The 72,089-nt window shown below is 40.3% G+C and overlaps 4 protein-coding genes and 1 pseudogene across 4 annotated transcripts; 1 reads left to right on the top strand and 4 right to left on the bottom strand.

The window, feature by feature from the left end:
* The first annotated feature begins 7,342 nt into the window (after nt 1–7,342).
* On the top strand, nt 7,343–8,273 carry LOC110259177 (annotated as a pseudogene).
* Nucleotides 8,274–14,340: 6,067 nt separating this feature from the next.
* Nucleotides 14,341–15,269, bottom strand: LOC110259180 (olfactory receptor 18-like). Its single transcript, XM_021082510.1, is given in 2 exon segments — nt 14,341–14,393; nt 14,396–15,269. Coding segments are annotated over 2 exon segments (927 nt in total).
* A 9,644-nt stretch (nt 15,270–24,913) lies between these two features.
* LOC110259179 (olfactory receptor 18-like) lies at nt 24,914–25,843 on the bottom strand. The gene has a single exon (XM_021082509.1). The coding sequence runs from the start codon at nt 25,841–25,843 to the stop codon at nt 24,914–24,916; it is 930 nt and encodes a 309-aa protein (XP_020938168.1).
* Nucleotides 25,844–40,197: 14,354 nt separating this feature from the next.
* LOC100524668 (olfactory receptor 7E24-like) lies at nt 40,198–49,211 on the bottom strand. The gene is made up of 2 exons (XM_021082507.1): nt 49,191–49,211; nt 40,198–41,160 (listed from the first exon to the last, which is right to left on the bottom strand). Exons 1-2 carry the CDS (start codon nt 49,209–49,211, stop codon nt 40,198–40,200), a joined length of 984 nt encoding a protein of 327 aa, XP_020938166.1.
* A 14,843-nt stretch (nt 49,212–64,054) lies between these two features.
* Nucleotides 64,055–64,984, bottom strand: LOC106508085 (olfactory receptor 18-like). Its single transcript, XM_013990400.2, has one exon. It carries the CDS (start codon nt 64,982–64,984, stop codon nt 64,055–64,057), a length of 930 nt encoding a protein of 309 aa, XP_013845854.2.
* Between the last annotated feature and the right edge of the window lie 7,105 nt (nt 64,985–72,089).

The raw sequence follows: 72,089 nt of genomic DNA, 5'->3' as shown, positions 1-72,089 counted from the left end.
GTGCCCAGGAACATATTTGGACAATGAAGATATAAAACATTTTCATTATCAAAAAACAAAAGTTCAATAGGACAGCTTTTTTCTATGGCTTTGTGGGGAAATGAAATTTTCCTGGATTTCTCACTGCTCTTGCACTGAGAGCCCTAGCCTCCCAGACACCAGAAAGTATATGAAGTAAAGATAGAGAATGTTAGATTTCATTTCCCTTGGAAATGTTTTGCTCTTGGTACATGAATGAGCCAACGATGGCCTCTGTCTATTGGCCCCCAAGGATGTTTATAGCTTCCTTGTGGGTTATCACTCTTCAATGCAAAAGCCTGTCAGCACTAAACTCAACTTTCAGGCATCCAGATTTTAAAAATAGCTCAAACAATCACATTTGAAGCCATTGAGAGTTGCCTGCTTTGCACACCCTGAAAAACTCACTGGAGAGCTGTTACCAATGGATGATAGAAGGACCTTACAGATTTAAGACCCCAAGCAGCTCTAGCCCTTTCCTTCCATGGCTCTCTGACCCAGGGACCCAGTGTTCCTGTGTGTGAAAGTGAGCTCAGGGTTTCCCACTTTGCTGTCTTGGACACTTTTCACCTATGATTTACTTTATGTAGTGAGATGAAAAGATCTCCTTTTACCATGTGAATACCAACTTGTTCTAATTCTATGCCTGTGTTCCCCCCGATATCTTATAGATGCATTATTTTATATTATTATTTTATTTTAATTTTATTACATGGCCACATCTGTGGAATATGGAAATTCTTGGATCAGAGAGTAATCCAAGCTTCAGCTGTGGTATTGCCAGATATTTGATCCACCTGCCCCCAGCTGGTGATTAAATCCAGGTTTTGAACCCAGGCCTCTGCAACCCAAGACACTGCAGTCAAATCCTTAACCCACTGTACCACAGCAGGAACTCCTAAGGCACCATTTTATTTTCAAATTCCCATATCACAATTTTATTTTATTTTGTTTTTTATCATTTATATACATATATTTTTATCATTGATATATATATATATTTTTTATCATTTATATATATATATATATATTTTGGGGGGCACAGCATGGTGACCCAGTTCCACATACATGTGTATCTATTCTGAAGTCAGGTATCTGGTACAATCCAAACTCTGATATTTTTGACATATGATTGCAGCAAATTGATCTTCTTCTCTACTCTGTTATTCATCCCTAAAATAGAGATAATAATCTGTAGGTCTTGGTTACAGTTAAATCAATTAATAATAATAAAGAGTGTGGTATTCACTGCTATTAATTTTGTTGATAAGTTTTCTTAACAGTGAGTACCACACTCTTTATTATTATTAGTTCATTCAGTAGTAACCCTGACCTAAGAGTTATTGTCTCTATTTTAGGATGAGTAACAAAGTAGAGAAGCAACAGTGTTATGTATTATTCATATAATTATGAGTAATATATTTATATATGATGAAAAATATATTCAGATATTCATATCTGAAAGAGTAATTCTTTAATTTAGGGTGCTGTCAGGGTCTTAGGCAGACCTATATAATTGTTATTGAAGGATGTCAACTGGTAAAGAACAAATCGTTCAGATTCCAATGGAATATTTTTCATAGAGACTCCTGAGTCATGCATGACATCAAGCTTAAGGAGAGGGGATCTCATAATGTGAAAGAAAGCATGACTGTCCCAAATTTCCCATCTGGGAATAGAATTGTCAAACACTATTTCCATTTTTATTATGATTCTTTCTTTCTCAAGGGCAAAGCTGTTTAGAAGTAGAGTCACACTAGGAACATTTACTTAATTAGGTGCTTTGAAAATTCAACTCTGGATGTCATTGAAAGAATGAATGTTCCTTGTCTGTCCCTGTGTTCCCATAACATTGACCCCAGACCAAGAAGAATATTGTCATCTTGATGATCCCACGTGTATTTGGATCTCATATCAACTTTCTTACTGGAGCTCTCTTCCCCATTCATCCTTCCATCCATCAGTGCAACCAGGTTTTTGTCCCTGTTATCACATGGGTGATCCATTTGGGCTAAGTGCTGTCAGAAAGAGGAGTGTGTATATGTGCACATTGTGGAGGCTTTTATGTGTACTAAAGTAACTCCAAGGACAGGGACATGAGTGTTGGTTAAGAACATCTAGTAAATAATTCATAAATATTTTAGGTTTGTGGCTCCAAATTGGACTCCAGACTCTAGCATTAAATAATGTTGATGATGAGACTAAACACTCTTTTCTTACTGGTAACTTCCATGGTAATCTGATTGCCCTTTCAGGGCTCGGTATGATACTGCCTGTTCATTAGAGCTAGATTTGCCTTGTCATTTAGGGAAATAGCTTCTCATTCTTTAGATGTGATTAATGGCCCTTCAACCACACATATTGTATTACAACCCCCTTGACTGTTGGAAGCACTTTTATTTCATTTACTAATTTATTTTTGACACTTTAAAATTTACAAATCACTTTAAAATCTGGTAAATGGGTGTGTAACATTTTCAGAATGTATCTATTTGTGTGAGTTATCAGTATATGAATCTACAATATATTTCCTAATTTTAAGCAGTCTTTTTCTAAAATTTATTTTTTATTGTTATTTCCCCCAACATATTTTTCTTCCACTCTAAAGCATGGGAACCCAGCTACACATACATGGGCACATAAATTTTTTCTCCCATTGTCGTGCTGCATTGTAAGTATCTAGACAAGTTCTCAGTGCTATACAGCAGGATCTTATTGTTAATCCATTCCAAAAGCAATAGTTTGCATTCATTAACCCCCATCCCAATCCACCCCACTCCCTCCCCCTCCCCTTGGGCAACCACAAATCTATTCTCCAAGTCCATGATTTTCCTTTCTGTGGGAAGCTTCATGTGTGCGGCATATTAGATTCCAGATAGGAGTGATGTCATATGGTATCTGTCTTTCTCTTTCTGACTTACTTCACTCAGGGTGAGAGTTTCTAGTTCCATCCATGTTGCTGCAAATGGCATGATGTCATTCTTTTTTATGGTTGAGTAGTATTCCATTGTGTATATAAACCACATCTTCTGAATCCAATTGTCTGTTAATGGACATTTGGGTTATTTCCATGTCGTGGCTATTGCGAATAGTGCTGCAATGAACATGTGGGTGCATGTGTCTTTTTAAAGTAGAGTTTTGTCCAGATATATGTCCAAGAGTGGGATTTCTGGGTCATATGGTAGTTCTATGTATAGTTTTCTAAGATAGCTCCATACTGTTCTCCATAGTGGTTGTACCAGCTTACATACCCACCAACAGTGCAGGAAGGTTCCCTTTTCTCCACAGCCCCTCCAGCATTTGTTATTTGGGGATTTATGAATGATGGCCATTCTGACTGGTGTGAGGTGGTAGCTCATGGAAGTTTTGATTTGCATTTTTCTAATAATCAGGGATGTTGAGCATTTTTTCATGTGCTTGTTGGCCATCTGTACATCTTCCTAAGAAAAGTGTCTCTTCAGGTCTTTGGCCCATTTTCCATTGGGTTGTTGGCTTTTTAGCTGTTGAGTTGCAGAAGATGCTTATATATTCTAGAGATTAAGTCCTTGTCAGTTGCCTCACTTGAAACTATTTTCTCCCATTCTGTAAGTTGTCTTTTTGTTTTCTTTTGGTTTCCTTTGCTGTGCAAAAGCTTGTCAGTTTGTTTAGGTCCCATTGCTTTATTTTTACTCTTATTTCTGTTGCTTTGGGAGACTCTCCTGAGAAAATATTCATAAGATTGATGTCAGAGATTGTTTTGCCTATGTTCTCTTCTAGGAATTTGATGATGTCTTGTCTTATATTTGAGTTTTCAGCCTTTTTGTGTTTATATAGGTGCATGGCGTGAGGGTGTGTTCTAGTTTAATTGCTTTGCATGCAGCTGTCCAGGTTTCCCAGCAAGACTTGCTGAAAAGACTGTCTTTTCCCCATTTTATGTTCTTGCCTCCTTTGTCAAAGATTAATTGACCTAGGTGTCAGGGTTTATTTCTGCATTCTCTATTCTGTTCCATTGGTCTGTCTGTCTGTTTTGGTACCAGTACTACACTGTCTTGATGCCTGTGGCTTTGTAATATTGCTTGAGGTCTGGGAGAGTTATGCTTCATGCTTGGTTTATCTTTCTCAGGATTGCTTTGGCGATTCTGGGTCTTTTGCGGTTCCATATAAATTTTTGGATAGTTTGTTCTAGTCTGTGAGAAATGTCATGGGTAATTTGATAGGTATTGCTTTGAATCTTTATATTGCTTTGGGTAGTAAGGCCATTTTTACAATATTAATTTTTCCAACCCAGGAGCATGGAATATCTTTCCATTTCTTTACATCCACTTCTTCTTTTTTTTTTTTTTTTGGACAATGGAAATCTGACACTGTGTCTTTACATCCTCTTCAATTTCTTTGAGTAATGTTTTATAGTTCTTTGCATATAAGTCTTTTATCCCCATCGTGGTTTCTTTTTTATTTTTAATTAATTAATTATTTTTTTTTTTTTTTTTGCTTTTCTCCTCATACTTGAGGAGAGGAGAACTCCCAAGTGCAAATAATCATGACTGTCCCCAATTTTCCCATCTGGGAATAGAATTGTCAAACACAGTTTCCATGTTTATTATGGTTATTTCCTTCTCAAGGGCAAAGCTCTTTAGAAGTAGGGTAACACTAGGTACACTTATTTAATTAGCTCCTTTGAGACTTCAGCCCTGGAAGTCCCTGAAAGGATAAATGTTCCTCGTCGCTCCCTGTAATTCCAGCTCACTAACCCTAGACCAGGAAGAATATTGTCACCTTGGTGATGCCAGGTTTATTTGGATTTCATACCAACTTTCTTTCTGGAAATCTCTCACCATCCATCCTTCCATCCACCAGTGCAACCAGGTTTTCTTTCCTGCTACCACAAGGGTGATCCATTTGGGCATAGTAAGCACTTTCAGAAAGAGAGGTTTGTATTCAGGCACATGGAGGAGGCTTTTGTGAGCAGTAAGTTAACTCCAGAGACAGGGCTATGAGTAGTGGCTAAGAGCATCTCATCAACATTTCCTAGAGGAATTCCCATCCTGGCTCAGTGATAATGAACCTAACTAAAGTCCATGAGGATGCAGCTTCAATCCCTGGCCTCACTCAGTGGGTTAAGGATCTGGTGTTGCTATGAGATGTGGTGTAGACTGGCAGCTGTAGCTCTGATTGGACACCAATCCCAAGAACTTCCATATGCTGCAGGTGTGGTCATAAAAAGAAGAAAAAAATTCCTAAAGATTTTAGATTTGTGGCTCCTAAGACTCCAGACTAGAGTGAATTAAATGCTGGTGATGATGAGACCAGGCATGCTTACCTTATTGATAACTTCTGTCAATCTGACTGCTTTTTCAGGGCTTGGTGTGATCCTGCCTGTTACTTTGAGTTGGATTTTCCTTATCATTTAGGGAAATAACCTCTTTTTCTTTATAGGTTGTACGTTCACCTATAGCAACACATCTTATATTATAACTCCCTGCCCTTTGGAAACACTTTTATTGTATTAATTAATTTATTTTGGCTATACTTGCAGTGTGAGGAAATTCCTGGGCCAGTTATCAAACCCAAGCCACAGCAGTAACAGTATCAGACCTTAACTCTCTGAGCCACAAAGGACTTGGGAAGCAATTTTAAATTATGAATGACTTTCAGTTGTGGCAGATGGTTATATCATCATCATCAGAATGTGTCAATATGTGTTAGGTGTCTATGTGTTATTCTATAATGTAGTTCTTAATTTTAAGCAGTCTTCAACTATGAGGATAAGTGCTTCTTTGTCAGGTTGAATTAATTTAAATTTACTTTTGTGTACTGTCCTTGGCAGCAGTTTGTATTACTGTCATTTAACATCATAAAAGGAATGACAAGAAAAAATTTGCTATGTTCAGAAGAATTTTTGAAGTCCATAGGGACCCAAAGAAATCATTCTATCACTCCTCTCATTCTTCCTCTTCATTTGTATATTTTATTTTTGAAATTACTCAATGAATTTTATTACATTTATAGGTGTACAACAATCATCACAACCCAATTTTATAGAATTTCCATCCCAAACTCCCAGCCCACTTCCCCACCCGCCAAGCTGTCTCCTTTGGAAACCATGATTTTTTCAAATCGTGGTTTCCAAACTGTGAGTCAGCATCTGTTCTGCAAAGAAGTTCACTGTGGCCTTTTTTTAGATTTCACATGTAAGTGATAGCATTTGATGTTGGTGTCTCACTGTCTGACTGACTTCACCTAGCGTGATAATTTCTAGGTCCATCCATGTTGCTGCAAATGCCATTATTTCTTTCTTTTCAATGGCTGAGTAACATTCTGTTGTGTATATGTACAACATCTTTATCCACTCCTCTGTCGATGGACAATTAGGTTGTTTCCATGTCTCAGCTATTGTATATAGTGTTTCCATGAACACTGGAGGACATGTGTATTTCAGAGTCTTGGCTATTGCATATAGAGAGCTGCAATGAACATACGGGTGCATGTATTTTCTTCAATGAACGTTTTGTCTGGATATGTGCCCAGGAGGGGGTTGTTGGGACTTACCGTGGTTCTATATTTAGTTTTTTGAGGTATTTCCACAATTTTTTCCTTAGCAGTGCTTGTACCAATTTACACTCCCATGAAGAGCATTGGAAGACTTGATTCTAAGCCAGAGACAAAGAGGATGGATGAGTATCCCAGAGGACAAGGTTCAGTGGTTGAAACATCATTATAAAATCCTGTATATCACAAATAACAGAATGTAGGGTTCCTAAATTTTGTCATGTTAAGGCTTTTATACCCAAACCGTCTCTTCAAGAAATTAAAGAAGTAGAGAGGGTTGGAATTGACATATACCATAAGATCCACAAATAGATCGATATCAAGGACCTAGAGTATAACATAGGGAAATCTACTCAATCCCATGTAATAACCTATATGGGAAAAGAATCTGAATAAGAAGGGATATAGGTATATGTATAACTGATTTAGTTTATATTAGTTTCAGGATATAACTAATACAACCTTCTAAGTGAAAACTATACTCTGAAAAAATTTATTTTATTTTATATTAAAGTATAGTTGATTTACGAAGTTGTGCCAATTTTTCCTGGACAGCAAAGTGCTGCAGTCAATAAATATACATTCTTTTTCTCCTGTTATCTTCCATCAGGTTTTATCCCAAGAGATTGGACATAGTTCCCTCTGCCATACAGTGAGTCCTCATTGCATATCCATTCTAAATTTAATAGTTTGCATCCACTAACCCCAAACTCCCATTCCATCCCACTCTAATTCTGTTCAGTGGTGATTTCATGTTCTTTCCCTTCCTCAGCCATCCAGCTGAGGCATCAGCAGCATGGAACCAGGAAATCAAACAAGTGTTTTAGAATTTTTACTCCTGGGACTGTCTCAAGACTCAGAGCAGCAACCCATCTTATTTGGGCTCTTTCTGTCCATGTTTGTGGTCACCATGTTTGGGCACCTGCTCATTATCCTGGCCATCAGCTCGGACCCCCATCTCCACACCCCCATGTACTTCTTCCTCTCCAACCTGTCCTTGGCTGACATCTGTTTCACTTCCACCACCATCCCAAAGATGCTGGTGAACATCCAGACACAGAGAAAAGCCATCAGCTATGCGGGCTGCATCACACAGGTGTATTTTTTCATGGTTTTTGGAGGTATGGATACTTTTCTTCTCACTGTGATGGCCTATGACAGGTTTGTGGCCATCTGTCACCCCCTGCACTACACCGTCATCATGAACCCCCGTCTCTGTGGTCTAATGGTTCTTTTGTCATGGGTCATCAGTTTGTCATACTCCCTGATCCAGAGTCTGCTGATGTTGTGGCTGTCCTTCTGTTCCAACTGGGCAATTCCACACTTTCACTGTGAACTCTCTCAGGCCCTCATGCTTGCCTGCTCAGACACACTTGTCAATTACATCCTGCTATAGCTGGTGACTGGCTTTCTTGGCATTGTTCCCTTCTCAGGGATCCTTTGCTCCTACCCGAATTGTCTCCTCAATCCTGAGAATCTCATCAGCTCATGGGAAATACAAGGCATTTTCTACCTGTGCATCTCACCTGTCTGTGGTTTCTTTGTTCTATGGGACAGGTCTTGGTGTGTATCTCAGCTCTGAGCCATCTTCCTGGAGAGGTATGGTTGCTTCGGTGATGTACACTGTGGTCACCCCAATGCTGAACCCCTTCATCTACAGCCTGCGGAACAGGGACATCAAGAGGGCTCTACAAAATCTACTTGGGAGAATACCCTGCGTTCAGTGATGGGAACACTGGTCCAGGGGTTTTGAGTTGACAATCGTAGCAGAAGTTGGCTCAAGAAATTGTGCCTCTTAATCACATTGAATTTTGTTTCTCACTGATACTCCATTAGTGGCACTGGTCAGAATTTGGCCTTGGGAGGACGTTGTCTTAACCTCTTATGATGATTGCTTGATTATCCTCAATTCTACTCTCCACACCCCCTCCTTTTATTTATCCATTATGGCCCCTCGATTTGCATTTCCAGTCCTGCATGTTGATACCAGCCACTTCAAGTACAGACTCATTATTGTTGAATGAGAAATTCTGAAATAATGCATTGGAGTACCTGTTGTGGCTCAGTGAGTTAAGAATCTGACTATTCGCCATTAGCCTTTCCCACTGGTTTAAGGATCTGTCTTTGCCACAAGCTGAGGATATGGATCCTGAGTTGGCATAGGCCTCAGCTGCAGTTCTGATTTGACCCCTAGGCCAAGATCTTCTATATGGTGCAGGTACAGCTATAAAAAAAAGATACACCACCTTTTATCAACACCAACACTTGTTAGTTCTTATCAAATGTGTTTATGTGACAGTCCTTACTGAGCACCATTGGTGTGCCAGGCTGTTGTAAGTATCTGCAACATAGCAGTGAAGGGGGGAAAAAGGACAGGATTCTTTACCCTCATAGAGCTTAAATTCTAGATCTCAGAGTTTAACAGATCCTGTCATATGTCCAAATAGAAAATACACTGAGGGGTGAGTTATTTATTTGGTTATTAGTGAGGTTGAACTTTCTTCCATATGTTTTGTACATTTGCAGATAAGCTATGAAAATGTATCACTGGAGATAGGAAAATGGAAAGCCCCAGAGTATTAGAACTGATCAGGTGCTAATAAGTCTTTGGGTCTAGTTGCCTAATTTTACAGGTGAATTTATTGAGTTGGAAACACAAGAGTCCAGATGGTGATGAAACCTGACTGAAAGGGAACAAAATTTCAAGTCTGGTGCCAGGACATAGTGTTGGATTACAAATAGGGAGAGTGGGAATGGAATCATAGAATTGCCAGTCTCTAGGTATGGGACGCTGATCAACTTCAGGTAATGAAGGATATGTTAGGACTAGTGGACATATTTATTTGTTTGATTTTTTTGGCCATGCCCATGACGTGCAGAATTACCCAGGCCAGTGATGGAATCTGTACCACAGCAGTGTCCTGAGCCACAAAAGTGACAACTCTAGATCCTTAACCAGCTGAGCCACCTGGGAATTCCTGGATGTCTTCATATTTTCTTCACCATAAAGAAATTGGACATTGTGCCTAGTTTTGGATGGTGGTGTTTGCCCAGGCACTGCAGGCAGGAAAGGCAAATATAAATACATAGATATTTATCATGGTAAAGAAGAGTCCAAGCCTACTCCAGGGCTGGCATCTATTGGAATCAACTTATCACCAAGGATTGTTCCCAAGAGAGGTTACCATTTTGAGGAACAACAATGGGCTTCCTAAAGGGGAACCTGCCTCCACTTTAATTCCTTTAATTTTGAGGCTTTGAGTATGAAACCAGGCTTGGGCCTGCAAACTGGGGAAAAAAATCATTGTGGGAGCCAATTCTAACTTCTGCTGATCTGTTCTTGATATTTTTGGTTGTCTAAAGCAATCAAATAAACTAATGTCCTTTTTTTTCAGATCCGTGGAAAGATTCCACTAACTGAGAGCTGCTTTCACATTTTTGTGTTATTTTCACTTTGTGAAAAAATTATTATAGTTGATTTACAATGTTATGTCAATATGTGCTGTATGGTAAAGTGACCCAGTCTCTTATATCAATACATTATTTTCCTCATGTTATCTTCCATCATCTTCCATCACAACAGATTGGTTAGAGTTCCCTGTGCTATACAGTAGGACTTCACTGCTTACCCACTCTAAATTTAAAAGTTTGCATCTAGCAACCCCAAACTCCCAGTCCCTCCCACTCCATCCCCCTCCCCCTTTGCAACCACAAGTCTGTTCTCAACCTCTGTGAGTCTATTTCTGTTCTATAGAGAGGTTCATTGGTGCCATATTTTAGATTCCACATATAAGGCATATACGGTATTTGTCTTTCTCTTTCTGACTTACCACACTTAATATGAGAATCCCTAGTTGCATCTATGTTGCTGCACATGGCCTTATTAGTAATTTTTTATGGCTGAGTAGTATTACCAGTGCTCTGGAGGTCAGCTCATCTATGACCTGCTGTCACCACCACAGATCCCTGTGGATCCTGGAACCCAGTTGCCATTCTGGACTTGTTGCCTTGCTACCAGTGTTAATGCTGCCCTTTGAGTCTAGAACTCAAGTTACTTGTAAACATAAATTAAAACTTATGCTTCAGTGTGGAGGTTGGCTGAGCAGCCCATACTCAAAAACACAAGACTTCCAAAGTTGGAACAAGAGTGGAAGTTTGGGATATATATTGACAAAGACTGCCTTTACATTCCCCTAAATGTGATTAAACTTTAAACACATTTCTACTTGATTTCTGCTCCTGACCTCTATTTTCTTAGAGCACTGATGTGAGGATTTTTTTCCTTTTCAGCCACGCCTGTAGCGTACGGAAATTCCCCGGCCATGGTTCGAACCTGCACCACAACAGTGACCTGAGCCACAACAGTGACAATGCTGGATCATTAACCCACTGCAGCCTAAGGAAACTCCATGTTAGAAAACTTTCAAACTCTTTCTTTGCTCATTTTAAATGTGAATAAATCTTCTCAGAGCCTTTTGTCCTTTTTACAAACCAGAAATGATTTTCTTAAAGTTATCCCTTTGAAATATAATCATCAAGTGATACATCTATCTCCTAGCTTCTGTGGATGGTATGAGCCTAAATTCAATAGGCAGCAAGTAGCAATCACAGACAGACTAATCATATCAACAACCTCCCTCCCCTAATATCTCCCGGTGCTTTTCCATTAGCTAGCCTCAGCTTTAAAAATCCTCTCATTTTTGGAGCTTCCATTGTGGTTCATCAGGTTAAGGACTTGATGTTATCCTCAGTGAGGATACAGGTTCCATCCTTGCCCTCCCTCAGTGGGTTAAGGACCTGGTGTTGCCACAAGTTCTGGCAGAGGCTGCAGCTGCAGCTTCTAATTCACCCCTAGCCTGGGGCACTTCCCTATGCCCCAGAACGTTTATGCAGATGTAAAAAAATAAAAAATCATCTCACCTTTTGATTCAGTGGAGATGAGTTCAATATCTCTCCATTGTTGCAATAACCTTGACTCCAACTGCTAGAGTTTTGGATAAAGTATTCATACCTCTTGGACTATGATGCAGTTTTTCTTTTGTACAATCAATAACTTTCTAGATTTCATAACAGATTTCTACCAACCTTTGTCTTGGCAATGACATTGCCTATTTTCTTGCCTTTTTAAGTCAACACTATCACATCTCACACAAGACCAGACTGGAAGATGAGCAAAACCTATTTTTGGTATGCATCCGTTTAACCTGGAAAAGAATAGCTGAGGCAGCTTGTGCAAAGATTGTCTCCATAATACTAAACATGTGTGAGATCACTCAGAAAGCAGTAATATTAAAAGAGGAAGAGAGGACTGACCTGATGGAGAGAACACCAGGAGAATTTAGATGAGAGGCCAAGGAAAGCATATTTAAGGGCTGACGTTGAAGTAAAAAGTTGAGTTGGAAAGGGGAAGAAAATTCTAGACAGAGAGAAATAAGTGTGCTTGTCTGGGGGCAGGAAAGAACATGGTCTGTTTGAAGAACTCCAAGAAAACCCGTATATCTAGGCAAGTGGGTTCTCAAGTTTATGGTGTGGTGGAATCACCTGATAACACTTCCTAAAACACAAGTATTTGGGTTCTACCTATAGCAGTTCTAATTCAGAAGGTGAGACCAGAACATGCACACTTATGAATTCCTTGGGGGGGTGCTGATGATGATAATACTGGTCCCTGGACTTGTGAAGGAGTTGGAAAGGGATAGCAGGGACTAGATAATGAACAGTCTTACTGACCTTGGCAAGGAATTCAAAGTTTACTCTAGGAGTATCAGAAAACAGTTGGAAAAATTTTTGTGTGTTTGTTTGGCTGTATCCATAGCATATGTTAGTAACTGGGCCAGGAAAAGAATCCAAGCCACAGCTGTGACCTACGCTACCTGATCCACTGGGCCAGGCCAGGGATTGAACCACCACCTCTACAAAAACCCGAGTTGCTGCAGTTGGATCCTTTACCCACTGGACCACAGTGGGAACTCCTGATTGGAAGATTTCAAGCAAAGAGATACAAGATTTGGTTCCACTTAAAAAGTTAATGTGGTGTAAATGGAAAGAAACTGAATATTGAGAAGCCATTTAGGACCCTCTTGTAAGAGCAAAATGTGTATATGAAAGGTTTTCTTTTTTTCTTTCTTTCTTTCTTTCTTTTTTTTTGGCTGCACCTGCAGCATGCTAAGGTTTTCAGGCCAGGGATCAAATACATGCCACAGCAGGCTCTGGGCCATGGCAGTGACAACATCAGATCCCTAGCCCTCTGAGCAACCAGGGAACTTCTGAACTGGTTTTGAAGAGTGGGGAAAGCAAATCATCTGAGCCATCACTGTTCAGATAATTTAATAGTTTGGAGACAGGGAAAATAGGAAGAAAAGACCTGAAATGACAAAACGTGGGGTCCCTGAATGACCTGGGAAAGAATAGGTCTTTCAGCTGAAAATTTGAACAGCTATATGCTAGTGAATGTTTTGTTCTGTTTTGTTTCCTTCCTCACATATTTTATTTTTTGAAGTATAGTTGACTTAGAGTATTGTATCAATTTCTGCTGCACAGCACAGTGACCCAGTCATACATATACATACATTCCCTTTCTTATGTTATCTTCTATCATGGTCTATCCCCAAAGTATGCCAGGAAGTTTTGACAGTGGAAGCAAGAGAGTTATGTAGTTATGTCAGCAAGCATGAAGGTAAAGCACATTCCACAAGCTGGTGTCATCAGTACATCTCTTTGTTCCAATGAACCAGCCTCAGAATGTTCCTCAGAGTGTTCCTCAGTTCATAAGAAACCTCCTCTTCCCAGAAGGGCAGACATATCCTCAATGTTAAACACTGCAATCACCCCCACTTTCAATGTCTTTAAAAATCGAATGAACAGAGGGATTAGAGGACTCTGGTCAGATTTGTGACAAAATCAGGGAGGAGGAGGTGTGAAGGGCTTAGGATTTGACTATTGGCTCTAGAAGTTAGAGGAGGAGAAAATTCAGGAGGATGACAGAAGTCAAATACATTGTTATTCTTTTTTTTTTTTTTGCTTTTTTTAATCATTATTTCCCCAACACAGTTTTTATTTTCTATTGTATGGCATGTTGACCAAGTTACACATACATTTATACATTCTTTTTTCTCGCATTATCATGCTCCGTCATAAGTAACTAGACATAGTTCTCAGTGCTACACAGCAGAATCTCATTGCTAATCCATTCCAAAAGCAGTAGTTAGCATCCACTAACCCCAAGCTCCCAATCCATTCCACTGCTATTCTTAAATCATATTTTAGTTCTACTCTGAAGTTTAACTTAAAAATTTAGTAGGGCTCCTCTAAGCCTTCTTTTATTTATTTATTTTTTTGGCTAGAGTGCATTGGTTTGATATGGGTTTTCAGTTCTCAGATGAGGGATTGAAATTGGAGCTCAGGAAAACATTGTGTAAACAGAAAGCAGAGGGACAAATAGGTACATATACAGTGGGTGACTGCAGATTCAGAATTTCTTGTTGCATATGTTTGATTTTACTGCCTTTTCCAGTCTTTTTTTCCTTTTTAGGGATTCATGTGAAGCATATGGTAGTTCCCAGGATAGGAGTCAAATTGTGGCCTGTGCCACAGCCACAGTAACACTAGATCCTAGGTGAGTCTGTGACCTACACCTGAGCTCCTGGTAAGGCTGGATCTTTAACCCACTGAATGGGGCCAGGGATTGAAACTGCATCCTCGTGGGTACTAGTCAGGTATGTTTACACTGAGCCATAATGGGAATTCCTGCCTTTTCCAATCTTATGAACCCCCCAAATCACTCATGTGTTCAGATTAGCCTACTCTGGTGATAATCCTCCATAGGGCGTGCTTGATGTCCCTGTTCTTAGGCTGTAGATGAAGGGATTCAGCATAGGTATGACCACAGTGTACATCAAGGAGACCACTGCCCCTTTCCTGGAGGAAGATGAGACAGCTGAGCTGAGGTACACCCCAAGGCCTGTTCCAAAAAACAAGCAAACAATGGACAGGTGGGAGCCACAGGTGGAGAAGACTTTATACCTGCCTCCTGATGATGAGATTCTGAGAATGGAGAAAAGAATTTGAGTATAAGAGTAAAGGATCCCTGAGAATGGAATTCCAGCCAAGATTGTACCAATGAAATACATTAATATAATATTGATGGAGATGTCAGAACAGGCAAGACTGAGGAGCTGAGAAAGTTCACAAAAGAAATGAGGGATTTCCACATCAGCACAGAAGGTGAGCTGTGACATCATCAGGTAGTGCAACTGGGAGTCCAAAAGGCTGACGGAAAATGACAGCAGGACTAAGAAGCCACAGAGGCGGGGGTTCATTATGACCAGGTAGTGTAGGGGGTGACAAATGGCCACCAATCGGTCATAGGCCATGACTGTCAGAAGTAGACTCTCCAAACAGGCAAAAAGAGCAAAAAGCATCACTTGTGTTAGGCAGCCTGCATAGGTGATGGATTTGCTGTGTGTCTGGAGGTTCACTAGCATCTTGAGGACAGTGGTGGTGCTGATACTGATGTCAGCCAAGGACAGATTGGAAAGGAAGAAGTACATGGGTGTGTGGAGGTGGGAATCAGAGGTGACAGCCAGGATGATGAGCAGGTTCCCAAGCAGGGTCACCAGGTACATGGACAGGAAGAGCCCAAAGAGAAGGGGCTCTAGGTCTGGATCATCTGAGAGGCTCAGGAGGAAGAATTCTGAGGAATGTGTATGATTCTGTGGTTCCATGTTGAGGGGGCACCTTTTGAAAAAGAAGAAAGGGTTGAATAAACCAAACAATGTTGGGGCACCCAGATAAGTATCCATACTTTGGAATTTAGCAATTCATGAATACGTTTTTCATGCTTGAAGACCATACACCACAGTGCCTTCAGCAGTATCTCTCAATAGTTAGCTCTTCTTCATTGATGAGAAGAACATAGACTTTTTTCTTTATACAGATAATTTTAGAGGCATGAGGAGAAAGAATATTAGGGAAATAAGGACATTTGTAGATAGCAAATCCATGCACACAGTAAAATATCTGTCCCCATCTTTCGAATGAGTAATATGGAAAAAAAGTATGGAGTTCCCATTGCGGTGCAGTAGTTAATGAATCCGACTAGGAACCATGAGGTTGCAGGTTCGATCCCTGGCCTTGTTCAGTAGGTTAGATTAAGGATCTGGTGTTGCCGTTAGCTGTGGTGTAGGATGCAGACGTGGCTCGGATTCCACATTGCTGTGGCTCTGGTGTAGGCTGGCGGCTACAGCTCTGATTAGACCCCTAGCCTGGAAACTCCATATGCTGCAGGAGCACCCTAAGAAATGGCAAAAAGACAAAAAAAAAATTCTTCTGTCTTTAAAAATATTTTTCTTTCTTATTTTTGTTTATGAAGAAAATTTCATTGTCATTTATTCAAGTCACTTTCTTAGTTTCATGAACATAAAAGCCTGATTTCTATTGATGATTACCTTTTTTTTTTTTTGATTCTCATTGTTAATCCATTCCAAAAGCAATAGTTTGCATCTGTTAACCCTAAACTCCCAATCCCTCCCACTCCCTCCCCTCCCCCTGGGCAACCATAAGTCTATTCTCCAAGTCTATGATTTTATTTTCTTTGGAAAGGTTCCTTTGTGCTGTATATTAGATTCCAGATATGAGTGATATCATAAGGGATTGGTCTTTCTCTTTCAGACTGATTTCACTCAGGATGAGAGTCTCTAGTTCCATCCATGTTGCTGCAAATGGCATTATTTTGTTCTTTTTTATGGCTGAACAGTATTCCATTGTGTATATATACCACATTTTCCTTATCCAATCATCTGTTGATGGACATGTGTGTTGTTCCCATGTCTTGGCTCCTGTGAATAGAGCTGCAATGAACATATGGGTGCATGCATCTTTTTTTTTTTTTTTTTTCCTTTTTGCTATTTCTTGGGCCGCTCCTGCGGCATATGGAGGTTCCCAGGCTAGGGGTCGAATTGGAGCTGTAGCCACCAGCCTACGCCAGAGCCACAGCAACTTGGGATCCAAGCTGTGTCTGCAACCTACACCACAGCTCACGGCAACGCCGGATTGTTAACCCACTGAGCAAGGGCAGGGACCGAACCCGCAACCTCATGGTATCCAGTCGGATTCATTAACCACTGCGCCACGAGGGGAACTCCTGCATGCATCTTTTTTAAGGAACGTTTTGTCCAGATATATGCCCAAGAGTGGGATTGCTGGATCATATGGTAGTTCTACGTATAGATTTCTAAGGTACCTCCATACTATTTTCCAAAAAATATGCAACCTAGGATACTCTATCCAGCAAGAATATCATTTAAAATAGATGGGGAAATAAAAAATTTCTCCAACAAACAAAAGCTAAAAGAATATAGCAATACAAAACCCATTCTAAAAGAAATACTGAAAGGACTACGTTAAATTCAAAAAAAAAAAAAAAAAAAGAGGAAGAACTAGGATGCAGGAAACCACCATCAAAGAGCAGTGACTTAAAATATTTTTCTAATTAAAGGACACAAAAAAAGCACTGAAATACACTGCATCTTCTGCATATACAGTACAAGAAATTACCTTGATTTGCAGTGTAGTTCCAAAGAGCTAAAACCACACTCACAGGAGTATAAATTAAACTCAAATGGTTATAATCAGATAGCATTTTTTATGCAATTATCTCTGTAAATGAAATTATAGTATATTTACAATGTTGTGACAATTTCGGCTGTACAGCCAAGTGACCCAGTCATAAGTATATATGCATTATGTTCTGTATTACTTTCCATCATGGTATAGCCCAGGAGATTAGATAGAGTTCCCTGTGCTGTACAGTAGGACCTCATCGCTTATCCATTCTGAATAGAATAGTTGGCATCTACTCACCCCAAACTCCCAGTCCCTCCCACTCCTTCCCCCTCCACCTTGACAACCATGAGTCTGTTCCCTATGTCTGTGAGTCTGTTTCTGTTTTGTAGATAGGCTCACTTGTGCCATATTTTAGATTGCACATTTACGTGATATTGTAGGGTATTTGTCTTTTTCTGACTTACCTCACTTAGTATGAGAATGTCTAGTTGCATCCATGTTGCTGCAAATGACATTATTTTGTTCTTTTTTTTGGTGGCTGAGGAGTTTTCCATCATATATATGTACCATATCTTCATAATCCATTCCTCTGTTGATGGACATCCTGGTTGTTTTCATGTCTTGGCTATTGTGAATGTTGCTGCAAGGAACACAGGGGTGCATGTATCTTAGTGAATTATAGTTTTATCCAGATATATGTCCAGGAGTAGGATTGCTGTTTCATATGGCAATTCTATTTTTAGTTTTCTGAGGTACCTCTATACTCTTCTTCATAGTAATTGTACCAATTCACATTCCCACCAGCAGTGTCAGAGGGTTCCCTTTTCTCTACCTCCTTTCCAGCCTTTGTTATTGGCAGACTTGTTAATGATGGCCACACAGACCAGTGTGGGGTGGTCCCTCATTGCAGTTTTGATGTGCATTTCTCTAATAAGTGATGTTGAGCATCTTTTCATGTGTCTACTGTATATGCCAATTATCTTTAAGGGTTTTTCATCTTTACTTGTCTATGACATCCATCCTCAATGGACATAAGTGCTCACTCAAATGTGTGGGGTTTTTGGTCAATTTTTTTTCAAAAGTAACTCAAATACAAACATTTGGCCTTGGCGGATTTCATATATATATGTATTTCTTTTTATGGACACACCTGTAGCATGTGTAGTTTCCGGGGCTAGGTGTTGAAATGGAACTTCAGCTTCGGTAGCCAGCGAAGCAAAGTCCAATAGAAGAAACAGGAGAGAGAACTGCTCTGAATTGTCATGAGCTGATGCTTTTTAGGATCCCTGCCTTCAGCTCAGCCATCCTTCCTGTAGTTGATGGGACAGGTGCTGCCCATGCCCTCCACTCTGGTCCTCCATGAACCCCTTAAAGGGAAGAGCACAGTGAGCAGGGGTCTCTGCCTGGGATGAAAGGGAAGAGAGTTTGCTTTTTGCTGTGTTTTTGTAGGTTATGGCTTGAGACATCTTCTTCAATATGTCCCAAATCTTCAACATTTTTCTAATATTGATTTCTTATCAAACCCAACCCTCTTATGAACATTTGAGAAATTTAGGATGAAATCCAGGTCTCAATCACCAAGTTGGCCCTTTGTATGCCAACTTGAGAGGTTTTCAAGTCAATTCTTCCTTCTAGAGGGATAACATTTCTCCTAAATTCAGTTCCCTGAATGCAGACTATGTCAGCAGGAGAGAGGACTGTGTAGGTGCCTATGAATGGAGTTTCTCTGTCTGCATTCAAATCTGACTTTACCCATTTGCTACTGCAGGGTCCTGATAAAACCACTTGAAATCACAGTGGTCCCAAGCTCAGCTGTAAAGTGGTGATAAGAGATAAAAGGAGACAAGCTACATAAAAACCTTATCTCAGCACCTGGCACTTGAAATCCTTAAGTAAAGGCTTGTGATATTTTGGTTACTGCCTTCATTTTCATCATCATCATCATCATTTTCATGATTAAGTGGAGCACTTAGGGGAGAGTTTAGAACCACCTATTTCCTGAACAGGTAGAAAAGATGCCAATGGAAGAGAGGAGCACTGTGTGGGGAAAACAGAAATTTAAATAAAATTTCTGGGATCCCCACCAATCCCCAAAACCTCAACTTCATAGGTGTCTGAGGTGAATCTTGGTGTTTTGCTATCCTTGCCTGGCTATCCCAATGGTCTGCTGGCTTCATAATGAGAAAACAAGGCTCTCCCAACCCCTCCTGCATGCAGTGTCTCCCACGGCACCTGGCTCACCCTGGGCTGGGCTGTGTCTCTGCTGGAGAAGGACTGTGGAAGGCCCATGTCCTGCCCCTCCCCTACCTGATGTTGGTTGCAGGCTGAGGCTTTGTTCTCAGGACTGGCAGGAAGGCAGACCCAGGTATGGACCTCCTGGTTCAGACAACCATGGGAAATGAGACAAACACACATGGATCTCATTGGACTGGAGCTGGCTAAATGAAGGGCTAAGAAGCACATTCTGATTATTTGCAGTGTAATGACCTCAAGACCTCAAGGCACCAAGCACATAATTAGCCAAATTGGTCCATAGTCTCTCAGTCTCTGAGGATTTGCTAACATAATGGAGGAGGAAAAGTTGGAAGGTGAGTGCACTTGGAAGGACTGAAGCCCTTCCCCTTCTCAAGGGGAAGTTGACCCTCCTCCTCACCTTTGTTTTCTACATTATGTATCTTATCATTCAATGTAGACACATTTTTATTAGAGAAAGTCATATGTATTTTTATTTCTGCAAATCCATTGAATGTGCCATGTAATTTAGAGAGATGTAGATATTCCACTTCAAGATTCTGATCATTTTTCTATTTTTCTTCCTTCCTTTCTTTCTTTCTTTCTTTCTTTCTTTCTTTCTTTCTTTCTTTCTTTCTTTCTTTCTTTCTTTCTTTCTTTCTTTCTTTTTCTCTCTCTCTCTTTTTTCCTTCTTCCCTTCCTCCCTCCCTTCCTTCCTTCCTTTCTTCCTTTCTTCCTTTCTCTCTTTCATTTTTTTTTAAAAATGGGCCTCTGACATATGGAAATTCCCAGGCCAGGGGATGAATGGGAGCTACAGTTGCCAGCCTATGCTACAGATGCAGCAACACCAATTCCAAGCCTGAACCACATCTGTGTCATACCCTGCAGCTGAAAGCAACACTGGACCCTTAACACACTGAGCAAGGCCAGGGATTGAACCCTCATCCTCATGGGTACTAGTTGGGTTCATATCCCACTGAGCCACCATGGGAACTCCTGTAAGGCACCACTTGCATGAGCTTCAGAGGGTGGGTGCTTGCCACTGATGACATGTCAGGCTCCAGAACTCCAGAGGCAAGGTGTAGATCATTGTTTCCACTGAGAGACTCCCTGTCCCTACCTTCCTGGGAACATGTGCATGGACCATGGCTGCCACTCCCCCAGAGGGCCCCACAGCCAGGCACCAACCCCTCCCCTTGCATTCCTGGGAGTGGATGTGGTCCACCACCCCTAAACCTCCCACAACCGTGCAATGATATCTGCCCACAACTCCCTGGGAGTGTGCATGGCCCACTGCCTTCTCTGCCAAGGGGCCCAAAGAAAGCACTGACCATTGCCTCCACCTTCCCTGGAGCTTGTGCAGCTCACTGCCAGGACCAGGAGTCCCACACCTGCCAACATCTGTTCCTCATTTCCCTGAGAGGATGTGTGACCCACTGTCTTAGGAGACACAGCACCCATGACAAGTTGAGAGCTTGTGGCTGCCACTAGGCTCTAGGAGGGGCTGCACAAGCCACTGCCATCTCCCTCACAGAATCCATCACCAGCCAGCACCCAGCTCCAGGAGCAATTGTGAGCCCCCACTGCTCCCATCATGTGCTCTGGAGGCATGTGCAAGACGCCAACATGACTGAGAACTCAGGAAGAGGTAAGAGCCACTGCATTAGCACATCTAACATCAAGCACAAGCTGAGGGAAGAGGAGACAGGCATCCATATAAAATATTCTGAGACTAAAGGGGAAGAGCTGAAATCTCTCCTCCCAATTGTGTGAACCACTGGTTTTATACCTCCACTGACAGCCTTATAAATTCTGTGCTGGTGGATCTCCCCTTGTGGCTCAATGGTGATGAACCTGAGTAGTATCCATGAGGTTTTTGGTTTGATCCATGGCCTCATTTAGTGGGTTAAGGCTCTGGAGTGGCCATGAGCTGCAGTGTAGTTTGCAGATGTGGTTCAGAGCTGGCTTCACTGTGGCTGTGGTATAGGTTGGCAGCTTCAGCTCTGATTCAACCACCAGGATTGGAACTTCAGAATGCTGAAAGGGTGACCCTATCTAAATAGATAAATAGATAAATAGACAAATTCAGTGCTGGTGGAATATCCACATGGATGAGTGCTGCCAAAGCTGAGATGGGTCTGGCTTTAGCAGCTGTGGGCTCTGTGGGTACATACATATGGGGCTTGGACCAGGCCAGAGTCTGAGCTGCCTCCATATTTTCCACAGCATATCCAGGTACATGGATACTGCTGTCCTGAGTCCTCAACTCGGTGCATCTGCACTGGCGACCTAGTGAAATTACCCGAGAGACACCAGGGCCACTTACCAACATATGCATGGATAAGGTGGGGTTGAGAGCAACACCAACAACAGTGTATTTTGTGAGACCACACAATGGGGAAAAGGTGACATGACAGAGCACATTCACATGTGATTAACTCCAGCATAAGGATACTCAATGGCTCCTCTCCCAGTGGGACTGCTTCAACCCCACCTGCCTTGCACTGCAGGTCAGAAACACAACTCAGAAACAGATCTGCAGGTTTCTGGAGTGGCAACTAGAGAGAAAACCCTGCCCTCTTACTGAACAGTGACAACCAAAGAGCAAACAGGAGTCCCCAGTCCATATCCAGTGCAGGTTCTGGTCACCGCATTTTCAATCACACCTTCAATTGATGTGAGAGTAAACCACACATTTTCAATACCCAAGTTCAGGATTATCTGATTACTGCTCAATTAGAGAGAGTGCATGTCTTTGACTATATTTCCTTTAGAACCTTTATGCTGGAATCTTGATGTCATTAGTATAATTTGGCTTATGAAATTTGATATATGGGAGAGTGGTCTGTTGCAACCTTCCACATCTTACCTGTGCAGTCCTCCTGGCTCAGAGTTCTATGCATGAGGAATTCAGATATTTGTTTCTCATTACCTGATTTGTAAAAATAGAGTATATATACCCAATTAAGTTGAACATGGAAGGAAAAAGTCTAATTATGTGTCTGTGCATAAATGTCAGAGGGAGGCCAAATGCCCAAATGGCAGGAGTGTAGAGAAGAATTGGAAGGAAAAGTGAATAATTAGAAATTGAAGAATGCTGGAGAAATAAGAAAATTGTAATTATAATAACCGTGATGATTTCATAGTGGGAAGTGGAGATCAAATACTAGGATCATTGCTCAACTGCGACTTCATAGTATATGAAAATCAAAGATAGGCTTGTGAGTGAGTTGTTTTGTGATTTTTCCAATCCACTGTCTTTGCTATGATGAATTTTCTTGAAGGAGGCAGAAAGATCCTCACCTTGTATTTTCTTATTACATGTCCACTTGAGAGATTTATATCACGATTATTTGTCCCTTCTTATTCTTGAAATTATAAAACCAGCATTTAATTTGTGATGCAATCGCATGCAGACTATTATTTGGGTAACATTTGATCCTATTGAATATTGATAGTAATAGAAGAAAACCAAACATTAATTATCTCAGGGGCTTATATATCACTGTATGTAATATCTAGTAGTTCAGGAAGGAAGGGAAATTATGGATTAATGTGTTACAAATATTTTGAATTTTTTAACACTTATGAAAGGGCAGGGGTATAAGAATGAATTTTTTCCCAAGCTAAAGAGAGATATGGCTTTGACCCAGTCCCCAGAAGGTAACAATTATTTTTATTTATGAGTGTATATATATATGCATATTTTATTCTTATTGTTATGTCCACATCTGTGGCATATGGAAGTTCCCATGCCAAAGGTGAAATTAGAGCTGCAGCTGCTGGCCCACACCATATCCACAGAAATGCCAGATCTGAGCTGCATCTGTGATCTACACCACAGCTTGTGGCAAGACCGGATACATAACCCACTGAGGGAAGCCAGGGATTGACCCTGCATTGCCAAAGAGACAATGCTGTGTTCTTAACCTAATGAGCCATAATGGGAACTCCTCTGGGAGGTAACTTTTTAAACCTTTGAAATTTCCTTAATGATAGGTGTATTAGTATTCACGGTGGATACTCTAGGCCCTACCAGAGAATTCGTGCTAATAGAAAGCCAAGCCAGAAAGACAAACCATTAGAATTAGAGTTTTGGGCAAAGTGACATCAACCCAACTCTGAGGAGTGAAGCTCAAAAGTGAATTCAACAATATGGACAAAAATGAAACCAATCAGGTTTATGGAATGAAGCCTCTATAAAATGTCTAGAAACTGAAGCTCAGGTGAGCTACCTACTTAGTAAAACTTTTTTGAATATTGTCAGCAATTTTCAACAGGAAGAAGAAATGAGTCTGGACTCCATGGAGAGAGGACAGAAGAAGCTTTACCCTGGGATGTTTGAGATCCTGTCCTGGGTTGGTTTTCTTTAGTCTGGTTCTAATTTGTATCCTTTTGCTATAATGAAACTCTAATCCTATATTCATAACTTTTCTGAGTTCCGTGAGTCATTCAAGTGCATTATGAACCTGAGGGAGTCCCCTCAGTTTGAGTCCTTCTAGAGAATTATTGAATAAGAGAAAGCCCTCAACTTTGTTGCCAGCATACCTGTAGTGAGGGTGACCCTAGAAACCCCAAAATTGTGGCTGGTGTCTGAAATGAGGGGCGTCTTATGAAGACTGTTCCTTGGGATTTTGTGGTATTTGCAAACTCTTTGTAGGGAGGAAGGGCAGTGTAAAAAGTCAAGCCAAGTTGAAGTCCATCAAAGGCCTCTGAAATCCACCAGGAAGCTCTGGAGCCAGTATGATTCCTGAGAGATGGTTGGAGGTGGGGCAAAGGGGTCAAAGGCTTATATCCCCACATGATAGAGTCATTGGATGTGGGCTGCCTGGTGGTGATCTGTAGCTGAAGCAGGTTCTTCTAGGAGGTGATTGCTGATGACTGAGTAACACCCAACATTTGGAGCAGTATATCCCTAATTCCCTACAGGAGATATATTTTTATCATAGTAAAATACCACAAAATTTACCCTCTTAACTATTTCTTAGTATGCAGTTCAGTTGTGTTAAGTACCTTCATATTGTTTTGCATCCATCACTACCATGCGCCTCTAGAACCTTTTTCACCTTCCCAGGTGAAAACTCTGTCCCCATGAAACACTAAGTGCCCATTCCCCCTCCCAAAACTCTGACAACTACCATTTCACTCTCTGTCTCTTAGAGTTTGCCAAAATACATTGGATGTTTTAGTTATTAAGATAGAGTTTGGATCCATCTTAAGAAATGGGAGGAATATTACATGAAAAGTATAGAAACAATAAGAAGGGAGAGCAGTGCTTATTTTGCAAAGATAGAAACAAAACTACACATGATCGAGAGTCCTGGGTAGTGCATGTAGAAAGTGATGTGCTATGCTAAACCTTGGATGGGCTATGACTTTCACGGGGAGTGCAAATAATAGCACAATTCCATCAGCACTGTTTGAAGAGGAAACGTCATGTTAAGAAAAAGCAGAGAGCCAGAAAATTGCACATAGACTATGTGACTCCAGATTCTGAGTTTATTGTTGTACATATTTGATTTTCATGCTGTTACCAGTTGAGAACCAAATAAAGATAGCACAGTTATTGAGATTAGACTATTCTGCTGATAATCCCCCACAGGACACACTTGATGTCCCTGTTCCTCAGGCTGTAGATGAAGGGATTCAACATAGGTGTGAACACAGTGTACATCACCGAGGCCACTGCACCCTTCCTGGGGGAGGAGGAGATGGCTGAACTGAGGTACACCCCAAGGCCTGTTCCATACAGCAAGCAAACAACGGACAGGTGAGAGCCACAGGTGGAGAAGGCTTTATACCTCCCTCCCGATGATGAGACTCTCAGAATGGAGGAAAGAATTTGAGCATAAGAATAAAGGATCCCTAAGAGTGGAATCCCACCAAAGATGGTACCAATGAAGTAGATTAATATGTTATAGGTGGAGGTGTCAGAACTGGCAAGACTAATGAGCTGAGAAAGTTCACAAAAGAAATGAGGGATTTTCACATCAGCACAGAAGGTGAGCTGTGACATCATCCAGTAGTGCAGCTGGGAGTTTAAGAGGCCAATGGAAAATGACCCCAGGACCAGCAAGCCACAGAGGCGGGAGTTCATGATCATCAGGTAGTGTAGGGGGTGACAGATGGCCACCAACCGGTCATAGGCCATGACTGTCAGAAGTAGACTCTCCAAACAGGCAAAAAAAGGATAAAAGGTCACCTGAGCTAGGCAGCCTGCATATCTGATAGTTTTGTTGTGTGTCTGGAGGTTCACTAGCATCTTGGAGACAGTGGTGGTGCTGATACTGATGTCAGCCAAGGACAGATTGGAAAGGAAGAAGTACATGGGTGTGTGGAGGTGGGAATCAGAAGTGACAGTCAGGATGATGAGCAGGATCCCAATTAGAGTCACCAAATACATGGAGAGAAAGATTTCAAAGAGAAGAGGCTGTAGGTCTGGATCATCTGAGATGCCCAGGAGGAGGAATTCTGAGAAATAGGTATGATTCTGTGGTTCCATGTCTAGGCGGAATATTTAAAACAGGAAGAGATTGGTGAATAAATGAAGCAATTTTTGAGGCACCAAGAGAAGTGTCCTTATTTATTTATTATTTTCTTATTTATTTATTTATTTTATGGCCACCGCTGTAGCATATGGAAGTTCCCAGGCTACTGACCAAATCAGAGCTGCAGCTGTGGGCCTATTCCCCAGCCATAGCAACACTGGATCTAAGCTGTATCTGTGACCTGTGCTGCAGCTTGCTACCATGCTGGATCCTTAACCCACTGAGCAAGGCCAGGGAAAAACACCACATCCTCATAGGTGCTCTGTCTGGTGGTTAACCCATTGAGCCATGGTGGGAACCCCTGGTGTTCATACTTTAGATTTAAGCAATTCACACAGAAATTATTCATGGTTCAAGAACATACACCCCAGCACCTTCAGCACTATTTCTTCATTGTGAGTGTCTTCTTCATTTTTTGTGTGTGTCTTTTTAGGGCCACACCCATGGCATATGGAGGTTCCCACACTAGGGGTCACATGAGAGTGTAGCCACAGGCCTATGCCACAGCCACATCCACCTGGGATCTGAGCCATGTCTGCAACCTACACCTACACCACAGCTCACAGCAATACCAGATCCTTAAGCCACTGAGCAAGGCCAGGGATCAAACCTGCATCCTCACGGATGCTAGTCAGATTCATTTCCACCGAGCCAGGATGAAAACTTCTGTGAGCTCCTCTTTATTGATGCCTGAGGCACTCAGTTGTTTCTTTATTACATCTGTTTTAGAGGCATGTGGCCAAAGACATCTGGACAATATATTGTGTGAAAACACATCCACAACATAGGAATATATCTGCCCCCTACTTTTGAAGGAACCAGAGAGAATAAAAACTATTTTTCTCTTTTTCAAATATCTTCTAATTAAGGATGCTAAAAGCAACTAAATTTGCCTCTCAAGAAATTTCGGTTCAAACTAATCAATAGACCATTAGGGCATAATGGATGGTGGCTCATCCTGATGGCAGGAGTGGCTCCTAAGAGACATCTTAGCACTGAATAAATGCTCAATCATGGTTTGTCAATCAGAATTTGAATCATTATTGGATGAGTTAGTCATTGATGAGATACAATCCTAATAAAGATTTAATGTTATTATATTCTCCTATAAGGAGAGAGAGAGAGAAGCCTATCAGGTCCCAGACAACTCATTCAGAGTGAGTGGAAATCATAAAATGTGTCTCAGGCACAAAATCAGATTAACTACCCCTTTCTTTCTCTCTCTCTGTTTTATTTTAATGATTCAATACTTAAAAAAAACCCTGGATGTTATAGATCCTAATAAAAGGAAAATGAGGAGTTCCCATCATGGCTCAGCATAAATGAATCTGACTAGTATCCATGTAGATGCAGGTTTTATCCCTGGCCTTGTTCAGTGGGTTAAGGATTTAGCATTGCGATGAGTTGTGGTGTAAGTCACAGACGTGGCTCACATCTGCCTTTGGCATAGGCTAGTGGCTACAGCTCTGATTTGATCCCTAGTCTGGGAACTTCCATATGCTGGTGCAGCCCTAAAAAAGGCAAAAAAAAGAAGAAGAAGAAGAAGAAAGAAAGTGATAAGACCCTCAGGAAGTGACACAGAGGCATACTAGCACTGTTTCATCTTTTGTGTAATGTTATAAGACATCACTGGAAGAAATGAAACTATAGGCAAGAATGTGCACAGTGTGTGGAAGATGTATTGCCCAAATTTTTCTGAGAACCAAGGAAGAGTCTGTACAATATCTAACACAGATTTTTTGTTCTGGTAGCCTGTTCTGTGCTAGGCTAGAAGAGGATCTGAGAAGATCAAAATAAATGAGACTCAGATATTTCCCTCCAGGTATTTGGAAGCTACTTGCATGAGGACAAAATAAAATGTTTTGAAGCATCTATGGAAAACCAAGCCTCAGATCACAAGATAGATTCACTGAGTGTACTTCACCTTGAGGATGATAAAGATGATGTGATGCTGATGACAATGTATAAAATTTACTTTACTATTACTATAATGTATCAATTTCAAATAAATTCACATTCTTAGCACCCCTTTTGTTTCATTCTTAGTCAATGCAATGGTATCAATTGGATATCAATTTAGAGAACAACCCTGAAGCTCAAAGATACTTCAAACTTGCCCTGTGTCATTCAGATAACAAGTAGGGTGGGAAGGATTCAAAACGAAATTGTGCGTCACTGAGTTCAATGCGCTGAACTTGTCTGCTGTGTTTCCCTACTGGTCAGAGTTTCAGTGGAGGTTCAAAAGCCTCTTGCAAACTTCCTAAGTTAAACTTTTCAGCTTTTTCTAAATTCTTGCATAAGGATAGAATCCAACACCTTGACGCTTTACTCCTAGAGAGATAAAAATAAATAAGTAATCAGTTAATTATTCCAAATACATAACAAGTTAATACCAAAGTTACTTAAAATGTTTCAGAGAAAATAAAATAAGAAACATCTGCCAAAAAAAAAGAGAGAGAATAAAGGGGGAAGTGGGCCGTGAAGCAAAGTGTAAGAGAAGGGAAAAAAAGAACTGCTTGAATTGTCATGAGCTGATTCTTCCTGGGATCCCTGTGTTCAGCTGAGCCTTACTTCCTGTAGTTGATAGAGCATATGCCACCGATGCCCTCCACTGTGGTCATTCATGAACCCCCAAAGGGAAGAGCACAGTGAGCAGAGGTCTTTGCCTGGGATTAAAGGGGCAGAGTTTTCCTTTTGCTGTTTTTGTTTGTAGTGGGTTGATCAAATTTCTGAAATATGTCTCAATCCTTAAACATTTGTGACGTCTTTTTTCTTAAATCAAATCCAGCCCCTCTGATGATCAGTTGACAGTTGAGCAATTAGGATGAAAGCCAGATCTCAAACCCTAAATTGGCCTTCATATGCCACCTTAGGAGATTTTCAAGTCAATTCATTGTTAGAGAGGGACTCTCTGAACACAGGTTGTGTCACCAGGAGAGAGTACTGGGTAGGTGCCCTATGAATGGAGTTTCACAGTCTGCAATCAAATCCAACTTAACCCTATTTTTATTGCAAGCCTTGATAACATTCCTTTAAAATACTCTATCCCTATCCTCAACTGTAAAATGATGCTCATGCATGTTTGGAGGGTAATAGTGCAGAGAAAAGGCACAAAGCGCTTCATTAAAAATCTTAACTCAGCACCTGGAACATGAAATCCCTAGGTAAAGTTCTGTGACATTTGGGTTATTGTCAACATTTCCATCATCATCACCTTCATGATCATCTGGAGCACTTTAGGGATAGTTTTGAGGGACCTCTTTCCTTCTCAGTTTATAGAAAATATGCCTGCAGAAGCTGGAGCAGTGTGGGAGGAAGACAGAAATTTAAATAAGTGTTCTAGGATCCCCACCAGAACCAACAACATCAAATTCTTGGCTTGTGAGCAGAATCTTTGCCTTTTGCTATCCTGCCCCTGGCTTTCTCAAATGTCCCCCTGGCTTGACAATGAGAAAACAACCGTCTCCCCCTGCACCTGGCTCTCCCTCAGCTGGGCTGTGTCTCTGCTGGAGCAGGATGGAGAAAGGCAGATGGCGGCAGCTTTGTTCTTGGCACTGGCAGGAGGCAGACATAGATGTGGACCTCCTGGTGCAGACAAAAACTCTGGGAAGATCACACACACAGAATGGAACCCATTGGACTGGAGAAGCTACCTGAAGAGCTGGGAAGCGCAGGCTGATTATTTACAATGTGGCAGCCTTGAAACCTCAATGCACACAGCAGGTAATTAGACAAATTGGTCCTTGGTCTCTCCTTGGTCTCTGAGGATTTGCTGATTTAACCGAGGGAGAAAAGGAGGAAATTGAGTGTATTAGGAAGGATATAGGCCTTTCAAGTTCTCAGGAGGAGGCTGACTTCTACTCTTCCCCTCTGACTTCAAAGCTGCTTATCTCCTCCTGAAATTCAGACAGCTTGTCTTTGTTTTTCATTTAGAGAGAGAATTTTGTGACTTTTGTATCTGTAAATCCATTGAATTAGTTACGTGATTTACAGAGATTGAGGTCTTCCATACCGAGATTCGGAGAGCATTTCTATTTTCTTAGTTAAGATTTAGGTCTCTGGGAATTTCCTGTTTTTGTTTATGTGGCCATGGTTTGGGGTTTTACCTTTTGTTTGCTGGAGATTTATTGGTTTTGCTACTTTAAATGATAGTTCAAATTCTAGTTCTATTTTTACATTTCAAAGCCTAGTTAATATAAAATTCTAACTAATTTTCCTGTCTAGTTGATATATGTCGCTACATTACACAACCGGGAATTTTGACATATTGATCTGGTAACCTGCTAGTTTGCTTTAATACTTCAAGGGGGCTCAGAGAGGTCTACATTCCAAATGTCAACCAGGGCTGAAGTCCTATCGTTCCTTGACCAGAAGAGTATCTAATTCCAAGTTCACTTACGTGGCTGTTGAGAGGATTGCATTCTTTGAAGGCCAGAGGTGTCCTGTAGTTTCTGACCAAGTGGACCTCTGAAAACATGGCAGCTGGCTTCCCTCATGGGTGAGGTGGTGAGACGGTAGGAGCGGGCTGCAAGATGAAAGCTGAGTCTTCCTACACATTCACGTTGGAAAGGATAGCCCATATTTATTTCCAAGTTCTATTCTTTGGAAGCAAGTCCCTGTGTCCAGTACACACATAAGGAGATGGGTATATAAATGGTATGAATACTGGTGGTGGGGTTTATTGGGAGCATTTTGAAGCTGTGCATTGCACAGTGTTCAGTCTCTGGCAGGAATGTTGATGCTAAGAAGAATGTGGTTACGGAGATATTTTTTTAAAAAAAATATATAGTTGATTTACAATGTTTCTTCAATTACTGTTGTACAGCAAAGTGACCCAAACCTACACAGTACCCTTTGTAGAGTAGGTCCCCATCTCCCATCTACTCCAAATGTAATAGTTTACATCCAAAACACCCCCAAACTCCCCATCCAACTCATTCCCTACCTCCTGACTTGGAAGCCACGTGTCCATTTGCTATGTTTGGGAGTCTTTTGCTCTTTTGTAGACAGGATTGCTAGTGCCATATTTTAGATCCCCAAATTAGTGATATCATATGGTATTTGACTTTCTCTTAATTTTTTTATTTTTAAATTTTTTTATGATTTTTTTCCATTATAGCCGGTTTACACAGTTCTGTCAGTTTTGTACTGAATAGCATGATGACCCAGTTACACATACATGTATGCATTCTTTTTTTCTCACATTATCATGCTCCATCATAAGTGACCTGACATAGTTCCCAGAGCTACACCACAGGATATCATTGCTAATCCATTCCAATGCAATAGTTTGCATCTATTAACCCCAAGCTCCCAATCCATCCAATTCCTCCCCCTCCCCTTTGGCAACCACAAGTCTATCCTCCAAGTCCATGATCTTCTGTGGAAAAGTTCGTCTATGCCTTAAAATAGATGCCAGGTATAAGTGATATCATATGGTATTTGTCTTTCACTTTCTGGCTTAGTTCACTCAGTGTTAGAGGCTCTAGTTCCACCCATGTTGCTGCAAAGGGCATTATTTCACTCTTTTCATGGCTGAGTAGTATTCCACTGTGTATATATAAAACATCTTCCTAATCTGGTAATCTGTTGGTGGACATTTGGGTTATTTCCATGTCTTCGCTATTGTGTATAGTGCTGCAATGAACATGCACATGCATGTGTATTGTTCAAGGAAGGTTTTGTCCGGTTATGTGCCCAAAAGTGGGATTGCTGGATCACATGGTAGTTCTATGTACAGATTTATAAGGTTCCTGCATGCTGTTCTCCATAGTGGCTGTACCAGTTTACATTCCTACCAACAGTGAAGGAGGGTTCCCTTTTCTCCACACTCCCTCCAACATTTGTTATCTGTGGATTTATTACTGATGGCCATTCTGACTGGTGTGAGGTGGTATCTCATTGTAGTTTTGATTAGCATTTCTCTAATAATCAGGGATGTTGAGCATTGTTTCATGTGCTGGTTGGCCATCTGTATATCTCTTCCTTGGAGAAATGTCTATTCAGGTCTTTTGCCCACCTTTCAATCCGGTTGTTGGCTCTTTTGCTGTTGTGTTGAATAAGTTGTTTGTGTATTTTTGAAGTTAAGCCCTTGTCAGTTGCATCATTTGAAGCTATTTTCTCCCATTCTGTAAATTGTCTTTTTGCTTTCTTTTTGGTTTCTTTTGCTGTGCAAAACCTTGTCAGTTTGATTAGGTCCCATTAGCTTATTTTTGCTCTTATTTCTGTTGCTTTGGAAGACTGACCTGAGAAAATATTTTTAAGGTTGATGTCAGAGAATGTTTTGCCTATGTTCTCTTCAAGGAGTTTGATGGTGTCTTTTCTTATATTGAAGTCTTTCAGCCATTTGGAGATTATTTTTGTGCATGGTGTGAGGGTGTGTTCTAGTTTCATTGCTTTGCATGCAACTGTCCAGGATTCCCAGCAATTCTTGCTGAAAGGACTTTCTTTTTCCCATTTCATGTTCTTGCCTCCTTTGTCAGTGTTTAATTGACCATAGGTGTCTTGGTTTATTTCTGGGTTCTCTATTCTCCTCCATTGGTCTGCTTGTTTGTTTTTGTATAGGTACCACTGTCTTGATGCCTGTGGCTTTGTAAGATTGCCTGAAGTCTGTAAGAGAGATGACTCCTGCTTGCTTTTTGTTCTTCAGAGTTGCTTTGGGAATTCTGGGTCTTTTCTGGTTCCATACAAATTTTTGGATAGTTTGTTCTAGTTCTGTGAAAAATGTTGTGGGTAATTTGATAGGGATTGCATTGAATCTGTAGGTTGCTTTGGGTAGTATGGCCATTTTTATGATATTAACTTTTCCAACCCAGGACCATGGAATATCTTTCCATTTCTTTCCATCTTCTTTAATTTCCTTGATTAATGTTTTATAGTTCTTGGCACCTAAGTCCTTTACCTCCTTGGTCAGGTGTATTCCGAGGTATTTGATTTTTTGGTTTGCAATTGTAAAAGGTATTGTATTTTTGTATTCCTTTTCTAATATTTCATTGTTAGTATACAGAAATGTGACTGATTTCTGAATGTTAATCTTATATCCTGCTACTTTGCTGAATTTATTGATCAGTTCAAGTAGTCTTAGGGTTTTCTATGTTTAGCATCCTGTCATCTGCATACAGTGACAGTCTTACCTCTTCTCTTCCTATTTGGATGCCTTTTATTTCTTTGGTTTGTCTAATTGCTGTGGCTAGGACTTCCAATACTATGTTGAATATCAGTGGTGAGAGTGGGCATCCTTGTCTTGTTTCAGGTTTTAGTGGGAAGACTTTCAGCTTTTCTCCATTGAGTATTGTATTTGCTGTGGGTTTGTCATAAATGGCTCTGATTATGTTAAGGAATGTTCCCTCTATACCCACTTTGGTGAGAGTTTTGATCATGAATGGATGTTGGACTTGTCAGATGCTTTTTCTGCATCTATTGAGGTGATCATGTGGTTTTTGACTTTTCTTTTGTTAATGTGGTGTATGATGTTGACTGATTTGCATATGTTGAACCATCCTTGTGAAACTGGGATGAATCCCACCTGGTCATGGTGTACTATCTTTTTTATATGTCATTGGATTCAGTTGGCTAAATTTTTGTTGAATATTTTTGCGTCTATATTCATCAAAGATATTGGCCTATAGTTTTGTTTTTTGGTGGTATCATTGCCTGATTTTGGAATTAGGGTGATGGTGGCATCATTGAATGTCTTTGGGAGTGTTCCTTCTTCTTCAAACTTTTGAAAAAATTTAAGGAGAATGGGCACCTGTTGATCTTTTTATGTTTGGTAGAATTCACCTGTGAAGCCATCTGCTGCTGGACTTTTATATGTAAGAAGTGTTTTTATGACCTCTTCAATTTCATTTCTAGTGATTGGTCTGTTAAGTTGGTCTGTTTCTTCTTGATTCAGTTTTGGCAGGCTGTCAGACTCTATAAAATTGTCCATTTCTTCCAGATTGTCAGATTTTATGGCATAGAGTTGTTCATAGTATTCAATCATGTTTTTTTTTTTTATTTCAGCAGTATCCATTGTGATTTCTCCTTTTTCATTTCTTATTTTGTTTCTTTCGGTCTTTCTCTCTGCTTCTTAGTGAGTCTACCCAGAGGTTTGTCAATTTTGTTTACCTTTTCAAAGAACTAGCTCTTGATTTTATTTATTTGGTTTCTATTGTTCTTTGAATCTCTATTTTTATTGATTTCCTCTTTGATCTTTATGATTTCCTTCCTTCTGCTGACTGGGTTTTTTTTGTTCTTCCTTTTCTAATTCATTTAGGTGGTGGGTTAAGTTGTCAATTTGAGATCTTTCTCCTTTTTTGAGGAAGGCCTGCATTGCTATGAATTTCCCTCTGTGCTGGGGTCAGCTCAGCAGGATGGGGCTGAAGAATGGGTGCTGTGGAACTTAAGGAAAAAGAGTTAACATAAAACAAGACACAGAGACATTTATCTTAAGTAAAGGTGGGAACCAGGGGACTCAAGGTCTCAGGGACCAAGAGCCCTGCCTCAAGAAACCACACTGCTTTTATTGTGAGATCAAGTGAGGAGTGGCTATGGGTGGATGATACAGGGTTTGTTCACTCTTATACTATTTAAAAAGCCACTTAGGTGGTAAAGGGTTAAGCTCTTACTCTGACCTCTAGGCACATAACAGTTCTTAAGCTTAAGTCACTTATGCCTTTAGGTCTTTGTTCTTAAGCTTAAGTCATTTACCAGTACTGTGACTGTTTTTCAAAGCAGGAAGATGGGATAAAGTAAAGAAGGACAAGATGGAGTTTTCAAGGAAACATGACTTGGGACACCTCTGAGCACTGCTTTTGTGGCATCCAACAGATTTTGAGAGGTTGTGTCTTCATTACCATTTGTCTCAAGGTATTTTTTTAATTTCTTTCTTTACTTCCTCATTGACCCATTGGTTTTGTTAAGTCTCCATGTAATAGGTTTTTTTCTCATTTCTTTTCCTGTAGTTGATTTCTAGTTTCATTCCATTGTGGTCAGAGAAGATACTTGAAATAATTTCTATACTCTTACATTTGTTTACGTTGGCTTTGTGTCCCAATATGTGGTCAATTCTTGAGAATGTTCCATCCCCTTTTCTTCTTCTTTTCCTTCTGGCATTCCTATTATGTGTAGATTGGCCTGCTTTATATTATCCCATAGGTCTCTTATATTGCTTTCATGTTTTTTCACTTGGTTTTCTGTCTGTTGTCCTGTTTGGGTGACATCCATTATTCTATCTTCCACGTCATTAATTCATTCCTCTGCATTATTCATTCTGATTTTTACGGCCTTTATATCCATTTTTATTGCTACAAATGAATTTTCTAGTTCTTGGCTTCTACTTACATTTTTTAGTTCCTTTCTGAGGGAGTCTGCATTACTGTTCATATCTTCTCTTAATTTCTTCAGTATTTTCACTGTCTCCCTTTTGAACTCCAAGTCAGCCAGACTGCAGGTTTCTGTTTCATTGCTGACTGCTTTGGATGAGTTCTGCTGCTGCTTTAACTGGGAATGGTTTCTGAGCTTCTTCATATCGCTTATATTTTTCTTTTTCGTGGTGGAGGTGCACGCCCCATGGCTGGGCAGGATTTACCCTGGTGCTGCTGCGAAGTGCTTCCTGAGGGTGGGCAGTGTTGGTGGGCCTGCTTTGAGGCAGCAGGGCATATCCCAAGGATGTGCAGGGCTAGCCATGGCACTCTGTGGCAGAGGGTGTTTCCCACGTGTGGGACTAGCAGGGTCACTCTGAGGCAAAGGAGCACTTCCCAAGAGTGAGGTTGGGCTGGACTGGCAGGTATGCACTGTGGTGGAGGTGAACTTCTCATGGCAGGGTAGGGCTTGCCCTGGTACTCCTGAGCCATGGAGCTCTTCCTGAGGGTGGGCGGTGCTGGGCAGCTTGCTCTGCAGGTGTTGAGTGCTTCCTGAGGGCAGGCAGGGCGGGCAGGCTTGCTCCACAGTAGTGGGGCACGTCCTGTGTGTGGGCAGGCTGGGCCAGGGAAAGCCATGGTGGTGGTTGGTTTCCCTCAATTGATGGCAAGTGGCTTTTGGCCAGGCACATGTGGGGTGGGGGAGGGAGGATGTGCTGGGAAGCTCTGCTCTCTGCTAGCTGGCAGGTAAGCATGCATGCTGGGGTGCAAGGAGTATTCTCCTCCTCTCCTCACCCCAACACTGGTGCCTTGTCTCTCCTGCAGCCCCAGACCTTCTCCCGGGTTCCCTCTGTTGTGGCTTTCCACTCCCCAGCTGTTAGAGCATTGCTCCCTCCACCCATGACACACTGCTTCCTAATCCCTCAGGCTATCTCCACACTGCCAACCCCAGCCCGCACCCAGGGACTAACCTCTGGGGCCTAGGTCCCAGTGCCCAGTCCCCACCCGAACATCTCAGTCTTTAGGGCCTGTGCCATGGTTCCGATGATCTGTGCAGCTCTCACTCTGCTTTTCAGATCTCAGACCTGCTGCTGCATTTTTCTCAGCATCTGGAGATCCCTCCAACTGGGTTGATCTTTCTGTCAGTTAGGTGACTTTCCAGGTTTGAGGGTTCCATTTCTCCTTCACAGTTCCCTCTTAGGAGTACCAGTCCAGTCCTGATTCCCCTTCTCTCTCTCTCCTCTTTTCTCTTGTTTTACCCAGTTATGTCAAGAGACTCTTGCCATTTTTGGAGGTTTAATTTCTTCTTCCAGCATTCAGTTGCTGTTCTGTGTGAGTCGTTTTACGTGTAGACTTGTGTAGATTTGTTGTTGTTGTTGTTGTGTTTGTGGGAGAGGGCAAGTGCATCCCCTACTCTTCTGCCATCTTGCCTCCAATTATATGTGTGTTTAAATGGCAGGAGGAATTTTGGGGGGACAAGATGGCAGGAGGGTAGAGAAGGGTTATAGAAAAGGAAGTGATTTTGGGGAAATTTTAGAGTGCTTGGGAAGTAGGCAAAATCTAATCCTAAACTGAAATCCTTTATTGATGGGATGAGGGGATCTGATATGAAAGTCACTTCCAAAGCTGAGTTTCAGAGGACATGTATAAAAACCAAAGACATTTACCTTTGTGCCAAAAATGAGGATAAGCTTTGTGCTCTTTTACTAATTTTCCCTCACATGATGAGTATCCTTGAGGGACATAGAAAACTACCTTCTCCTATTATCTTTTTAGATCTCCAACTGAGAAATTTCTTTCCTCACCATTTTTTCTTTGTACTCGTAGAACTTATAATAGTCACCTTTCCTTTAAAATCTTAGACATACTATTACATGGGGAAAAAGGATGCCATTGAATTTCATTATAGTAAACACAAACTATATGTTTCTTCTCTAAAGTATTTGTACAGCACTCTATTTAAGGTCTAATGGTCCGTGGAAGAAAGGATATACTGAATGTATTGATATTTGTCAGGGGAGGGGGAGGAGAGGGCAGGACTGGGAGTTTGGGGTTAGTAGATGCAAACTATTATGTTTAGAATGGATAAAAATCTAGGTCCTACTGTAGAGATCAGGGAATTGGATCCAATCTCCTAGGATAGACCATGACGGAAAAGAATATTAAAAGAATGTGTATAATATGTATGTGTAACTGAGTCACTTTGTACAGCAGAAATTGATACAATATTGGAACCTATAACTCAGTATTATCAAATATATCACAATATAAAAAATTAAGTGACTTCACTTTCCTTGCAAAGTAAAGGAATAAAAATTTTACATGAATATTTATTCAAGAATAAATTTTCTTGAATAAAAATAATATTTTCTTCAAAACTATACAATGTAAAGTTATACTTATTCTCCACTCTGGCTATACTGTTTTTGAATATATAGACAAAAGATATTAACTATCAGCTCTCAAATTACTCAAGTTCTCATTTGCAAAAATAAAATTGTAAGATCTCCTCTCATAGTCCAGTTTGAGCATCAGAGTTCACTGTCAGTGAAGTTGGTAGGTGATTTAGCTTAGTGGGAAAAATCAGAGTAACTAAACCAGTTATTGGATAGCTTTTCAGAAAACCAGAATAGTACCTCAGAAACTATAGGTAGGAGCTCTAATGGAAAGATTGATATGCACAGATACCTGGGTATGTACCAGAAAGGAGCCCAAAGAACACTGATCATAGCAGGATACTGCTCAGCCATAAAAAAGAACAAAATAATGCCATTTGCAGCAACATGGATGCAATGAGATGATTATACTAAGTGAAGTAAATCAGAAAGAGAAGGACAAAACTCATGTTATATCACTTATATGTAGAATCTAAAATATGGCACAAATGATCCTATCTGTAAAATAGAAATAGTCTCACAGACATAGAGAACAGACTTGTGGTTGCCAAGGGGAAGGGGAGAGGGATTGGGATGGACTGGGAGTTTGGGTTTAGTTGTTGAAAACTATTACATTTAGAACTGATAAGCAATGAGGTCCTACTCTATAACCCAGGGAACTTTATTCAGTCTCTTGGGATAGACTATGATGGAAGATAATATGAGAAAAGGAATCTATATATATGACTTGGTCAAAATTCTATACAGAAGAAACTGACATAACACTGTAAATCTACTAAATTCTAATGAAAATAAAATTAAACAAAGAGCATGGATACAAATTGATATCCTAATGAGGTTCTTTTCCTAATTGTTAAGAACATGATTTTTGTTAGCCTTGAATATCAAAAATTAAGATAAAGTTAAGTTTATTCATAATGACTTGCATGTCTTAACAATCCACAGGCACCTTTAGAGCCACGTGGTAACTGGAAATATGAAAGCATCCCACTAAACTTAATTGTACACCCTAGGTAAAGACATGCCATTACAATCCCTTTTTGTTTCCTGAGCACAATTTGCAGTCTTCTAAATTCAGAATCTCACAACATACCTTTATTCCCCATGCTATGCTTTATCATTCAGAGTTAAAGAAAAAAGAAACCATTCTTGTTATTTTAATGAAGATAATATAATGAAAGTCATTGATTCAATATTTATTGAAAGGTTAAAGGCATAGAAGAAAAAAATGTGGTAACATAAAGACATAGTTTCACGCATCACAAAGAGAACAAAGAAATTTCAGCTATGTGTGGGGATGGATGTTAACTAGATTTAATGTGTTGATTCACAACATATAGAAATATTAAATATTTATGTTGTATGCCTGAAACTAATAGAATGTTATATGTTATGACATCTCAACAAGTTAAATTGTTCTACTTTTTACTTATGTTATAATGAGAGGCGACTTCCAAGCTTCTTATACTCTGGACTCAACAGTCTACTAATATTTTAATCTGTTCTTATATTCCAATGAAATATAAGAGAATATTGGAGAATAGACTTGTGGCTGCCTGATGGGAGGGGGAGGGAGTGGGAGGGATCTGGAGCTTGGGTTTATCAGACACAACCTAGAATAGATTTACAAGGAGATCCCGCTGAATAGCATTGAGAACTATGTCTAGATACTCATGTTGCAACAGAAGAAATGGTGGGGGAAAAACTGTAATTGTAATGTATACATGTAAGGATAACCTGACCCCCTTGCTGTACAGTGGGAAAATAAAATTAAAAAAAAAAATAAAAATAAAAATAAAAAAAAATAAAATAAAAGACCAATGGAATAGAAAAAAAAAAAAAAAAAAAATATTGGAGGATAGTTGACTTAGAATGTACAACCTTAAATTATCTATGTAATGTGATTGAGGAAACTTTGAGTAGAATAGAAAGGATATTTATCAGGAAAATTGGAAAAACCTCTCTGCTCTGATAGATCCTCTCCCATCAACTCCTTGGGCATTAAGCATCTGCATTTTACACAGGAAGGTCCCAATTGATAACTGATTATCCAAACTAAATAGTAATAGTGCCTACTTTCCAAAAGTTTAGATAAGAAATTAAATATCCACTGTACCTACTCAAGAATCTTCTCAAATTTATTAAGGGGTAAATATTCATAGATGTATTTGTTCTAAAGGTAAGGTTTAGATTCACTGAACAAATGGGGAAACATATAGGAAAATATAGAAGATATCCATAACAAGAAAGAGAGAGCTATGATTCTTTTGCAGTGAGAGAAATGAGAGTGCTCATGACTAAGAGTTCTGGATAATGCACAAGGAAAGTGAGACAAGTGTACTGATGTACTATACATAATCCTGGAGTAACCGACTTAAGTAGTAAATCAAAAATAACCCCCCAATTTCATTAGAGTTATACTGAGAGTAACAGCTGTATAAACAAATGACAAAGGGCGATATGGGTCCATACATAACATGTGAGTTCATATTCAAAATTTCTTGTTGTGCATATTGGATTTTGCTGCATTTTCCTGTCCTGTGAACCAAAAGGATAAGACAGATACTGAAATTAGGCTATTCTGTTGATAATCCTCCACAAGGCATTCTTGATATCTTTGTTCCTCAGGCTGTAGATGAAGGGGTTTAACATGGGGGTGACCATGGTGTACATCACTGAGGCCACTAAACTCTTCTGGGGGGAAGGGGAGACAGCTGAACTGAGGTACACCCCAAGAGCTGTTCCATAAAATAAACAAACAACTGACAGGTGAGAGCCACAGGTAGAAAAGACTTTGTACTTCCCACCTGTTGATGGAATTCTCAGAATGGAGGAAACAATTTGAGTATAAGAATAAAGGATCCCTGAGATGGGAATCCCACCAAAAATGGCACCAGTAAAATAGATTAATATGTCATCAATGGAGGTGTCAGAACAGGCAAGATGGAGAAGTTGAGGAGCATCACAAAAGAAATTAGGGATTTTCACATTTGTGCAGAAGGTAAGCTGTGAAATCATCAAGAAGTGAATCTGGGAGTCCAAAAGGCTGATGAAAAATGACACCAGGACCAACAAACCACATACGTGGGGCTTTATGATAACCAGGTAGTGCAGGGGGTAACAAATGGCCACTAACCGGTCATAGGCCATCACGGCCAGGAGTAGACTGTCCAAACAGCCAAAGAGGAAAAAAAAGGACACCTGAGTGAGGCAGCCTGCATAAGTGATGGATTTGCTGTGTGCCTGGATATTCACCAGCATCTTTGGGACTGTGGTGGTGATAAAACCAATGTCAGCCAAAGACAGATTGGAAAGGAAGAAGTACATGGGGGTGTGGAGGTGGGAATCAGAACTGACAGCCAGGATAATGAGCAGGTTTCCAAGTATGGTGACCAGGTACATGCAGAGGAAGAGCCCAAGTATGAAGGGCTGAAGTACTGGATCTTCTGAGAGTCCCATGAGGAGGAATTCTGAGACATGTGTAAGATTCTGTAGTTCCATGTAGAAGAGACACCTTTTGAAGAAGAAGAGATAGTTGGAGTTCTCTTGCAGTGCAGTGGGTTAAGGATCTTGCATTGTCTCTCTGGTATATTGGGTGACTATTATGCCACAGATTCTATGCCTAGCTCAGTTAATTCCACATGCTACAGGTGCAGCTGAAAAAAAAAATCTAGAGAGACATTTGGAGTAAACAAAACAAGACACCCAGATAAGTGTATACATTTTTGATTCAAGAACGCTACCAGTAAAATATTCATACTTGAGGACCATACACCTCAGGACCTTCATGAATATTTCTATTTGAGTTCTTAAAATAATTTTCTTCTTCATGTCTGGGTTATTCACTTTTTTCTGTACACAGTCATGTTAGAGATGTTAGGCTGAAGAATGTTATAGAAGAAAGGAATTCTTGAGATAATAAATTCTTGAACACAGTAAAATATCAGTCCTCAATTTGAAAAATAGAATGAATATTCTCTTCAAGAGAAAATTGTTCCAATTAAATGAAACTATGAAGCACTATAAGGTATTTAGAATGAATAAGCAATGAGGTCCTTCCATGTAGCACAGGGAACTACTGTATCCTGTCATTGGGATAGATCATGATTGCAGACAATATGAGAAAAAGAATATATGTATATTATGACTGGGTCACTATACTGCACAGCAGAAATTGACTCAACAGTGTAAGTAAATATACCCTAATAAATTTAATAAAGTGGGAAATAAATTAATAAATTAAAAAAATTAAAGTACCTATTCTTATACAAATTCTCTTGATTTGGAGTGTAACACTTGGAGAGATAAAACTACATTAAGGATCCTAAATTAAAATCAATCAGTCATACTCTGTATTTTTATATGGCAATTATTTTCATGTTTTGTTTTCATAATTTGGTTATGACAGCCATCTTTTATGGAGACCAGTACTCACTTAAATATGTAGGCCATCTGGTCCAACCACTAAAATATAATTCAAACATATAAATATTTGTTCTTGCTGCACTTCATATTTTGATAAATTTGCTTTTGCTATAGGCACAAAATCATGCATCACTAATTAAAGATGGTATTGATTTACAGTGCACCAGCGATTAAACATTATTTAACTTTTAATGAATATTCTGTACCTACTTTTCATTTTTTGGTGATTTTCATCAGTCTGTACTATCTCAGGGAAATGTCTGAGGTTGAGTTTGCTTTTTGCTATTTTTGTTTTCAGAGGCTTGATAACAATTCCTTTTTTTTTTTTTTTTGTCTTTTTGCCATTTCTTGGGCCGCTCCCGTGGCTTATGGGATGTTCCCAGGCTAGGGGTCTAATCAGAGCTGTAGCCGCCAGCCTACGCCAGAGCCACAGCAATGTGGGATCTGAGCTGCATCTGTAACCTACACCACAGCTCATGGCAACACCGGATCCTTAACCCACTGAGCAAGGGCAGGGATCAAACCTGCAACCTCATGGTTCCTAGTTGGATTCATTAACCACTGCACCATGATGGGAACTCCAACCATTCTTAAATATGTCTGTAATCCCAAATGTTTGTGAATGGTTGATTTCTCATCAAAGCCAACCTTCTTATGTACGGTTAAGAAATTTATAAGCAAATTTGGTTTGATTTATTCTTGTTTTTTATTGCCATTACTCTAGGAGGTGGATCAAAAAAGATGTTGTGATTTATGTCAAAGAGCATTCTGCCTATATCTCAAAGTGTTTTATAGTATCTGGCCTTACATTTAGGTAATTAATTCACTTTGAGGGTATTTTTTTTTTTTTGGTATGGTGTGAAAATGTTCTAATGTCGTTCTTTTACATGCAGCTGTCCATTTTTCCCAGCACTACTTACTGAAGAGACTGTCTTTCCTCCACTCTATGCTCTTGCCTCCTTTGTCATAAATTAGTTGACATAGGTGCTTGTGTTCATTTCTGCTTTTATTTTAAATCACAACAGTAAATATTAACTTTATTGATTACTATCAAATGGATCATTTCATTTCTGGGCTTTCTATCCTGTTTCATTGTTCTTTATTTCTGGGGTTTTTTTTTGTGCCAATACCATATTGTTTTGATGATTGTAGCTTTGTAGTATAGGCTAGAGTCAAAGCGCCTGATTCCTCCATTTCTGTTTTTCTTTTTCAATATTGCTTTGGCTACTTGGTGTCATTTGTATTTCTTTTTTTTAAGTGTTTTATTTTTTAATTTCTTTTATTTCATGCAAATTTTAAGATATTTTGTTCTTATTCTCTGAAGAATGTCATTAGTAATTTGATAGGGATTGCACTGAATCTATAGATTGCCTTGGTCATTTTGACAGTATTGATTCTTCCAATCCAAGATCATGGTATATCTTTCCATCTGTTTGTGTTTTATTCCTAGGATTTTATTCTTTTTGATGCAATGGTAAGTGCAATAGATTTCTGTGTATGAATTTTGCATCCTGCACTATGACATGACTCTGTCAATCAACTATAATCTAATAAATTGACACAACTCTGTAAATCAACCCTTCTCTAATAAAAACTAAAAAACTTAAATCAGAGTTTGAATCATAGTTGGAAGAATGGGTTTATCAATGAAATGCAATCCTAAGAAATTATTTAAGGACCTTTTATTTTATTGTACTGTAGAGAGATAGAAGCCCATTATGTTCCAGGGAATTCATTCATGAAACATGTAGAAATCTTAAAGTGTGTCTTAATTCACACAATAAAATTCTCTCTCTCACTCTCCCTTTCTTTATAAAGAAAATATCATATTTTAAATGAATATTTTATATTCCATTAGGTAGAAAATGATAGATTTCCTCAGAAAATCTCTGACAGAGATACACCAAAGCACTGTTTTATTGTTTGTCCAGTGCTGTGGGACATCTCTAGAAGGAAGAAACTACCCTCCATGTGGAAGTCACACTGCCTAAGCTCTCTTTCAGATGAAACAAGGAGGTCTATTCAATATTTAGTAAAAATAGTTTTGCTTGCAGCTTACTCTGTGCCAAGCCAGATATAGGCTCTCTGGAAGCAGAAATGAATGTAATTTTTTCTTACCTTTATTTGGCCCTATACATATTTATGAATTATGTTCTTCAGTTGTGATACCTGTTAAAGCAAATATTGAAACAAACTGATCTCAGATTTAGATTTTGAGTTATCCAAAAGCATTAAAATAAGATTGTAAAAAAATAATAATAAATATCCATCCAAAATGATGTTCTAAAATGTATTAACATAGTAGTAAGCAATTATAAACTATCAATTTTTAAATTTTTAAAATTTGGTATGTTTGAGGTACAGTTGATTTTACAAAGAACCATGCAGGTCATAATCTTCTGAGACAAGAGGTATGATTAAGTCATTATGGTTTTGTGATCGTAATGCCTTTGAGATCCCTCAGTTTTATCAAGTGTATTAACAGTTTGTTCCTTTATATTATGGTTACCATAGTCTGTCTATTTTTATAGAGAGGCATTTGGATAGTTGCTTATTTGAGTCAATTATGGATAAAGAAATTATAGCTAAAAAATACATGAAAGTGATTCAGTTGTTTCCCTCCAGCCACTCAGAAACCACCTTGTAAGGACAAAAATAAAGTGTTTTCTCAGGGCTCTGAAGAAAACTAAAACTTTGTATTACTGAAATACATGGCATTTAATAATAACGATAATGATAATGCCAAAAATATACTTACTGCAAGCATCCATCTCATAGTTACTCACATATTCAGTACTTATTATGTTTAATGCTTAATCATTACAGTTATATGGACTGGAGATCAATTCAGATGATAAAGCTGAGGCTCAGAGATCCTAAGAACTTGTCTTGGGTCACACAGATAATGAATAGAACAGAGGGATTTAAAATTAAATGGAGTGTCTCTGAAGCCCATGCACTGACCATGTCCATTGTTTCCTTCCACTTCAGAGAGTCTAAGCCGAGGTTCAGAGCTCTGTTTCCTAAGGTATATCTTTTAACTACTTCCTGTTTCCTGACTAAGAATGTAACCCAACACTCTGATTTTATGTCTCCTTTAGAGACTGAAGGGAAATAAATTATAAGCATGAAGGAGGAAGTAGATAGTAAAACAAAATCAAGGAACAGGGCAAAGAAAGAGAGAGAACTGTCCTGGATCACTGTGTGTCAACAAGTTCTGTGACTTCCACCTATGGTCTCAGATAACTTCCTATGACTTTTTTTTTTCTTTGAGGGACACACCTGCAACATATGGAAACATTCCCAGTCTAGGGGTCAAATCAGACCTGCAGCTGATGACCTATAGCACAGCCACAGCAACTCCAGATCCAAGCAGTGTCTGCGACCTACAGCAGAGTTCGCAGCAACGCCGGACCCTTAACCCAATGGGGAAGACCAGGGGTTGTACCCCCGTCCTCATGGATACTAGTCTGGTTCATTATCGCTAAGGCACAATGGGAACTCCACTTCCTATAACTTATGCAGCAGGTGACACCTTCTACTCGCCAATGTGGTCTTATAGGAATCCCAAAAGGAAGAGCATAGTAAACAGTGGGTCTCTGGCAGCAGTGACAGAAAAGAGAAATATCAAGTTGGACTGACAGATGAAAATATGTCTAGATGCCCTGTGAATGGAGTCTGAATTTTGCATTCAAATCTGACTCCACCCCTTTCTATCCAAGACTATATTTACATACTAGTACATATAAATGTTTTCCTGTCCTTACCTGTAAAATAATGATAGTGAAGGTTGTTCTTTTTTCGGGGAGGTTATATAGAAAAAAGTTAACAAGTAACCTTAAAAAATCCTATCTCAGTGTTCCCATTGTGGTTCAGAGGGTTAAGAACATGGCACAGTGTCCACGAGGATGCAGGATCGATTCCTGGCCTCACTTGGTGGGTTAAGGATCTAGCAGGTCGCATGTGCAGCTCTGATCTGGTGTTGCTGTGGCTATGGCCCAGCTTGCAGCTGTGGCTCTGACTTGATTCCTAGACAGGGAACTTCCATATGCTGCAGGTGCAGCCATAAAAAGAAAAAAAAAATACTTATCTCAGAGTCTGGCACTAGGAAACCCTACATAAAATGTTCATGATATTGTGATCAATGTCATCATTTCCATCATTGTCATCATCACCTTCATGATCATTTTGGTGATTAGCAGACAGTATAGAAGGAAATATTTCCTGCTGTGGTGAGAGAGATGTCTACAGGTGCTAGAATCAGTGCAGGATGAAAATAACATTGTTTGTGATATCATATGGTATTTGTCTTTGTCTTTCTGGCTCATTTCACTCAGTATGATATTCTCTAGTTCCATCCATGATGCTGCAAATGGCATTATGTCATTCTTTTTTATGGCTGAGTAGTATTCCATTGTGTATATATACCACATCTTCCGAATCCAATCATCTGTCGATGGCCAGCACAAATGAACATCTCCTCAGAAAAGAAAATCATGGACTTGGAGAAGAGACTTGTAGCTTACTGGTGGGAGGGGGAGGGAGTGGGAGGGATTGGGAGCTTGGGCTTTTCAGACACAACTTAGAATAGATTTACAAGGAGATCCTGCTGAATAGCATTGAGAACTATATCTAGATACTCATGTTGCAACAGAACAAAGGGTGGGGGAAAAATGTAATTGTAATGTATACATGTAATGATAACCTGACCCCCTTGCTGTACAGTGGGAAAATAAAAAAAAAATAACATTGTTTGTGAGAGTTCCTGCACCCCCAACAGAACCAGGATTTAAACCTCATAGATCTCTAGCTGAAACATTGGATACCGATTCCCTCCCCTATAGCTGTCCTGCTTATCTCAGTGATAAAGGGAAAAAAATGCTCCTCCAGCCTGTCTTCCATCCAGTTTCTCCCTGGGCACTCACCGGCTGCTCTGCATCTCTGCTGGGGCATGAGCAAAGACTGATGATCCCAAAACCCCTCTCTTGCCTCGTAAGCAATGAAAACTCAAGCACTGTTCTCAGGACTAGCATGGGTCCTCTGATGCAGGCAATGGATGACTCTGGGAAGAGAACATATAGGTATGAATCCCACTGGACTGGAACCAGAAACTGAGGAGCTGGAAGGCAAAAGTGATTATTTACCTTTGTGGGACCTTGGGGGCTCAATGCTCAGAAGCTCATAATTAGCCAAATAGGTCCAGGTCCTCCCAGCCTCTGAGGACTTGCTGATATTAGCGAAAGCAGGAAAGGAGAAAAGGGGCTATCCTTGGAAGAGTTTGGAACCTTCCTCATCTTAGGAGAAAGCTCAAATGTATGACTCACTTCTGACTTCCAAATTATAGGGATTCTTATAAAAATAACTCATATTCTATCAATTAAAAACATATAATGAATTTGGGTTTAGTAGATGCAAACTAGTGCCTTTGGAATGGATAAGCAATGAGGTCCTGCTGTATAGCACTGGGAACTACATTTAATCACTTATGATGGAGCATGATGGAGGATAATGTGAGAAAAAGAATGTATATATGCATGTGTGACTGGGTCACTTTTCTGTAGAGTAGCAAATTGACAGAACACTGTAAACCAGCTATGATGGAAAAGATAAAAATCATTTTAAAAGATAAATAAATAAATAAATAAGTTAAATATGCCTTAAATCTGAAAATCCATTAACTAATAATGAAATTTAGAGAGAATTAGGTCTTTTATATTCAGAATTAGATATATTTTCTTTTTTTTTTCAGTTAAGATTTACATCTCCAAGGAGAACTTCCTATTTTTCTTTTGATTGTCCTGGTTGACAACGTGTATTTTAGCAGTGGAAATAGATGTGGGCATTGGAGGTGGATATTTCTTGCTATTTTGAATGACAGCCCATTTTTTCATTTTTCTGCTGAGTTGATATATATTGGTACATTAGACAACTTCCTATTTTCATATACTTATCAGGGAGTTAACTGTTTGATTAAATACTTCAGGAAGTCTCACAGAGGTATACATTCAAAATGTAGGCCAGTAATATGGAGAACAGTATGGAGCTTCTTTAAAAAACTAAAAAGAGTGTTAGCGTGTGATCATGAAGTCCCATTCCTGGGCATTTATCCAGAGAAAACCATAATTTGAAAATATACATGCACCCATATGTTCATAGCAGCTCTATTTACAGTAGCCATGGAAGCAACCTAAATGTAATCAGTAGATAAATTGTGGTGTATATATATATATAGTGTGTGTGTGTGTGTATACACACACACGCACACATGCAATGGAATATTACTCAGCCATAAAAAATAATGAAATAATGCTATTTGCAGCAACATGGCTCAACCTAGAGATTTTTATTTTATTTTTTTTATTTTTTTTTACATTAATCTAATTTATTTATTTATTTTTTTATTATTATTTTCCCACTGTACAGCAAGGGGGTCAGGTCATCCTTAGATGTATACATTGCAGTTACAGTTTTTCCCCCACCCTTTGTTCTGTTGCAACATGAGTATCTAGACATAGTTCTCAATGCTATTCAGCAGGATCTCCTTGTAAATCTATTCTAGGTTGTGTCTGATAAGCCCAAGCTCCCGATCCCTCCCACTCCCTCCCCCTCCCATCAGGCAACCACAAGTCTCTTCTCCAAGTCCATGATTTTCTCTTCTGAGGAGATGTTCATTTGTGCTGGATATTAGATTCCAGTTATAAGTGATATCGTATGGTATTTGTCTTTGTCTTTCTGGCTCATTTCACTCAGGATGAGATTCGCTAGTTCCATCCATGTTGCTGCAAATGGCATGATGTCATCCTTTTTTATGGCTGAGTAGTATTCCATTGTGTATATATACCACTTCTTCCGAATCCAATCCTCTGTCGATGGACATTTGGGTTGTTTCCATGTCCTGGCTATTGTGAATAGGGCTGCAATGAACATGCGGGTGCATGTGTCTCTTTTAAGTAGAGCTTTGTCCAGATAGATGCCCAAGAGTGGGATTGCGGGGTCATATGGAAGTTCTATGCATAGATTTCTAAGGTATTTCCAAACTGTTCTCCATAGTGGCTGTACCAGTTTACATTCCCACCAGCAGTGCAGGAGGGTTCCCTTTTCTCCACAGCCCCTCCAGCACTTGTTATTTGTGGATTTATTAATGAGGGCCACTCTGACATGGTAGTTTTGATTTGCATTTCTCTTATAATCAGCGATGTTGAGCATTTTTTCATGTGTTCGTTGGCCATCTGTATATCTTCCTTGGAGAAATGTCTATTCAGGTCTTTTGCCCATTTTTCCATTGATTGATTGGCTTTTTTGCTGTTGAGTTGTATAAGTTGCTTGTATATTCTAGAGATTAAGCCCTTGTCAGTTGCATCATTTGAAACGATTTTCTCCCATTCTGTAAGTTGTCTTTTTGTTTTCTTTTGGGTTTCCTTTGCTGTGCAAAAGCTTTTCAGTTTGATGAGGTCCCATGGGTTTATTTTTGCTCTAATTTCTATTGCTTTGGGAGACTGACCTGAGAAAATATTCATGATGTTGATGTCAGAGAGTGTTTTGCCTGTGTTTTCTTCTAGGAGTTTGATGGTGTCCTGTCGTATATTTAAGTCTTTCAGCCATTTGGAGTTTATTTTTGTGCATGGTGTGAGGGTGTGTTCTAGTTTCATTGCTTTGCATGTAGCTGTCCAGGTTTCCCAGCAATGCTTGCTGCATAGACTTTCCTTTTCCCATTTGATGTTCTTGCCTCCCTTGTCAAAGATTAATTGACCATAGGTGTCAGGGTTTATTTCCGGATTCTCTATTCTGTTCCATTGGTCTGTGTGTCTGTTTTGATACCAGTACCACACTGTTTTGATGACTGTGGCTTTGTAGTATTTCTTGAAGTCTGGGAGAGTGATGCCTCCTGCTTGGTTTTTGTTTCTCAGGATTGCTTTGGCGATTCTGGGTCTTTTGTGGTTCCATATAAATGTTTGGATTGTTTGTTCTAGTTCTGTGAAAACTGTCCTGGGTAATTTGATAGGGATTGCATTGAATCTGTAGATTGCTTTGGGTAGGATTCAACCTAGAGATTTTTATACTGAGTGAAACATGACAGACAAAGACATGTACCATATGATATCATTTCTATGTTGAAACTAATAAAAAATGGATAAAAATGATCATATTTACAAAACAGAAATAGACTCACAGAGAAAACAACCTTATCTTTACTAAAGGGGATGGGAGATAAATTAGGAGTTTGTTAAAATATGCATACTACCATATATAAAATAAATAACCAGTGAGGACCTACTATATAACATGTGGAACTATACTCAATATTTTGTAATAACCTATAAAAGGAAAGAATCTGAAAAGGAATGGATATATGTATATGTATAACTGAATCACTTTGCTGTGCACTTGAAGCTACCACAACACTGTACATCAACTATTCTTCCATAAAATAAACAATAAATAAATAAAATGTAGGTGGGAACTGCCACCATATCAATGCTTGACTAGAAGAGGATATGATTTCAAGTTTGCTCATATGGCAAAGGCAGGATCCAGTTCCTCTTGGGCAGTTGGCCATAGGCATCCCTCAGTTTCTTGCCACATGGACTTAATCTACTGGACCTCTGAAATATGTGAGAGCTGAAAGCAGAAGAGGGCTAGCAGGCTGAAAGTCTGATTATTTACTCACTAATGTTGGAATAACACATGAATAATTTTCCAAATACATTTCGTTGCATGGAAGTCACTAGCTCTAGTCAACACCCACAAAACTTTGTCTATAAAAGGTCATTAATACAGATGTGGGTGTTCCTGTTGTGGCTCAGCGGGTTGTGAACCTAGGCTGTATCCATGAGGAGGTGGGTTCAATCCCTGGGCTCTCTCAGTGGGTTAAAGGATCTGGCATTGCCATGAGCTGTGGCATAGTTCACAGGCGTGGCTTGGATCTGGCACTACAGTGGCTGTGGCATAGGCTGGCAGCTGCAGCTCTTATTTGACCCCCAGCCTGGGAACTTCCATATGCCCCATGTGCAGCCCTGAAAAGAAAAACAGGTGAAAGAGCTAATTGGGAGCATCTTAGAAGCTGCTCATCACAAAGATTTCATCCTTTATCAGGAATTTGGGCTCTAAGCATCAGACTATAGAGATGTCTCTCTGCTTTTCAACATAGTACCCAGCTTTTGGAGTTCCCTAGTGGCTCAGCAGGTTAAGAAACCAGCACAGTCTGGGAGTTCCCATCATGGTGCAGTGGAACCCAATCTAACTAGGAACTATGGAGTTGTGGGTTCGGTCCCTTGCCTCACTCAGTGGGTTAAAGATCTGGCATTGCCATGAGCCGTGGTGTAGTCACAGACGTAGCTTGTATCTGGCTTTGTTGTGGCTCTGGCTTAGGCAGACAGCAATAGCTCTGATTTGACCCCTAGCCTGAGAACCTCCATATGCCATGGGTGCAGCCCTAAAACAACAAAAAGACAACAAAAAAAAGAAAAGAAGAAAAGAAAATAAACCAGCACTGTCACGGCTGTGGCACAAGTGTGATCCTTGGCCTGTGAACTTTTGCATGCCATGTGTGTGGCCAAAAAGAAAAAAAAGAGGCAAATATAGTATAGTTCCCAATGCTTCATAACACCAACTTTTAAAAAAAAAATCTTTACTGGAGAATAACTTATACATGAAAGAATTTGTTCTATTGTAGGTATTCTGTAGATCCCACCATGCTGCCCCTGGCCATGTCATAAGAAGTCTCCCTGGTTTCTCTTAAATAGAGAAGTCTCCCAAGCCTTTCCATGTTGGAAATAAGTGTCACATACCCTTGGAAAGACTTCTTGCTTATCTCAAGGTGAACCACCTATAGAATAACATAGAGATGCTGAGATGTTCACTGCTGTCTCAGTAAAACTGATCAGCAGTGATCCTGGAGTGAATAATTTGCATGGTGATGATAATTGTGGGGCCATCCTCATGTCTTGAAGTTCAAAGTCTTCACAGTAGTTGGACTCATTTAGAATTTAAACTTTTTGTGCCATCACAATTCAAGTAAATTTTAATTTTGAAATTACCTACTCTTTTTGTGTATTTTAGTAAGTTTTTTTGCATGTGGGAGGGGGTGTAGAGATGTAGAGAGTTCATAATATGCTTGTTTATGTTTTCTCGATTAGAGCTATATGTTGAAAGAGACATTTAAACTCTTAAAGAAAAAAACAACAGAGTCGTTTTCTCTTTGCCAACAGAAACCACAGCCATTTCAGGACCAATCCAACAAGAGTCTCTAGAGGTTTCTGCTTTCTGTTCAACTAGAAAGGGCACATCTCTCTACAAATGTATACTTCTTAGGATCTTTGTATTTGACTCCTGAAGTCTTCTTTATTCTTTTTATGGCTGAAACTGTGGTAAATGGAAGTTCCCAGGCCAGGAGTTGAATTGGAACTGCAATGCCAGACCCAAGCCACATCTGTGACTTATGCTGCAGCTTGCAGATCCTTAACCCACCGAGTGAGGAGGAATTGAACCCACATCCTCATGGAGACAACATGAGGTCTGTAACCCTCTGAACCACAACAGGAACTCCTTGATGTCTTTTTTTAAAAATGTGCTTTTGTCCTATAGAGTGAGATAAAGTGAAGTGCATGGAAATCATGATTTCTGGCAACCTCTATGTCTTCTCTTTACAGCCCACCTGGCTCTGATCTCTCTATATGAGGAACTCAGAGATTGGTTTCTAATTAATGGATATAAAGAACTCGATTATTTACTCAATATAGCTGGATATGAGAGAAAGGATGCTAATTATGTGTGTGTGCATACATGGCAAAAGAACATTTTAGGAGCCCAAATGACCAAATAGCAGAAGTAAAGAGAGGATTGGAGAAGAAGGTGTGAGGGCTGAGACATTTTAAAATGCTCGGGGAAGAAAAATCTAATATTTAAGAGAAGTCATTTCTTAGTGGGAGGTTTCAATCAGGGACTAGGTCATTGTTAGTGAAATTCATAGGTAATTTAGGTCCTTGGTAAAAGGCAGGGTAAATTACTGTGCTGACCTACATGGGAAAAGAATCTGAAAAGGAATTGATAGATAGATATAGATATAGATATTGATATATCTGATTCATTTTGCTATACACCTGAAACTAACACAACACTTAAGCCAACTCTACTCCAAGAAAATATTTTAAAGGTCAAGTAATTTAAACCTGTTCCTGGATAGATCTTCAAAAAGCCCAGATTGCTCACTCAGAAACAATGTGTAGCATCTCTAAAGGGAAGGTTGAGATGACCATGGATACCTAGGTATGTAGCGGAAAACAGAGTGACCCCAAATCCGTGATCATGATGGAAAAGAAAGATGCATTGTTATAAAGTGAATCCCAATGAAGTGGTTACTAGTGAAAGGAAAGGTTTCTGCTTTGCTGAGGGTGTGATCCTTTGCTGTCCTTGAGTAATAAAAATTAAGATAAGATTATACATAAGGACTAGGGTGACAATTATCTACAGGCATAATTAGAACCACACACTAACTGGATATACCAGTATTTAAACTTCAACTTCATATCCAAAACTAAGCCATATCATTACAATCACCCTTATTTTTATAGGCTAAGCTCACTTTGAAATTTTCAGTTGCCTCTCACAATGTAGCTTTATCCCCCATATTATGATTTATTAGTCAGGGTTCAATCAAGAGAAGGGAGATCGTGCTATTTATTTTAATGGTGATAATTTAATATTGGTACTTTGTCAAATAATTATGAAGAAATGAAAGGCACACAAGAAAAGACATTGTAACACAGAGTGGTCACTGAAGGAAGTGGCGACAATGCCATAGGTTAAGGGGTATGGGGAAAAGTTGGGCGATAGGGCAGGATGACATTTCCCAAACATGAATGAGAAGGAACTAAGAGAAATGAGATGGAAATTCAGAACAGCAGTCTAAAAATGCTCCATCCCCACCATAGTATCACAACTTAAATATTAAAGGGTAATTTTGGAGGAGAAAAACAGTACCTGAATAACCAGCTCATATGACCAGCTCATATGGAGAGAGAAGATATATGAAAAAATATTATCAGAAATACTGATAAAAATCACATTGGTCTTGCTAAGGTAAATACTCTATCTTATTTATGAATTCCGATTACTTTAAGATCTTCAGGATCTAATTAAGAACAGTAAAGGGCCCAAGACATACAAGCTATCTTTGAATGAGAAGTCTGACAGAATTCAATAATCCTCAACATTGGCTTCACATAGACTCACTTGGTCATGCTCTGGACTTCCCTTGTGGTGCAGTGGGTTAAATATCCGGTATTGTCACTGCAGTAGCTCAGATACCTGCTGTGGTACATGCTCAGTCCCTGGCCCAGGAAATTCTACATGCCACAGACACAGCCAAAAAAAAAATCAGTCATGCCCTTTTTGCTCTCTAATCTAATTAAATCTTTGTTTTCTTTTTTTGTAATTCATATATTAGTTTAAGGTGTACAACACAGTGATTCAGTTAAACATAATGATAGATATATATGGTTTTCCAGCTTCTTTTCCCTTATGGTTATTATAAGAGATTCAATAGCATTTGCAGTGCTGTGCAATAGATCCTTGTTTAACTATTTTATACGTAGCCATGTGTATCTGTTAATCCTAACCTCCCAAATTATCCCTCCTCTCCCCCACACCTCCCTTTTGTAATCATAAATTTGTTTTGTATGTCTGAAATATGTTTAATTTGATGTTTGGAAGAAGAAGGAGAAGGAGACGAAGAAGGAGAGGAAGAAGAAGAAGAGAAGAAGGAAAAGAAGAAGGAAGAAAGGAAGAGGAGGAGAGGAGAAGGAGGAAAAAGAGGAGGAGGGAGAAGAGGAAGAAGAAGAAAAAGGGGAAATGGGAATGGAAGAGAAAGGGAGGGAAAGGGGAAGGGAGGATAGGGAAAGGATGATAAAAATGGAGCAGAAATAGAAGAAGAAAGGAGAAACTAAATAACACCTACAATCTTGCCCAAATTACAGTCAATAAACATAAGCATCAAAAAGCATCTGAGCTGTAGGGTGACTTGGCTTCTTCCTCCACCAGCCAGTTTTCATGTTCCTTGCTGATCCTAAGTGTCATGGCTCTCCTCACCAAATATAATTCTGCTGTTTTAGATGTGTTTTCTCTGCACAGTGGCCTGTGGATGAGAGCCAATTCCATTAAGAGTTCAACTAAAGAAAGAGCATCCTCTCCAATCTTGGAAGAAAAACTAGTGATGTGATGATTGATCCCTTACATTTTACTTTAGAATGAAAAGATTTTTAAAAGCCAATCCATGGAGTTCCCATCAAGGCACAGTGGAAACAAATCCAGCTAGGAACCATGGGGTTTTGGGTTCAATCCCTGGCTTCACTCAGTGAGTTAGGCATGTGGTGTTGCAGTGAAATGTGGTGTAGAACGCAGATGTGGCTCAGACCTGCATTGCTGTGGCTGAGGCAGAGGCCGGCAGCTACAGCTCCGATTGGACCCCTGGCCTGGGAACCTCCATATGCTTCAGGTGCGGCCCTAAAAAGACAAAAAGACAAAAAAATAGGAAAAATTAAAAAAAATAAAATCCAATCCAAGTAAATTTTAATGCTCGGTGGTGGGACTCAGGCAAGAGGATTTTTAAAGTTTATCAGATACGTTCAATATGAAGCCAAGATTGAGAACAAGTGACATATATTCTCCCATATGCCTTCATCAATAGATTTGATTGAAGCCAAAGTTTTATAGAAAATAGACTTGGGTAGTTCAAATGATTGAAAATTTTATATACAGAATTTTCACTGTGGCTCAGCAGGTTAAGGACACATGGCCACTGTGAAGATATGGGTTCAATCCCTGGTCTCAATCAGGAGGTTAAGGATCCAGTGTTGCTCTAAGCTTCAGGGGAGGTCACAAATGCAGCTCAGATCCAGTGTTCTGTGGCTGTGGCATAGGCTGATGCAGTAGCTCTGATTCACTCTAGCCTTGAGAACTTCCATATGAGGTACGTATGGCTGTAAAAAGGAAGAAAAGAAAAAGAAAATTCTATATACATTTTAAAAGAGTTGTGAACTTCTACAGAATGCTGGGTCATAGGTAGCAAATGCAGAAGATTCCATAGATGTAATGGAATCCGCTCATGCAGTGATTTTAACATACATAAGATCCAGAATATGTAAAAATACCAATTCATTTTTCTGATATAGGTTACTCCAAACTATTGAGTAGATTTTCCTATGCTACACAGTAGGTTTTCATTAATCATCTTTTTATACAGTAGCGTGTATATATTATTCTCACCCACTTAAAACTAATACAACATGGTAAATCAACTTTACCTCAATAAAATTAAACTTTAAATAAATCAAGAATGTCTCTTAATCCCATCAAACAAATGCCCATATAGGTGACATTAAGTTATTATAAATATGATGAATAAATAATGTGAGCTACAAAACTTATGCAACCCAACAAACATATCTGCCAATGACAGATGTTTTGTGTGCAATTATTTTTAAACAGCAGATGAAAAAAAAAAAAACTTGGGGAGAGAGGGCAAGATGGCGGAGGAGTAGGGGGACACGCTCGCCCTCTCCCACAAACACAACAAAAAAAGCACATCTACAGAAGAAATGACTCACACAGAACAGCAACCAATTGCTGGCAGAGGAACCTAAACTCCAATAACGGCAAGAAGTTCGTGACATTATTGGGCAGAATGGGAGAAAAGAGAGTGAGAGGTGAATCACAGCGGGATGGGCGCTCCCAAAAGGGAACTGCGGAGGAGAAAGGGATCCCGCACCCTGGATAGTCACCTACCGGGCGAAAGATCAAATGAACCGGAGGAATCTCCAGATGCAGAGAAGAGTGTAGCAGTAAGTCGGAGTACGGAAAAACGGATCAAGAACCCAACGGACCATCTGAACTACGGGCACAGTCACCAAAAATTGAGACGCCTGGGTGGGGGCTGGGCACCGAATCCTCGGCTCCAGAGGTTAGTCTCCGGGAAAGGGCCGGGGGATGCCTGGGTGGGGGCTGGGCACCGAGACCTCGCCTCTGAAGGTTGGTCCCCGAGAGGGGGCCGGGGGACGCCTGGGTGGGGGCTGGGCACCGAGACCTCGGCTCCAGAGATTAGTCCCCAGGCTAGGGGGCGGGGAAGAGCGGAAACTGCTTGGGAGGTCTAGAAACCATTTGACGGGACAGAGACTGCCTGGGAGACTAGAAAACAAAGCTGTCTCAGAGGAAGGGAGCAATACTCTAGGGGCAGGGAAGTGGAAAGCCGCATCAGAGGGAACCTGGGAGAAGAGCCTGGTCTGCGCCCGTGCTGAGGAGGGGAGAGAAGAAGGGGTGGGTTACAATAGAATACCCCCCATGCCACAGCAAGCTTACAGGCCCGCTAGCTAGCAGAAAGCTGTGCTTCCCAGTGCATTCCCTCCCCCCACCCCCGCCACCCCCTACGCTCTCACTGAACCTGGGGCTGCCTGCCATCCAGGAGGGCTGGCCTCAACAATTGCCTGAAGCCTACCACTGCAGGGGCTCTCCCTGCACAGGCCTGCTTGCCCTTTGGAGGGGCTACACTTCCACAGAGCAGCACCAAACACCACCAGCCCCCTGGAAAAGGCCTGCAGCACAGAAAAGCTAGAACAAGCCTAGCCAGGCCGTGAATAGATCGGCCTAATTCTCCGACGGTTTTTCTGAGACGGGCTGCCCTGGGGAGGTGCCTCTTGAGTCTCCAAGGGCCCTGCTACCCGCCCAAGCCCCCAGGGAATGCTGAGACCTAGTGGACCAGCTGCATAGGACTGCCAGCCCCAGGCAGAACCCCCTACAGCCCAGAAAAGCTGCAACAAGCCTGGCCAAATCGGGAAAAGATCTCAGATGGTCTTTCTGAATCGGGCTGCCCTGGGGAGGAGCCTCTTGAGTCTCCAAAGGCCCTGCTACCCGCCGAAGCCCCCAGGGGGTGCCCCACTCCCGTGAAATAAATGCTCAGCACCACCAGCCCCCTGGAAGAGCCCCTGCACCCCAGAAAAGCTGCAACAACCTCGGCCAGACTGTGAAAAGATCCGCCTACATTCTCAGGCTGTCCTTCTGAGATGGGCTGCCCTAGGGAAGAGCCTCTTAGGTTCTCAGTGACCCAGATAGCTGCTCCTGCCCCCAGGGGGTGATGAACCCCTGAGGAGCAGCTGCCCAACACTGCCAACCCCTTGCAAGAACCCCACAGCCTAAAAACACCAGAGCAAGCTCTGCATGACCAAGTGAAATCTGCTACCATTGTGGGGTGGACCTCCCAGTCCTGTCTGCCCTCAGGAAGCCATCCTTTGCTTCAAAGAAACACTGTTAGCCCCATCAACACTCCAGAAAAGCCACACTGCCTCTAAAAAGATTGACCAACAACGCCAGCCCTCAGGAAATATTCCACGGCAGTGACAAGGCAAACACTGCCCGATCATGGAGAGTACAACTCCCTCAGGAGAAAGAAAACAACAAGCAAGATGAAGAAGCTGAGAAACCACCCCCAGTCAAACCAACAGGAGAACTCACCTAAAACAGTCAACAATAAAACAGATCTCTGCAGTCACACAGACCTGGAATTCAAAAGAGAAACAGTTAAAATACAGAAGGAATGAAGAGAAGATATGAACAGTAATGCAGATACCCTCAGAAAGGAGCTAGAAAATATAAGGAGGAGCCAAGAAAAAATAGAACATTCATTTGCAGAGATGCAAACTGAACTAGGGGCAGTAAAAACCAGAATGAATTATGCAGAAGAACGAATCAGTGATATGGAAGATAGAATAATGGAAATCACTCAATCCGGTCAATAGACAGAAAACCGAATCAAAAAACTGGAAAGAAATATAAGAGACCAATGGGATAATATAAAGCAGGCCAATTTACGCATAATAGGAATTCCAGAAGGAGTAGAAAAAGAGAAGGGGATGGAAAATATATTTGAAGAAATTATCGATGGAAACTTCCCAAATCTAAAGGATAGTGGGTTCAAGACACAAGTAGCACAGAGGGCCCCAAACAAACTGAACCCAAACAGACCCACACCAAGACACATCATAATAAAAGTGGCAAAAGTTAGTGATAAAGAGAGGATCCTCAAGGCAGCAAGAGAAAAACAGAATGTTACCTACAAGGGAACCCCCATAAGAATATCAGCTGATTTCACTACAGAAACACGACAGGCCAGGAGGGAATGGCAAGAGATATTTAAAGTGCTAAAAGGAAAAAATATTTAGCCTAGAATACTCTATCCAGCACGAATATCATTTAAAATAGAAGGGGAAATAAAATTTTTTCCCAACAAACAAAACCTTAAAGAATACAGCAACACAAAACCCAGGTTAAAGGAAATATTGAAAGGGCTTCTCTAAACCAAAAAGAAAGGAAGGAAAGGGAAGAAAAAAGGAAAGAAAGAAAAAAGAAAAGAAGAAGAAGAAGAGGAAGAACTAGGACTGAGGAAACCGCAATCAGAGAGCAGTCACTCAAATAAGCCAGCATACAGATTTAATCATGAACATGCTTCAAACAAAATAAAATTAAAAAGAAAAAAATAAAAGAGTCATCAAAACCATAAAATGTGGGCAAGGGATGTTAGGAAGTAAATAACCCTTTTTGTTTGTATGTATGTCTCTCTTCTTAAATTTAATATAGTAATGAAGTGTTTGAACTTACAGGACCATCAGGCTAAAACACACAATTATGGGAAGGGGTTAGCATACTTCAAAAACAGGGCAACCACAAGCCAAAACCAAATATTGCATTTGCAAAAAATGAAAAAAAAAATACATTCAAGCAGATAATAACAGGAGACCATCCAACCAAAAAAAAAAAAAAAAAGAAAGGAAGAATGGAGAACCATAGAATCAACTGGAAGACGAGGTTCAAATGGCAATAAATAATCATCTATCAATTATCACCTTAAATGTCAATGGACTGAATGCCCCAATCAAAAGACACAGAATGGCTGAGTGGATAAAAAGGCAAAAACCTTCAATATGCTGCCTACAAGAAACTCACCTTAGGACAAAAGATACATATAGATTGAAAGTGAAAGGCTGGGGAAAAGTATTTCATGCCAATAGACACGACAGAAAAGCAGGAGCCGCAATGCTCATATCAGACAAAATAGACTTTAAAACAAAAGACATAAAGAAAGACAAAGAAGGACACTATTTAATGATTAAGGGATCCATCCAAGGAGAGGATGTTACTATCATCAACATATATGCCCCAAACATAGGAGCACCCAGATACATACAACAAATATTAACAGACATAAAGGGAGATATTGATGAGAATAAAATCATAGTAGGAGACCTAAATACCCCCCTCACATCAATAGACAGATCCTCTAGACAGAAAACCAATAAAGCAACAGAGATCCTAAAGGAAACAATAGAAAAGGTAGACTTCATTGATATCTTCAGGACACTACATCCACAAAAAGCAGAATACACATTCTTCTCAAATGCTCATGGAACATTCTCAAGAATCGACCACATATTGGGACATAAAGCGAATCTCAATAAATTTAGGAGCATAGAAATTATCTCAAGTATCTTCTCGGACCACAATGCCATGAAATTAGAAACCAACCATGGGAAAAGCAAAGAGAAAAAACCTACTCCATGGAGACTCAACAACATGCTACTAAAAAACCAATGGGTCAATGAGGAAATCAAGAAGGAAATTAAAAACTACCTTGAAACAAATGATAATGAAGACACAACCTCTCAAAATCTATGGGATGCTGCGAAAGCAGTGCTCAGAGGGAAATTTATAGCAATACAGGCCTTTCTCACAAAAGAAGAAATACCCCAAATTGACAACTTAACCCTCCACCTAAACGAATTAGAAAAAGAAGAACAAAAAAGGCCTAAAGTCAGCAGAAGGAAGGAAATTATAAAGATCAAAGAAGAAATCCATAAAATAGAGACTCAAAAAACAATAGAGAAAATTAATAAAACCAAGAGCTGGTTCTTTGAAAAGGTGAACAAAATTGATAAACCCCTGGCCAGACTCACTAAAAAGAGGAGAGAAAGAACCCAAATCACCAAAATTATAAATGAAAAAGGAGAAATCACAACGGATACAGCAGAAATACAGAAAACCATAAGAGAATACTATGAACAACTATATGGCAACAAGTTTGACAATCTGGAAGAAATGGACAATTTCCTAGAATCTTACAGCCTGCCAAAACTGAATCAAGCAGAAACAGACCAACTGAACAGACCCATCACTAGAAATGAAATTGAAGAGGTCATAAAATCACTCCCTACAAATAAAAGTCCAGGACCAGATGGCTTCACAGGTGAATTCTATCAAACATATAAAGAGGAATTGGTGCCCATCCTCCTTAAACTCTTCCAAAAGGTTGAAGAAGAAGGAATACTCCCAAAGACATTCTATGAGGCCACCATCACCCTCATTCCAAAACCAGAGAGAGATACCACCAAAAAAAGAAAACTATCGCCCAATATCTTTGATGAATATAGATCCAAAAATTCTCAACAAAATCTTAGCCAACCGAATCCAACAACATATCAAAAAAATTATACACCATGAGCAGGTAGGGTTCATCCCAGGTTCACAAGGATGGTTCAACATACGCAAATCAATCAGCATCATACACCACATTAACAAAAAAAACTCAAAAATCATATGATCATCTCAATTGATGCAGAAAAAGCATTTGACAAAGTACAACATCCATTCATGATCAAGACCCTCGCCAAAGTGGGTATAGAGGGAACATTCCTGAATAGAATCAAAGCCATTTATGATAAACCCACAGCAAATATAATCCTCAATGGGGAAAAACGGAAAGCCTTCTCACTCAAATCTGAAACAAGACAGGGATGCCCACTTTCACCACTGTTCTTCAACATCGTTTTGGAAGTCCTACCCACAGCAATTAGACAAACAAAAGAAATCAAAAGCATCCATATAGGAAGAGAAGAGATCAAACTGTCACTGTATGCAGATGACATGATACTATATCTAGAAAACCCTAAGGACTCAACCCCCAAATTCCTAGAACTGATTAATAAATGCAGCAAAGTGGCAGGATAGAAGATTAACATTCAGAAGTCAGTTGCATTTCTGTATACCAGCAATGAAACATTAGAAAAGGAATTCAAAAAAATGATACCTTTTAAAATTGTACCTCACAAAATCAAATACCTCGGAATACACCTGACCAAACAGGTAAAGGACCTATATGCCGAGGACTATAAAACTTTAATCAAAGAAATCAAAGAAGATGTAAAGAAATGGAAAGATATTCCATGTTCCTGGATTGGGAAAATCAATATTGTAAAAATGGCCATACTACCCAAAGCAATCTACAGAGTCAATGCAATCCCTATCCAATTACCCAGGACAGTTTTCACAGAACTAGAACAAACAATCCAAACATTTATATGGAACCACAAAAGACCCAGAATCGCCAAAGCAATCCTGAGAAACAAAAACCAAGCAGGAGGCATCACTCTCCCAGACTTCACGAAATACTACAAAGCCACAGTCATCAAAACAGTGTGGTACTGGTATCAAAACAGACACACAGACCAATGGAACAGAATAGAGAATCCAGAAATAAACCCTGACACCTATGGTCAATTAATCTTTGACAAGGGAGGCAAGAACATCAAATGGGAAAAGGAAAGTCTATTCAGCAAGCATTGCTGGGAAACCTGGACAGCTGCATGCAAAGCAATGAAACTAGAACACACCCTCACACCATGCACAAAAATAAACTCCAAATGGCTGAAAGACTTAAATAGAAGACAGGACACCATCAAACTCCTAGAAGAAAACATAGGCAAAACACTCTCTGACATCAACATCATGACTATTTTCTCAGGGCAGTCTCCCAAAGCAATAGAAATTAGAGCAAAAAGAAACCCATGGGACCTCATCAAACTGAAAAGCTTTTGCACAGCAAAGGAAACCCAAAAGAAAACAAAAAGACAACTTACAGAATGGGAGAAAATAGTTTCAAATGATGCAACTGACAAGGGCTTAATCTCTAGAATATACAAGCAACTTATACAACTCAACAGCAAAAAAACCAATCAATCAATGGAAAAATGGGCAAAAGACCTGAATAGACATTTCTCCAAGGAAGATATACAGATGGCCAACAAACACATGAAAAAATGCTCAACATCGCTGATTATAAGAGAAATGCAAATCAAAACTACCATGAGATACCACCTCACACCAGTCAGAATGGCCCTCATTAATAAATCCACAAATAACAAGCGCTGGAGGGGCTGTGGAGAAAAGGGAACCCTCCTGCACTGCTGGTGAGAATGTAAACTGGTACAGCCACTATGGAGAACAGTTTGGAAATACCTTAGAAATCTATACATAGAACTTCCATATGACCCTGCAATCCCACTCTTGGGTATCTATCCGGAAAAAACTCTACTTAAAAGAGACACATGCACCCGCATGTTCATTGCAGCACTATTCACAATAGCCAGGACATGGAAACAACCCAAATGTCCATCGACAGATGATTGGATTCGGAGGAAGTGGTATATATACACAATGGAATACTACTCAGCCATAAAAAAGGATGACATCATGCCATTTGCAGCAACATGGATGGAACTAGCGAATCTCATCCTGAGTGAAATGAGCCAGAAAGACAAAGACAAATACCATATGATATCACTTATAACTGGAATCTAATATCCAGCACAAATGAACATCTCCTCAGAAGAGAAAATCATGGACTTGGAGAAGAGACTTGTGGTTGCCTGATGGGAGGGGGAGGGAGTGGGAGGGATCGGGAGCTTGGGCTTATCAGACACAACCTAGAATAGATTTACAAGGAGATCCCGCTGAATAGCATTGAGAACTATGTCTAGATACTCATGTTGCAACAGAAGAAATGTTGGGGGAAAACTGTAATTGTAATGTATACATGTAAGTATAACCTGACCCCCTTGCTGTACAGTGGGAAAATAAAATTTAAAAAAAAAATAAATTAAAAAAAAAAACTTGGCAAGTATTGAAATTAGGTTGTTCTATTTAAGAGCTTCTGTAAGGCCCTCTTGATTTCCCTGTTCCTCAGGCTGTAGATGAAGGGGTTCAGCATGGGGGTGACCACTGTGTACACCACTGAGGCCGCTGCATCATTTCTGGCAGAATGTGAGACAGCTGAGCTGAGGTACACCCCAAGGCCTGTTCCATAAAATAAGCAAACAACAGCCAGGTGAGAGCCACAGGTGGAGAAGGCTTTGTACCTCGCACCTGATGAGGGGCCTCTCAGAATGGAGGAAAGTATTTGTGAATAAGAGAAAAAGATCCCTGAAAGGGGAATTCCACCAAAGATGGCACCAATGAAGTACATCATTACTTTATGGGTGGAGGTATCATCACAGGCAAGCTTGAGGAGTTGAGGAGGGTCACAGAAGAAATGAGGAATTTCCACTTTGGTACAAAAGGTAAGATGTGACATCATCGCACAGTGCAGCTGGGAGTCCAAAAGGCTGAACAGAAAAGACCCCAGGACCAGCAGGCTACAGAGGCGGGGGTTCATGATGACCTGGTAGTGCAGGGGATAACAGATAGCTACAAACCGATCATAAGCCATCACACACAGAAGCGCACTGTCCAAACACCCGAAAAGATTAAAGAGAGTCAACTGAATCAGGCATCCCACATAGGAGATGACTCTGCTGTGAGTCTGAATGTCCAAAAGCATCTTTGGGACTGTGGTAGAGGTAAAGCCGAGGTCAGCCATGGACAGAATGGAGAGGAAGAAGTACATGGGGGTGTGGAGGTGGGAGTCAGAGCTGATGGTCAGGATGATCAGTAGATTCCCCAGCACGGTGACCAGGTACATGGACAGGAACAGGAGGAAAGTTAGAAGCTGCAGTTCTGGATCCTCTGAGAGCCGCAGGAGGAGGAATTCCAAGACACCAGTGAAATTCTGTGGTTTCATGGAGCAGAGGCACTTTCTGAAAAATAGATGAGAGTTGATATAAAAGGAAACAAGTATACATGTACCCATCAGTGTGTCTCTGCTTCAGAGCCAAGCAGTTCATAAATAAAATATTCAATTGAGGACCACAGCCCTTTAGCAATATTTCTTTGTCATAACAAACACACCCTTCTATGAAATTCTTTTTTCCCAGGTTTTTTCTCCATTCATCTGTTAGTATATGTATCATATTGAAAAAAAATAAGCTAAAGAACTTAGAGGAGGAGTAAGGATATTTAGAGACCCAAAAAAACCCTCCATAAGTAATGAATGGCCAACAGGGACAGAGAATTCAACCAAATATTCTGTGATTACCAATGTGGGAAAAGAATTTGAAAGAGAACAGATGTGTGTACATGTATAGCTGAATCACTTTGTTGTATGTCAGAAATTATTACAACTTCGTAGATCAACTATACTTCAATAAAATTTTAAAACCTAAAACAACACCATAAGAACACTGGAATACCAGTTCCAATCCTTTCAAGAAAACCAGAGGAATAAGAAGTATCCTTTCTGAGAGAGGACAAGATGGCGGAGGAGTAGGGGGACACACTCACCCTATCCCACAAACACAACAAAAAAAAGCACATATACAGGATAAATGACTCACACAGAACAGCAACCAATCACTGGCAGAGGAACCTAAACTCCAATAACGGCAAGATGTTCGGGACATTATTGGGCAGAACGGGAGAAAAGAGGAGAGTGAGAGAAGGTGAATCTGAGCGGGACGGGTGCTCCCGAAAGGGAACTGCGGAGGAGAAAGGGATCCCGCACCCTGGAAAGTCACCTACTGGGGGAAAGATCAAACGAACCGGAGGAATCTCCAGATGCAGAGAAGAGTGTAGCAGTAAGTTGGAGTACGGAAAAGCCAATCAAGAACCCAACGGACCATCTGAACTACGGGCAGAGTCACCAAAAATTGAGATGCCTGGGTGTGGGCTGGGCACCGTGACCTCGCCGCCGAAGGTTAATCCCCAAGAAAGGGCCGGGCGACGCCTGGCAGAGGAACCTAAACCTGGGGGGAGGCTGGGTATCAAGACCTTGGCTCCAGAGATTAGTCCCCGGGCTAGGGGGGCGGGAAAGAGCGGAAACTGTTTGGGAGGTCTAGAAACCATTTGATGGGGCAGAGACTGCCTGGGAGACTAGAAAACAAAACTGTTGCAGAGGAAGGGAGCAATACTCTAGGAGTGGGGAAGTGGAAAGCCGCATCAGAGGGAACCTGGGAGAAGAGCCTGGTCTGCGCCCGTGCTGAGGAGGGGAGAGAAGAAGGGTGGGTCCCCATAGAATACCCCCCACACCACAGCAAGCTTACAGGCCCACTAGCTAGCTGAAAGCTGTGCTTCCCAGTGCATCCCCTCCCCCCACCCCCGCCACCCCCTACGCTCTCACTGAACCTGGGGCTGCCTGCCATCCAGGAGGGCTGGCCTCAACAATTGCCTGAAGCCTACCACCGCAGGGGCTGTCCCTGCACAGGCCTGCTTGCCCTTTGGAGGGGCTACACTTCCACAGAGCAGCACCAAACACCACCAGCCCCCTGGAAAAGGCCTGCAGCCCAGAAAAGCTAGAACAAGCTTAGCCAGGCTGTGAATAGATCGGCCTAATTATCAGATGATTTTTCTGAATCGGGATGCCCTGGGGAGGTGCCTCTTGGGTTTCCAACGGCCCTGCTACAGCCCAAGCCCCCAGGGGATGCTCTAGTGGACCAGCTGCATAGGACTGCCAGCCCCAGGCAGGACCCCCTGCAGCCCAGAAAAACTGCAACAAGCCTGGCCGAGACGGGAAAAGATCTCAGACGGTTTTTCTGAGTTGGGCTGCCCTGGGGAGGAGCCTCTTGGGTCTCCAATGGCCCTGCTACCCGCCGAAGCCCCCAGGGGGTGCCCCACTCCCGTGAAATAAATGCTCAGCACCACCAGCCCCCTGGAAGAGCCCCTGCACCCCAGAAAAGCTGCAACAACCTCGGCCAGACTGTGAAAAGATCCGCCTACATTCTCAGGCTGTCCTTCTGAGATGGGCTGCCCTAGGGAAGAGCCTCTTAGGTTCTCAGTGACCCAGATAGCTGCTCCTGCCCCCAGGGGGTGATGAACCCCTGAGGAGCAGCTGCCCAACACTGCCAACCCCTTGCAAGAACCCCACAGCCTAAAAACACCAGAGCAAGCTCTGCATGACCAAGTGAAATCTGCTACCATTGTGGGGTGGACCTCCCAGTCCTGTCTGCCCTCAGGAAGCCATCCTTTGCTTCAAAGAAACACTGTTAGCCCCATCAACACTCCAGAAAAGCCACACTGCCTCTAAAAAGATTGACCAACAACGCCAGCCCTCAGGAAATATTCCACGGCAGTGACAAGGCAAACACTGCCCGATCATGGAGAGTACAACTCCCTCAGGAGAAAGAAAACAACAAGCAAGATGAAGAAGCTGAGAAACCACCCCCAGTCAAACCAACAGGAGAACTCACCTAAAACAGTCAACAATAAAACAGATCTCTGCAGTCACACAGACCTGGAATTCAAAAGAGAAACAGTTAAAATACAGAAGGAATGAAGAGAAGATATGAACAGTAATGCAGATACCCTCAGAAAGGAGCTAGAAAATATAAGGAGGAGCCAAGAAAAACTAGAACATTCATTTGCAGAGATGCAAACTGAACTAGGGGCAGTAAAAACCAGAATGAATTATGCAGAAGAACGAATCAGTGATATGGAAGATAGAATAATGGAAATCACTCAATCCGGTCAATAGACAGAAAACCGAATCAAAAAACTGGAAAGAAATATAAGAGACCGATGGATAATATAAAGCAGGCCAATTTACGCATAATAGGAATTCCAGAAGGAGTAGAAAAAGAGAAGGGGATGGAAAATATATTTGAAGAAATTATCGATGGAAACTTCCCAAATCTAAAGGATAGTGGGTTCAAGACACAAGTAGCACAGAGGGCCCCAAACAAACTGAACCCAAACAGACCCACACCAAGACACATCATAATAAAAGTGGCAAAAGTTAGTGATAAAGAGAGGATCCTCAAGGCAGCAAGAGAAAAACAGAATGTTACCTACAAGGGAACCCCCATAAGAATATCAGCTGATTTCACTACAGAAACACGACAGGCCAGGAGGGAATGGCAAGAGATATTTAAAGTGCTAAAAGGAAAAAATATTTAGCCTAGAATACTCTATCCAGCACGAATATCATTTAAAATAGAAGGGGAAATAAAATTTTTCCCAACAAACAAAACCTTAAAGAATACAGCAACACAAAACCCAGGTTAAAGGAAATATTGAAAGGGCTTCTCTAAACCAAAAAGAAAGGAAGGAAAGGGAAGAAAAAAGGAAAGAAAGAAAAAAGAAAAGAAGAAGAAGAAGAGGAAGAACTAGGACTGAGGAAACCGCAATCAGAGAGCAGTCACTCAAATAAGCCAGCATACAGATTTAATCATGAACATGCTTCAAACAAAATAAAATTAAAAAGAAAAAAATAAAAGAGTCATCAAAACCATAAAATGTGGCAAGGGATGTTAGGAAGTAAATAACCCTTTTTGTTTGTATGTATGTCTCTCTTCTTAAATTTAATATAGTAATGAAGTGTTTGAACTTACAGGACCATCAGGCTAAAACACACAATTATGGGAAGGGGTTAGCAAACTTCAAAAACAGGGCAACCACAAGCCAAAACCAAATATTGCATTTGCAAAAAATGAAAAAAAAATACATTCAAGCAGATAATAACAGGAGACCATCCAACCAAAAAAAAAAAAAAAAAAAAGAAAGGAAGAATGGAGAACCATAGAATCAACTGGAAGACGAGGTTCAAATGGCAATAAATAATCATCTATCAATTATCACCTTAAATGTCAATGGACTGAATGCCCCAATCAAAAGACACAGAATGGCTGAGTGGATAAAAAGGCAAAAACCTTCAATATGCTGCCTACAAGAAACTCACCTTAGGACAAAAATACATATAGATTGAAAGTGAAAGGCTGGGGAAAAGTATTTCATGCCAATAGACACGACAGAAAAGCAGGAGCCGCAATGCTCATATCAGACAAAATAGACTTTAAAACAAAAGACATAAAGAAAGACAAAGAAGGACACTATTTAATGATTAAGGGATCCATCCAAGGAGAGGATGTTACTATCATCAACATATATGCCCCAAACATAGGAGCACCCAGATACATACAACAAATATTAACAGACATAAAGGGAGATATTGATGAGAATAAAATCATAGTAGGAGACCTAAATACCCCCCTCACATCAATAGACAGATCCTCTAGACAGAAAACCAATAAAGCAACAGAGATCCTAAAGGAAACAATAGAAAAGGTAGACTTCATTGATATCTTCAGGACACTACATCCACAAAAAGCAGAATACACATTCTTCTCAAATGCTCATGGAACATTCTCAAGAATCGACCACATATTGGGACATAAAGCGAATCTCAATAAATTTAGGAGCATAGAAATTATCTCAAGTATCTTCTCGGACCACAATGCCATGAAATTAGAAACCAACCATGGGAAAAGCAAAGAGAAAAAACCTACTCCATGGAGACTCAACAACATGCTACTAAAAAACCAATGGGTCAATGAGGAAATCAAGAAGGAAATTAAAACTACCTTGAAACAAATGATAATGAAGACACAACCTCTCAAAATCTATGGGATGCTGCGAAAGCAGTGCTCAGAGGGAAATTATAGCAATACAGGCCTTTCTCACAAAAGAAGAAATACCCCAAATTGACAACTTAACCCTCCACCTAAACGAATTAGAAAAAGAAGAACAAAAAAGGCCTAAAGTCAGCAGAAGGAAGGAAATTATAAAGATCAAAGAAGAAATCCATAAAATAGAGACTCAAAAAACAATAGAGAAAATTAATAAAACCAAGAGCTGGTTCTTTGAAAAGGTGAACAAAATTGATAAACCCCTGGCCAGACTCACTAAAAAGAGGAGAGAAAGAACCCAAATCACCAAAATTATAAATGAAAAAGGAGAAATCACAACGGATACAGCAGAAATACAGAAAACCATAAGAGAATACTATGAACAACTATATGGCAACAAGTTTGACAATCTGGAAGAAATGGACAATTTCCTAGAATCTTACAGCCTGCCAAAACTGAATCAAGCAGAAACAGACCAACTGAACAGACCCATCACTAGAAATGAAATTGAAGAGGTCATAAAATCACTCCCTACAAATAAAAGTCCAGGACCAGATGGCTTCACAGGTGAATTCTATCAAACATATAAAGAGGAATTGGTGCCCATCCTCCTTAAACTCTTCCAAAAGGTTGAAGAAGAAGGAATACTCCCAAAGACATTCTATGAGGCCACCATCACCCTCATTCCAAAACCAGAGAGAGATACCACCAAAAAAAGAAAACTATCGCCCAATATCTTTGATGAATATAGATCCAAAAATTCTCAACAAAATCTTAGCCAACCGAATCCAACAACATATCAAAAAAATTATACACCATGAGCAGGTAGGGTTCATCCCAGGTTCACAAGGATGGTTCAACATACGCAAATCAATCAGCATCATACACCACATTAACAAAAAAAACTCAAAAATCATATGATCATCTCAATTGATGCAGAAAAAGCATTTGACAAAGTACAACATCCATTCATGATCAAGACCCCTCGCCAAAGTGGGTATAGAGGAACATTCCTGAATAGAATCAAAGCCATTTATGATAAACCCACAGCAAATATAATCCTCAATGGGGAAAAAACGGAAAGCCTTCTCACTCAAATCTGAAACAAGACAGGGATGCCCACTTTCACCTCTGTTCTTCAACATCGTTTTGGAAGTCCTACCCACAGCAATTAGACAAACAAAAGAAATCAAAAGCATCCATATAGGAAGAGAAGAGATCAAACTGTCACTGTATGCAGATGACATGATACTATATCTAGAAAACCCTAAGGACTCAACCCCCAAATTCCTAGAACTGATTAATAAATGCAGCAAAGTGGCAGGATAGAAGATTAACATTCAGAAGTCAGTTGCATTTCTGTATACCAGCAATGAAACATTAGAAAAGGAATTCAAAAAAATGATACCTTTTAAAATTGTACCTCACAAAATCAAATACCTCGGAATACACCTGACCAAACAGGTAAAGGACCTATATGCCGAGGACTATAAAACTTTAATCAAAGAAATCAAAGAAGATGTAAAGAAATGGAAAGATATTCCATGTTCCTGGATTGGGAAAATCAATATTGTAAAAATGGCCATACTACCCAAAGCAATCTACAGAGTCAATGCAATCCCTATCCAATTACCCAGGACAGTTTTCACAGAACTAGAACAAACAATCCAAACATTTATATGGAACCACAAAAGACCCAGAATCGCCAAAGCAATCCTGAGAAACAAAAACCAAGCAGGAGGCATCACTCTCCCAGACTTCACGAAATACTACAAAGCCACAGTCATCAAAACAGTGTGGTACTGGTATCAAAACAGACACACAGACCAATGGAACAGAATAGAGAATCCAGAAATAAACCCTGACACCTATGGTCAATTAATCTTTGACAAGGGAGGCAAGAACATCAAATGGGAAAAGGAAAGTCTATTCAGCAAGCATTGCTGGGAAACCTGGACAGCTGCATGCAAAGCAATGAAACTAGAACACACCCTCACACCATGCACAAAAATAAACTCCAAATGGCTGAAAGACTTAAATAGAAGACAGGACACCATCAAACTCCTAGAAGAAAACATAGGCAAAACACTCTCTGACATCAACATCATGACTATTTCTCAGGGCAGTCTCCCAAAGCAATAGAAATTAGAGCAAAAAGAAACCCATGGGACCTCATCAAACTGAAAAGCTTTTGCACAGCAAAGGAAACCCAAAAGAAAACAAAAAGACAACTTACAGAATGGGAGAAAATAGTTTCAAATGATGCAACTGACAAGGGCTTAATCTCTAGAATATACAAGCAACTTATACAACTCAACAGCAAAAAAACCAATCAATCAATGGAAAAATGGGCAAAAGACCTGAATAGACATTTCTCCAAGGAAGATATAC

The sequence above is a fragment of the Sus scrofa genome, unplaced genomic scaffold (assembly GCF_000003025.6).
Source record: "Sus scrofa isolate TJ Tabasco breed Duroc unplaced genomic scaffold, Sscrofa11.1 Contig958, whole genome shotgun sequence".
NCBI classification, from domain to species: domain Eukaryota; kingdom Metazoa; phylum Chordata; class Mammalia; order Artiodactyla; family Suidae; genus Sus; species Sus scrofa.
This window is presented reverse-complemented; position numbering and strand designations above follow the sequence as displayed.

Excerpts from the sequence above, each read along its gene's own strand:
- LOC110259179 (XM_021082509.1), bottom strand. The coding sequence starts at position 25,843 with ATGGAACCACAGAATCATACCTATTTCTCAGAATTCCTCCTCCTGGGC.
- LOC100524668 (XM_021082507.1), bottom strand. The coding sequence starts at position 49,211 with ATGTCAGAGTGGCCCTCATTA. Across the intron at positions 41,161-49,190 it reads TGTCAGAGTGGCCCTCATTA|TATCTCTTCTTCTTCAAAAG; the intron begins ATAAATCCACAA and ends GAGAACTCCAAC.
- LOC106508085 (XM_013990400.2), bottom strand. The coding sequence starts at position 64,984 with ATGAAACCACAGAATTTCACTGGTGTCTTGGAATTCCTCCTCCTGCGG.